Here is a 55,895-nt window from a genome sequence, read left to right on the forward strand (position 1 = left end):
AGAATGGTTTGGGTTGGCAGAGACCTTAAAGCTCAACTCATCCCACCCCCTGCCATGGCAGGGACAGCTTCCGCTATCCCAGGGTACTCCAAACCCCATCCATCCTGGCCTTGGGCACTTCCAGGGATCCAAGGGCAGTCACAGCTGCTCTGGGCACCCTGTGCCAGGGCCTGCCCACCCACACAGGGAAGAATTTCTTCACTGTATCCCATCTACCCAATATCCCAACCTTCCCTGTGTCCTGTCCCTCCATCCCTTGTCCCCAGTCCCTCTCCAGCTCTCCTGGAGCCCCTTTAGGCCCTGGAAGGGGCTCTGAAGTCTCCCTGGAGCCTTTTCCTGGTGAACACCCCCAGCTCTCCCAGCCTGGCTCCAGCCCTTGGAGCAGCTCCGTGGCCTCCTCTGGACTGGCTCCAGCAGCTCCAGGTCCCTCCTGTGCAGGGCCCCAGGGCTGGGGCAGCTCTGCAGGTGGGGTCTCACCTGACTGGGGCAGGAGCAAAGCCCCAGTTGTCCCCCAAGGTATCCCCAGCCTGCAAGCACACAGGTGAGGCATGGGCAGGGTGACAAGGCACAGCCCAGAATACGAGCAGGAGCTGGTAGAGAGCTCAGGATCTGCGGCCATCAAGTCTGCACGGGCAGGCAAGGTGAGCAACCAAGATGATACCTGGGCAGTCTGGTGAGATGGGGCAGTGCAGCTGGGGGTTACTGCATGTGCCCCAGCTGGGCTCTCATTCCTCATGGGAACAGGCAGTTTTCTTAAGAAGAGAAACTTTCTGTCCTGGCATGAGAGGTTGCAAGATGTGCCTGGAAAGGTGGCAGAGAACACAACCCAGCCTTGCCCAGTTCCAGGGCAGACTCGCCAACGGGAAGCATTCACCAAGGCACTGGATAAGGGGTCCCAGGTTCAACACCACCCCACACCTGTGCAGAGGAGTAATACCCATCTGAGCCATCAGCCCTGCCCAAGACCTGGCATATATCCCAAGAAAAGCTAGAGTGGTGATTGGGATTTCTTGTGTCATGGGTGATATTACCAGCCCTGGTTGAAATAGCTCCTCTATTAAAAGCAGGGAATGGGACTTGTTACCCCCACTGCTGCTGTAGACTGGGGCAGAAGGTCCTTCCTCAGCCCCTGAATGATCTTCCGCTCTGTGAACATGGGGATGATGCCCATTTTATTCAGCTCATACCCAATACTGGATGAGGCCCCATCAGAGGCAAAGGAGGTCAAAAAGCATCTTCCTGAAAAACAAAGCACTCTGTCAGTGTAGCAAAGTCGTGCTGGGGGAGCTGTCAGTCTCAGCCAGCATGGAGAATATGAGAGAGCTTGGGGAAAGCAAACAGCTCCAGGGAATGCCACTCTGTGGCACTCCAGCTGGATCCCCTGGGGAGCTGCCAAAGCCAACTCCAACTATCCCACCAGCAGGGCGTGAGATTCAAAGTCAGATTATTGTGGGTCATAGGCAGAGCTGAGGCAGCACCTGGGCAGCTGCTTCCACCTGGGCAGTGCCCATGGCCCTAGGCCACTCTGGAAGAGCCCTGCCTGGGGCACTGGGACCCGAGCAGTCCCAGCCACCCCTGCCCTCAGAGGAGAACCTGGGGACAGAAACACTGACATTTGTCTTTTGGAACCTGAGATGAGACTTGCAAGTTCCCATTACTTTGTGGATCCAGAAGACACATAATGGTCCCTGTTCATCACTGTGCTGGAGTGTGCACATCCTGCTACTGTCCCTCCTGGTCATTCCATCTGAGAAATGCTTTGCAGTGAAACCAGGAGAGACCAAAAAGAGATGTGATAGACTGGTGCATTTCAACCCAGCTGAAACCTGAAAGACTGGTAATCCAAGTGAGCTGGGCACAGGTGGGAGGGAAATCTCCAAAGAAGAGGTGCTTGAACAATCTGGCCAACATGCAGAGGTGACCCAAGGTTTTAGAAAGAATCAGAAATGACCCAGACCCCAAGAATAGTATTGCTTTAATTCATAGGGATGAATCAAATTAAAAATATAAATCCTTTTGTTTGGCACTCAGGGTAAAACACGGGCTGTTGGGGAAGGAGTCAGCCCAAGGGGGACCCTCAACCCCTACTCCACTGGGCTGATGGACACTGGGTTGTGGCTGGCCAGGTCCACTCCTGAGCTGGAGACATGGCTCTTCTTCAGCATGGGGCAGGAACAGGACAGCAGAGCACTGGGCTGGGAAATGCAGCCTTGTCACTATGCTGGACAAGTGCCAGAGAATGGACAGCCAGAAACGCTCCCCAGCTACTTTTCCTCAAATAACATCTCAGCAACATCACTGATCCCATGAAAGCATTAAGGAGAGATATCCCAAGGTTGGCTGGAAGGGTGGTCACTCAGCCCAGGGCTGCAGCTGAGCCATCACAGCTCTCAAGTACCCCTGCTACACAATCTGCGAACGGGCCAAGAGCTGCCAGTGCTCCAGCCCAAACTGAGCCCAGGAGACAGGGAACACACTCCAGCCCCTTGGCTGTTCCAGGACAAGAGATGCTGGGACAGGGACTGATGAGCTCCAGAACCCTCAGTACAGACAGGGACCCACCTCTGCTGGTGGGGCTGCACAGGACCAGCCTGGACAACACAGACACCAGCTGCACAGAGATTACCCAGTGTAACCCCATCTCCTGGCCCACCCAGATGCTCCCTGAGGTGGGAGTGCCCAGGGAGAGCTGTAGCAAATGCTGCAGCCATGCAGGAAGGGAGCGAATGTCAGGCTCCGCAGGGATGCACATTGGAGCTCTGCTGGGAAAAAATGGAATTTTGAAAGGAGCATCATGCATGAAAGCACAGGAGCAACCAAAGGCACTCATGCTGCTTATGGGGGTTGAGGGACGTGCATGGTTCAGACCCTCCTGGGGACCCTCAGCCTGATGGCAGCATCCGGAGCCATGTGGTGCCCATGCCCAGTGCCAAACCCCACACTCTCTGTGGCCTGCCTTTCCAGAATTCCACAGCAATTGCAACAGCAGAGCCCCAGCCCAGCAGGCACAGGGGCAGAGGAGCTGTGTGACATCCTCCTGGGAAGGTCAGTGCACAATGCTAGGTTCATCCAGGTCTCAAAGGGAAATGGCTGAGCCATGGGGTTCCCACCGGGCCGTGGAGCTGCTGTCCCATCTCCCCATGGCGAGTGCAGCATCAGGAGAGCGCAGCCATCAGCAGCGTTAGGAGCCTTTCCCTGTTAACCAGGACATGTCTCCAGTTCTAAAAGAGAGGAAAACCACAGCTCTGTGAGGGGTTTCTCAACATGCACAGGCAAATGCTCTTAGTGTCCCTCAGTGCTAGTCCAGTACTTGGTGTCCATCCCAGCACCCTGCTCCCTCCTCTGCCCTCACTCACCTGTCACTAAACTGTCCAAAAAGTCACAGATCCTCAAATCTGTGTAAAACTAAGCTCAAATATTTTATTTATTTATACTTAAAAGCAGCCCTTCAGCTGAAAATCCATGGAAAGCCACCAAACCCCCAGCCAATCAAGATCCCAGCCAACAGAATCTGTGCCTGATGTAGCTCCTGGCAGCTCCAGCCCTAACCCCCATGTGAAGGGGTGCAAAACAAGGACACCTCCCATGTAACCAGTGTCCCTACATGGGAATTACAGACATGACCCAGTCAGGGGGCCAGCTGTCTGTCCTGCAAGCCCCTCACATTCAGCACACTCAGGACTCCAAACCGAACGTACTTGCCATGACGGACAAACAGCCTAAAGTTGTGAAAGCAGCAGAAGACAAAGAGAGAAAAGACATTCAGGTTTAATCTGGCTTCCTCCAGCCCCTGAGCCCCATCACAGGGCCAACAGATCCTCCCCATCCCTGGGATGCCCACAAGATACCACCTCCCTCCCAGTCACAAAGTGGGACATCAGCAACCATTTCCCAATGTACTGGGGTGATGGCACAAGAAATTCTTCCCTTTGAGGGTGGTAAGACCCTGGCACAGGCTGGGCAGAGAACCTCTGGCTGGGAGTGCTCCTCTCCCTGAGCTTTTGAAAATATCTGGTTTTATTCCAGATGTAGAAACACCCCTGGGACAGGGACCCTCAGCACCTTTGATTCCCACTCTAAAGGCTTCTTTCCAGCTGTTATCACCTCCCTGGCATTTGCCTTCCAGCACCCACCCTCAACACAAAGCTATGCTCTTTCCTCTGCATGACCTTAAAAACAAAGTGAAGGGAGAAAAATGCCCTTTGCCTATGAGCTCCACTCCAAGGAACCAGAGGCTGAGACACAGGCTGGCATCCTGGCACCACCAGCTCTCTGGGCTGGGTTGTGCATCGGGGGTTATTCACAGGCTACACATCCAGTCCCTCTCTGCAGGTCTCCTTGACTGACTGGGTGCCCAGGTGCACCCCAGCATCAGACATGATGTGCCAGTGCCCGAAGGCAGGGAGTATCCCCATCCCATCGTGTCTGTGCAATGATTTGGGTCCTGGTGTTTAAGACAAACCCCCTGTGTGTGGGGGATGCTTGGCCTGGAAGCAGCTGGGAAGCAGCACAGGGGGGATGGAAGAAGGGTATGGAGAGGGATAAGTGGGAAAGGCTCAGCTCTGCCCAGCACCCCACAGCTGTGCTTAGCTGCTGCCTTGACACTGCCACTTTCCACTGTCTGTCTACTTACTCCACATCACGCTTCCGGATGGTCCTGCCAGCAGCCAGCACCTCGGCCACCTTGGAGACAATTGGGTCATAGTTCATGCTGGCCACAGCCACCACCTCGTCACTCCTAGGGCCCGGCAGAACAGAGCAGTTAGGGCAGCTTGGATGGCCACAGCTCCACCACCCAAAACCCACCATGATGAACAGAAGAGAGAGGCAAAGAGGAACACCCACTCCAGAGCCAGGCCTGATCCCAAGGTATGAGCACCACAGGGACTTTGCTAGTGGCTGGAACAAGGATCAGGAGAGGCTACAGAGCACAGCAGACCCCACTGGTCCCACTGATGTTCATGATGATGTGGTGAGTATCACAAGGTGCCTGGGTGATGGAGATAGCTCTGGCACCCTAGCATCTGTGGGATAACACCACTAAAGGTAGATCCAATGGTGGATAAAAACCTGGACACCATGAAGAATGGCCAGCTGTGATCCCTGCACTGCTGCCCTGTGCTAATGGAGTAGAGAGGCAGGTGGTCAGGATTTCCCTGTGGAACACTCATTTGGGATGCTCCACATCCCCTTCCTGATCCTCACCTCCAAATGAGCAGAGTGCTCTGAGCTGCTCCATGGACACTGGGACAGCTGGGGTGTCCAACCCCTGGGTTCCACAGCCCCAGTAATGAAGTCCCCATGTATATGGGATGTCCAGGTTGGCTGACTGTTCCCCTAGCAGAATCCAAATGCAGCCTCAAAGGTTGAGTGGAAAACAAATGAAGCAGAATAAAGAGGATGTAAAACTTCTGGAGGAGCTTTGGCTAAAGGTCACTGGCAAATGAGAAGGGTGCTTCTCATTTGGGGTTTGCCAAGGTCAATCCAAGTGTAATCCTTCAAAGCCTGACTCATGAAGAGATAATTGAATGTACAATGTGAGATCAGGGAAGATGTGTGGGTAAGATTTAAAACTCTGGTGATATTCTTGAATAAACTGAAGAGTAGAAGCACCCACTAAACCAAGATCTGCTCTTAAATACACTGCCAAAGTGCTCTGAGATCAACAGAGCAAAGAGCAGCTGGGATGGGAGGGATGTGTGGTAATTCCCAGGACAAGGAGAGCAAAAGCCATGTTTCAGAGGACTCTTCAGCCCTGTGCAGCCATGGGAGTTAAAGCCATCTCTCACAGCTGTTTACAAAGCCATGGGGCAGCTCCATTACAGACTGTTTAGTTTCAAAAACTCCCATTCCTCAATAAGCTCATGGCAAATAAAGGAGAGCAGTTTCCTGAGCAGAGCCAGCTCCCAGATGGGAAACACAAAGTGGTTGGAGAGACCTATCCATCAAAACCAGGGGGAGATGTGCAGTTCCAAGCAATGAATAACTGAAGTGTGCTAGGGAACCAGATGTATTCCCACCAGCTGCCCACTGGCTGAGCCTCAAACCCAGACAGTGCCCAAAGGGGCCAGCCAGGAAGGCGAATGCAACCCAAACATTTCTGTCAGCAGGACATGGGGTAGCTGCTTCTTTTTCAAATTCATGAGGTGCTGGTGAGCTGGAGCGTCCTGCATCAGCACTGGCTTTTGAACACTTTGTCAGATAAATGGGAAAGCCAGGAGGAATTCCTCTTTTTCAAAAGGTCCTCAAAGACAACGAGAATTCCCATCCTGAACCTGGGATTTGGAGCAATCAGAAGTCTTTGCGAAGACTAAGGGGAGAGGGAAGCACAGTGCATGTGTTTACATGGTCTTCCCTTCCTTTTCAGGGTTCAACATAACAGAGGTGGGGAACCATGAAGAAGACAACTCCCCTAAGGTCTCCAAGGTCTTAGGGGCAGGAGGACATCAGTCTGTTGTGAAGGCAGTGTCCCATAGGGATATCTGCAGAATGCTGTCACCTACACCTCCCAGCACAGGGCCTTTTATTGACCTCTATACAGCTCTGAATAAACAGCTTTCCTCTTCAAACTCTGAGGCAAAAGAAGCCTTTTTGTGAAAGCCAGTGCTGAGGACAGGCTGTAGGAGTGGGAGCCACCAGTAGTTCCTTCAACAACTAAGGAGGACCAGGAGGAGAAGGGTCCAAACCACAGGGCGGGCACTGCAGAAGGAAGCAGGAGGAAATGGTCAGCTTGGGACTGTCCTCAGTCCAAAAGCATTAGCACCAACTAGAAGAACCACCACCAAAAAAGAAAGAAATACTCCAGTGGCCTTTCACAGATAGGGAGCCAAGCAACAGGGGACATACTGGCTGACCCCCACCAGCCAGTGCTTCCCAGTACCTCCAACTCTCAGCATGGAATGCCATCCTGGTACCCACACGCCATCTCCGGGAGACCCTCCTGGGTGGCAGAACAACACAGCGCTCATCAGAGACCCCCAGTGCTGCCCACCAAGCCCAGGTCCCCTGGCAGCCCCTGTCCCTTGCAGTCACCATGGCACACAAAGGGTGGGTCCCTGGCATGGGACAGGGATTATGCACCTTGCTCAGGGCATTCCCTTTGAATGGCCTCCTCCGATGTTTAATTAAAGCAACCTGATGTTTCCTTTCTAATTAGGTTGAGATAAAGAGATAAAAAGCTCTCATAAGGAAAAGTTGCAGGAGGGGAACACTCTCATAGCAGGTCTCCCCAGCACAGGTGGTGCCTTGTCACAAACCCACCCCTTTAGGCAATTTTGCTCAAGGTTCCAGCACACTCTGAGCTGTATCCAGTGTGTATAGGTCCCCAGATGCCAGTTGGAGCCCCATCCCTGGAGGTGTTTACCCAAGGTGTGCAGGTACCAGGGGGAGCAGGGTGAGCACTGGGGATCTCTGGGGTGATACAGTGAGCCCCATACCTCTTCAAGCTCAATGCACACATCCAGGTACCAGGCTCCATTCTGGAGCAACATGGGCAAGTGGGCCAACCTCAGGGAGGGAGAAGGCATGGGGTACATTTCAGATGGAACAGAGGGGCAGAGCTGGCTTGTGTCCTGAGCTCCCTCCTGATCCCTGCCTGGATGCTGCTGCCAAGTAGTTTGATGGCTGAGCTGGGCAGCCCTTTGCTTCCCTGGTTTCCCTCTCTTTATCCTTAATATCAGAAAGCACTTGGAGAAACCCCTCTGGTTCCAGCATGAGGATGTTCTGTAGCCACTGGTTTCAGACTGGGATGGACAAAGGCATTAGAAGAATAAACAGCAGCAAACATTTTTGAGATAAATTCATGGTGCACTGACTTTCCAGTCTAGACAGCCAGCATAGCTCCAGAACAGCTGAGGCAACACATCCCAGCTGCCAACACATCTCATGAATGCATTCCCAGGTAGGCTCCCAAGCCGGGGGAGAGCTGGGTTTCACTACAGATATAACAGTTCCTGAGTTCCTTCAAACCTTCACAGCTTGTGATAGACAGAAACGTTTTTTGAGCTCAATTTGTCAAACCAGAAGCAGAAATAGGGCTTCTCTGGACAGAGCACTCTGTCCAGCACTGGTCACAAATCATTAATATGGTGATGATATGGGAAGGAAATATTTGATAGGAATTGCCAATATAAGCCATCATCTGCCCACGAGATTGAGGACAAGGGATAGAGACACCAGGTCCAATGACCAGTTTAACTTGTACAATCAGAACATCATTTCTGCAGGGCCTTGTATACGTGTTCCATAAGTTCAGTGTGCAGAGGTGAACAAAACTGACTGACAGAAGCTCTGGCACAACTATTTTCCAGCCTAGCAGAGTAGTCTCAGGTGAATGTCTGTGTAGGAACATGGATAAGAGATACACTTACTTGGTATAAAATGCCACAAACTTCAGTTCATCTAAATCTCCCTGAATGACAACATCATCGAATCCTTCCCCATGGCCTGAAAAGCAAAGAAGTGGATTCAGCAGCAATTCCTCCAGATCCAGCTCTAAGACAAGGTGTTTTATTCCAGCACTACATGGAGAACATCCTGCAGTGACCAAGAGACCAGCAGCAGGAGATGCGGGTACCAAAAAACACAGAATCACAGAAGAGTTTTGGGCTGGAAAAGGCCTTAAAAAACCTCTTGTTCCCACCCTCTACCACAGGCAGGGACACCTTCCACTACCCCAGGTTGCTCCAAGCTCTGTCCAACCTGGTCTTAAGCACTTCCAGGGATGGGGCAGCCACAGCTTCTCTGGGCAACCTGTGCCAGGGCCTCATCACCCTCACAGGGAAGAATTTCTTCCCAATATCTATTTTAAGTCAATCCTCCATTCTGTTTTAGAGAAGTGCACTTCATGGCAGATGGGTTTCACAGACACTGAACCCCCTCAGAAGCCAGGCAGGGAAGCAGCCCTGTGGCAGAGGTTGGTGGGGAGGGTTCCCAGTGAAGGACATGACCCTGGCTTCTCTGTCCCAGGACACCTCCACCAGCACAAACTCTCCGCAGCCCCAGGGAGCCCCTTACCCGCATATCGGATGCTCTTCCCAAACATAGCTGTCCACAGGTACGGGACAGTGCTGATCTCCATGCCGTGGGCCAGCATGTTCAGCGCAGCGATGCGGCCTGCAAGAGAGCGCTGGGATGGGGGAATTGCCATTCCAGGGCAAGCTCCACGCTCTGCCCTCAGGTCACGGCATCACAGAGTAAAGTGAACCAGCAGTCACAGAGTACAGGAAAACCAAGCACTGCTTCTGAGAAAACCCACACAGCAACAAAGACAAAGCAGGAAACACACGAGGATGGACTCAGATTCCTTCCCATGGCGCAGCTCCTACTCATCACCTCCACTGCCATGAGCCATGTATACCCATGGGACACTTTCCCCCCCAGCTTGTGCAATAGTGACAGGGTTGACAGTGTGCTGAGCTCCTACCCCAGATGGGGATGGGATAGACAAACCCTTGAAGGGCATGGAGACTGTTGGAGTATAGTCCCTGCTGCAGACGCATATCTGGACATGGGAGAGGTGTCCAAAGACTGAATTTGGAGCTGTGGTTCCAAAACCTCTCACCCAGGGCACAGGAAACCTCCCTATGGGACTGTGGCCATGAGGGTAGCTCATCACACCAGGGGTTCCAGGCTGACAAGAGGCGAGAAGGGTCGGAGCTCTGCTGAACACTCCTGGGCCAGGCTGGCATTGTGGGAAATCCAGCTGGGAACCTGAGCCCAGGCTGGCATTAGGATGTGAGCTCCTAAAATGTCCTGGGGCAGGGAGTAGAGCCGGCTCCCACAGCAGTGCCAGGGAGCAAAAGGAATATGGGAAAGCCTGTCCCTGAGCTCCTCTGTGCTGCTGATGAGGCATTGTTAGGCAAAGCTTGGCAAGAATGCTGACAGATGAAAGCACAACAGGCAGCATAAGATACACATGCTTCAGAATGTTCAATACAATCACCCAGTCTCTCTGTTGGCAGTTGTCTCATTCTTGCCCTGGAGGATTTGGAAATTTCCTAAGAATCTGGAAAAGGCACTTTTCTGCAAAGTACCTACCATGCATGTGGGCCATCTGCCAGTGGGGAACATTCACCTTCTTGTTATTCCTCAAGGCCAATGGAAATGTGACAGCATCTCCAGCAGCAAAGACTCCTGGGACGTTGGTCTGCATCATCTGCAGGGGGGAACAGAGGTGGGCATCAGTGGGGTTTGAGCCCTACGTGAACAGAAACTCCAGAGCTGGAGTGGTCCAGAGCTGCCACAGTTCCTCAGAACACAGAAAACCTCTGTTTGGTTTCATTCAGCTTTCTTCACCTTCAAATGAGAACACACACATGCAGGGACCTACAGTATCCCTCAGCTAGTGGGTTATCCAATAAAAGGACACATTGACTAGTGTCCTGGAGCCCTTCTTAGAAATCTGGGGTTTGTTGGTGTTTGCAGATAGAGCCCAGCTTATTGCAGGGATGAGTGCTGCATGACACTGAGCCCCAGCCTCCTGACTCCTTTGCCCAAGGCACCAATACCCACCAGCTCCAACACTACTCCCATTGCAGTCACTGGTGGTGGGGAGAAAGGATGAGATCTTTTAGGATCCTTGAAAAGATGGATCTATCTCAATTTTTTCCCCTCTAGATATCCATACTACTCCAGGACAGCTCAGAGCCAGACCCAAGCCAGAGCATCCAGGTCTGGGGTTTGCACACCCCCACCTGCAGAGATGGAGGTCCTAGGCACTCCTAGTGATGCTCCCAGAATCTCAGCATCTCACAGAATATCCTGAGATTAAAGGCAACCACAAGGATCATCAGGTTCAATTCCTGGCCCTGCACAGGTCAACCCAAAGAATTCAAAAATTCCAATTCTGCCAATCTTGGCAAATAAAAGGCCACAAAAAGCCCCTGTGATAGCAGTTTGGAGCCCCAGGGAAGCTCATCCAGAAGAGCTGACCCAGCTCCTCCTCCTCTCCCTCCCACAGGGGCTGCCCCTGGGCTCACCTTGTTGACCACAATGAAGCCCTTGGAGTCGATGTTGATGCCACTCTGCTTGAGGAAGGCTGTTGCTGGGACTGCACCTGGGGGGAAGCCAAAGGCCACTGCTGCAGTGTCTGGTGTTCCACAGCCCTGGGGGCTGATCCTGAAGCCTTTCCCCTGCCAGGGCAGTGGGGCTGCCCCCAGGGACAGGCAGCAGCTACTCTGGCAGTGTGGAGCACGATCTGGTACCCTACAGAGCCCCCACTGCATCAGCCTCTGGTCCCTCAGGATCCCTGTTCTGCCCAAGCCACCACAGTGTAACTTGTCCACCGGCCTTTTTAAGTGCTTGGAGACAATTTTCAATTTAATTCCCTTTTATAGATACTTTGAAAAAAAATATATTTAAAATGGAACCTTACAGTCTCCAGCCAGGGCTCCTCAGCCTCACCCCAGTCTGTATATTTCTTTCACCTTCCTTTTACCTTTTTCATCTTTTTTTTTTTCACTTCCAGCCTTTTCATAAATCAGAGTAATCAATAAAAACAACAAAACAATAAGAACGACAAAACCAGGATTAAATTAGTTCTGTGATTCTTCCAGTCCACAGCATTTTAAAGAGGGAAGGAAAGGGAATTTTTTCCTCCCCAAGTGTAAAGGAGAAAAATATCATATTCTATGGAGTATTTTATTTTATAGTATGGGATACAGTTTTGATTGCTGTAAGCAGCAATTAACAAGAAAAAAATACACATTAAAATTCAGTTTGGGGAAGCTTTAATAAAAAATAACTTGAGAGGATGAAACTGCTTTAAATGTTGGGTTTTTTTTCCTTGAAAAAAAAATATTACTTCTGAAATATATTTTTTTTTTCTTTTGTTGTGGGGGCTCTAGAAATGCCTTTTTTAGATATGCAAACTCATGTGTGGCAGTGCAGCAGGACTTGCAGACCACTGCCAGTACCCCTGACTACCCAGCCCAGGGACCTCCCGATGCCATGTCCCCTCCAACTTCTTCTCTGTCCTCCCTTCCTGGCTCTGCACCCACACAACCCTTACCAACACCCACGACACAGACGTCAGCACGCAGGACCTTCCCACTCTTCAGCACAACCTCCTTCAGCTGCAGGAGATACAAGGGGCAGGGGGCACATCAGAGTTATTTTAGGGACAAAACCCCTCTGTAGCAGCAGGAGGCCGAGCTGGCAGCTCACCTCGTTTGTGAAATGCAAATTGACTATAATTCATTAGAAAAGCAGCAGGAGGTGAGTGGGAGCAACGAAGACACCCCACACACCACACTGGCATACATTTGCTCCTGGGGGCCAAATCCAAGAGTATGAATTTCAGGGGACAGGAAAGAAGGGAGAGCTAAACCCCACTAGGAAGGGAATGGCAGCTCTGGGGGATGCCACAGCAGCGCCCCCAGGGAGTCCCACCACTTACCTTCCCCTCCTGCTCCCGCAGCTCTGACACCTCTGTCTGCATGTAGAACTTCACCCTGTTGTTCTCAAACATCTGGAGTGGGGGGACAAGGGACAGAGCAGGGGACATCAGGATCCTGAACCATCCTGGTCCTGATGTCCCACTGCCCCCAGCACTGTCTTGCCCACCCTGCAGGCTTGCCTTGACCTGCACTGCTAAGGGGATAACATCCCCAAGATGGCTCTAGAAGAAGGTGCTCCATAGCACATGGACCATGGCAGGGAAAACAGCCCATTCTCACTGAATACTGCCATCACAGCTTTGTCAATAAATGTGAAGTAAATTAATTAGTGCAATAAATGAAACAAGCAAAATCTGCTCTGTTACCAACCCCCCCAGATGAGAAGGCAAGGTCACCTTCATGACAGCACGGCCAACCCTCTCCCCAAAGAACTTCTTGAAGGGAACATGCTCCAGCTCCACCAGGGACACCGAGTGTGCCCTCTCCGCGAGGTAGGCGGCCACCTCCATCCCTGGGGAAGAGAACCAAGTCCAAGCAGCCACATTAACCCACACAGCGCAGACCTGTGTCCCTGGCTGCAGACAAGGAGCAGCTTCACCCACTCCAACTGGGGAGGCTGGAGCTGCACTCCTGGGAGAACTGGGGAGCCACCAGACCTGATCACACCAGGGATCACACTGATTCAGGTGTTCTTAGATGTAGGTTTAAAGACCAAAAGGGGGAATTGGCTATGAAATCCCAAAGTGCCCTGGTAAAAATATGGAACAAGGGACCTCAGCCAAGGGAAACATTGGTCCTACGGCTGGGACAACGTCAGCTCTTGGGAGCAGCTCTTTTCTCCCATCAGAATTTTGAATTTCGGTGCAGGGAATTGCATGGGAACCTCCACCAAGACATTTTCTATCTGTGGGGATTTTTTGGAAAGGAATCTTTTTCATGACCTGCAGTTTGCAATTGGCTCCCCACACCATATGGTTTTCTGTAGATCATATTGATTCAACCATTAAAACCACGTTTATCTTTTTTAAAAGAAGAAAAACAAATAATGAACATTTTACAATAAATTCCCTGACTAATAACCATTTACATTTAAGGCTTGCAGGACCCACTCTTATTTTGTTAGGACTCACAATAATTTTGTTGGAACCATATCAAGCAAAAAAAAGAACCATCAAAGAAACAAAGACTTTTCCTGTGTATTTTAAAAATTCACCACACTCCTAAAATGTAAAAGAGAATAAGCCCACAGGCTCCCACCCACCAGAAAGACTCTCCTGACTGAAGCCAAGTCTAGAAACACCAGCTTTGGACCCACATGAGCACCAGTACTTGTCTTGACATGTGCTTTTCAGACTGGGACAGAAATATCTGTGCCCACGCCAGCACAGCCTCTTTGAAAAATCAATTTCCTCAGCACGGAAATGTCGTTACACGCACCTGGGGCTGGAGGTTGGACTACCCCAGGTCCAATTTCGTGGGGATGTTACCTCTAACCGGGCAGTGACAAACTGGGCAAGGGACTTTTCCCCTCTGCAGGCAGAGGTGGAGAGCTGGGACAGGGACACAGGCCAGGCAAGCACTCACCCAGGAAGGACGCTCCCACGATCACCACATTCTTGCTCGTGGCCAGCTTCACCACACGATTGGCATCTTCAGGCGTCCGGATGTTGAAAACATTTTCCATCTCCTTGCCTTTGCAGCTGAGAGTTTTGGGCCTGGAAAACACTGAGGGTGATACAGCTGCTTTTCCCAACTCTGTTCAGGGTTCAGTGCCCAGTCAGGATTGCAGACACTCTTTTTGGGGCTCCAAGAACATTCCCAACTTTCCTTTTTTTCACCTTTCTCTGGGCTGGAGACATAACATGGAAAAACCCAGATGCTGTTGGCCAATGGTGGAGCAGGGGATGCTGAGCAGGCACCCCAGACCCCATCATGGACTGGTGTAACCACAGCTTCAGGGGAGCTCCTTCCTGGGGCAGTGCAGCCAGCACAGGACAGGCATTGCTTTACTTGCTATGCTCAATTACTGGCATGTCATAACATTTTAATGACATTTAATGGGACATAGAAAACTCACTCTGTCCTCCAGCAGTGCTTTGGAGTCATATATTGAAAGTTTGATACGGCTCTGCAGATGCAGAGTGCAGAACTCTCCATTCCCATGGGCGCACTTCTGATGCTGTAGCAGCTTAACTGTGCCCTCCCCAGGCACTTACTGGAGCCCATATATTTTTAAATATCTGGCCCCTGCATACCTGACTCACATCTGGAAACAGGACAGAAGATCCTAAATATTTTAAAAAACATTTACCCAGTATACTTGGAGCTTGTGCATGGGAATTCTGAAATTATTGCCAAAGGCTTAATCCTCTTTTGAACCTAATTGGGTGGCTGGTGCATATGGCATTTTGGCTGTGATGTTGTACACCCTAGTACCAGCTATTCACACCTTGTGGTACTGGCTATGGCTCGTGGCACTTTGGTTTCCAGTTTAAGTCCTTGCTTTGCCTGTTCTACAGCATCCTTTCCCCAGATAATAAATTATGCAGGGGCTGCATTTCTCCTACTTCATTTTATGGCTTGATGTAAGGAACACAAGGACAGAGAGGCAGGATGCCTCATTTTCAGCTTAAACTGCCAATTTTCACAGACCTCCAACTGAAAACAAACTAATCCACTACTTCCAGGGCACAAGTGACGACAGCATCCAGGGTGATGCTTGGCATCCCAGCACATCAATACCACCTTTCCCTATGGCTAGACCAGGTTCAGTCCTGAAAATTCCTATCCTGGGGCCAAGGCTCCCAAAGGGCCTGCTAGAATGGGGCAATAGCAAAATCTAATTAAGGCTGCAACAGCAAAGTGTTAAGCCTTAATTACTGAGAAAGATCTTAAAGGATGGCAGAAAATGAAAGATGGAAATTCAGAGGGATGATGGTTGTCAAGGCTGAGTGTTACCAAGGAGTGAAAAGAAGAGCAATGTGACAGAAAATGCCCTTCAAAAAAATTAAGATATTTCCACTTTGGAGCTTTTGCTAAAGAAAATAAGTTCAAGGTTCTGTTACCACTGCTGGAAGTGTCCAAGGCCAGGTTAGATGGGGCTTGGAGCCATCGAGTGGAAAGTCGAGTGGTCGAGTGGAAAGTGTTCCCTGGCCGCAGCAGTGGTGGGTCTGGATGAATTTTAATATCCCTTCCAACAAAAACTATCCTGTGATTCTGTGATTCTATAATATATGACGTAGATATATATGAAACAGATAGATGATGATATATAGATGTAGATACATACAGACATTTCCAATATCTTTTGTGTTCCTTGGCTTTTCCATACTCAAATTCAGTGCTCAAATTCACCTGCCACATTTCATCCCTTATCCCCATGCACAAGCTCCTCACATTCTCAGATAAAACAGTTTCTCTTGATCTTTAAGATGTTTGTCTGAAGCTTACATGTTTCCTGTTGCTATCAGCAGCTTGTTGTATTCCATCTTAAACCCATCCTTGAACACAGCTATCTTGCTCTTGATATCCACAGCCGCCACCTAAAATCATTCCTAAATAATGTTAAGGGAAGAAATCCCAGATTTTCACCAAGGTCCCAGCCCAATCAACTTGTCTGTCAGGTTTTAGTACTCCATGTTAGTTTTAGTTTGTTAGTTAGTTGCTTTTTGTTAGTCTGTTAGTTTTAGTCCCCCGCTGTCCAAAACCTCACCAACCCACACCTTATATATTCCTAGCTGCTTTTTCACAAATCCTTGAAGGTCTCCCAATATAAATAACATAACGGGGAGAAATATTTAATCCATCATTGTCTGCACTGTTTAAAGGCTGATTATCCTTATCAGATGCTGCCCAGCTCCCGAGATCCACATGAGGAATGGCAGGTAGCACATGATGGTCACCACAGATGGCCACACCATGGTCACACCCAGCGTGCCCTTCCTGCCACAGGAGCACTGCATTAGCTGTGTTTTGAGCAACCACAGGCAACTTGCACTCTGGGGCAAAAAGAGGGGGGCTGGGGGAGACCAAACATTCACACAGTGGCACACAGTGAGCCAAGAACAGAGACACATTCCCTAAATATAGCCTTTGCATACCAGCACTTTCCTTCAGGCACACACAGGACTCTCCTTACCTGCATTTCAGTCAAGACTTCGATGTCATAGGTGCAAAAGAACTCCTTGGGGCGCAGGGCAATCTGCTCAGGGTGGGAATCCATTGACTGCAAAAAGCCATTTGTCTGTCAGCTGCTGTGGGTTGAACGGGTGAGTGGAGAAACAGCTGCTACCAGCACAAGTCAGCACTTGTTGCACGGGTTAAGGGAATGGCTCTACAGGGCTGGAATAAAAGTCTGTTCAAGTAGGAGTCGTCACAAGAGGCTGGTCTGGGCTGTGGTGCCTTCTCTGCTGCTTCGGTGTGGGGCTGGTGCTGAGTGGCTGAGGCAGGACCACAGCAAGTGCTTTGAAGTGTCAGCAAAGCAGCCACAACTGCAGCCCCTCCCAGCATGCACAGGTTCACAGGAGCAAGAGAAAAGCCTGATTTTACAACACAGGCGGCAAGGCCCTGGAATAGGTTGCCCAGGGAAGCTGTGAAAATGCTGGACAGGAGCAAAACCTGGTGTAGTAAAAGGATTCCCTGCCCACAGCAAGGGGGTGGCATAGGATGACTTTTAGAAGTCTCTTCCAACTCAAACCATTCTATGATAATTTGGGAAACAGCCAGTTACCGTGGCAAATGGAAGCTAGAAGAGCAGTAAGAATAAGCAGCATTAATACACAAGGATACACTTTAAAAAGTACCCAAGTTATGCTGCACAAGTTCCATCAAATGCTGAAGCAAGGGGTGGGGCTCATATCTGCACATCTTCAGCTGCAAGATAAAGGTTCTTGCTTTTCCCAGGCTTCCCTGGTCACTGGGGTGAGATGTACATCTTCACACACGGGGTTGAGCCCATGATCTTCCGTCCCCCTGACTCCGTGGACACAAGCTCATTCAGGCTGAGGACAGGCTGAGCATCAAGTGACCTGTTGAGTGTGCAGGCTGCTCCCTGCTGGTGTACCCCTTCCTGCCTGCAGCATAGCAGGAACAGGCACAGGTGCCATGGTCACGCCCTACTACAGATCAGCACAGGCTCAGCACCAGCATCTACTCACAGGGATGATGTTTGGGCTTGATCCAGGAGCAACAGGGGATGCAGGAATCAAGGGCTTTCCTATTCACCCATGGAGATGGATGTGCAAGATCCTCCTCCCTGGAGGTGGCATGGTCAGGGGCTAGAATGAGCCCAACAAGACACTCCCTTACTCTGACCTCAGACAATGCTCTGCTCAGGAGAGTCTGGTGTTATAGGACTCGAGGCAGGGGCAGCATCATATAGGTTTTACTGCAAATTCTTTGATACTCCACATTTACAGAGAGAGAAACACCTGACCTCTCTGTGACAGTGTGTAAGGAGGGCAAAGCAGAACAGTGCACAACCACTACAGCTTTTGCTGCTGGTTGGTGCTCTCAGGACAGTAACAGATGTGGCAACACACAGGGAATAGGTCATGGGCCAAAGGGGGCAAAGGGAAACAGTCCAGCAGGACCTGGAGACAGACTGATAACAGGGCAGGGCAGGGCAAAGGAAGGGCAGTGCTGCAGTTTCAGGGAGCAAGAGCTCTGCTGCTTACAGAGTTAGCACTCCTTCTCCAGTGGCTTCAACAGGTTTAGTCCCACTCACAACAGGATTAAGGAAAATTTCATTTTTTCCTACCCTCTTCCCAAAAATTCTGCCTTCTCTTCCATGGGCTTTGTGCACCTTCCAAAAGCAACTACAACCAGAGGAGTCTAGTAGAGGATTTAACAAACCATGTACAAATCTCTTGCATGTGAAATGTTCTTACTATTTAACAGAGAGAAGAACAGCCATCTAAGACTCATACATGGGGATAAGTGTTTGGAAGAGCTGTCTGGCTGGGACAGGGGCTCTCAGATTCTCTGAGCAACCCCAGCACAACCCCTGTGATGCTTGGATGCAGGAACCAGGCAACTGCTCCTCACCCCAGGCAGGACTCACAGAAGCACAGAAATAGTCTGAATGCTCCCAAACAGCCATGTGCATGTTTGCCTGTCTTTGAAAATCCCATTTTTGGGTGCTGGAAGCAGAGTTAGAAGCTGTGATTGTAGTAGTCCCCATCGGTAAGCATTCCTGACATGAGGATCAACACATAGTTCACCTTATGTTGTCTCCAAGCTCCAAGGTCAAATGCTGCTGTCCAACTTGAGCTGCTGTCTGACATCAAAGAAGTCTCAGGAATCAGCAGCAAAAGAATCTGATTAAAGATCATCCCGTGTCTATAAACTGGAATGCAAAATAGGATGTGTGCCAGAAAAAGTGACTTTTGCACTTCCATTAAGTTATCAAGTTGTGATACAGCTGAGAATCATCGTAATTAAGGCACAGAGCATCCCTGGGCAGCAAGAGACAGGCACTAATAAAAACCCTGGTAGACAACACCATTTTTTTCACATGCTCCATCTCATTGCCCTAAAGATTTTGATCCAGAAACACTTTAAAAAGACCCATCCAGGTACAAGTTGGCTACGACAGCTACCATTAGATCTGTGAAGAATGCATCATATGAATCATGGAATGGTTTGGGTTGCAAGGGACTAAATCATCTCATTTTGTCTCATTTGAATTTGCAGGGATATCTTCCACTAGACCAGGTTGCTCTAAGCCCCATCCAACCTGGCCTTGGACATTTCCAGGGATCCCAGCTTCTCTAGGCACCCTGTGTTAGGGCCTTACCACCCACACAAGGAAGGAAAGGATGAATGTCTTTGTTTTTCTCCTGGAGTACTCTTAAATCAGTTTGAACAACTCCTTTTTTGTGTTTCATATTTCAGTCACAAAGAGGGAAGAAAATTCAAGGGAAACAGAGACAGGAAGACTAAGGAAACAGAACCTTGCTGCTGCAATGAATAATAGCAGGGAAAGGTCCTAGAGCAAATTTTAAAACTGGGGAGGAATGTGGCATACCCAGAGTGATACCAACCTTACTGAGCTTTGGTCTGTCATAGGGCAAGTGTCTGTCCATGGTGCACATCACAATTCGGTCAGAGAAACCCTCCTGGCGCAAGGTCTCTGCACAGACCAGCCCAGCTGCCCCTAAGGGAGAAGGAGACCAGTGACAGCCATGTGTATGTGGCCTTGGGTGCTCTGTGCCCTTTACTGCTAAACCCACTGGGGCTAATCCAAAACTGCCATCTTCACCAGCCCTGTCCTCACTTCACAGCATTTCCTAACTCAAACAGCTCACATGGGGAGCTGGTTGGAGTAGATGCATGAGGCAGGAGAAGGGACACTCTATCTATGGACTGTGACATTAATCTTCTTTTCTGTCCCTAAACTGTCACAAACCCTCAAAGAGCACAACTGAGGAGTGATGCTAATGCCTACACATCTCTCACAAATTCCAGGCCACAAGCAGCTGCTCAGACCCTTGGATTTCTCTAGTCAGGGAAGGGTCTGCACACCCTGTGCCTGGCTGGCACGTCCCTTTTTACCTGACTGAACTGGTGAAACTGGAGAGCTCAGGTCCAGAGTCTCTTCTCAGCCAAGGAAGCCTCACTCCATGATAAGTGTTTTTAGGGCCACAGATTCTGTAACACCACTGAGAGAAGATGGACCTGGACCATATCATGGTTTGGTCCATCAACAAGACACTACCACTGATGGAGCTAGGGGACAGTGGAAGAAGACACAGGTGGGTGGACATCCTGTGCATGCTGCCAGGAGCATCCTGAACCAGAGCTGATGCTGTGCTGATGTCAGAATGACCCTCACAAAAGCAAGGGACTGCAATCAATTGCTCTCAGCTCTGCTGGGCATGGCTGGATTTCGGTCCCTGACAGAGGGCTCAATGAGCAGTCTTTCCCCAACACTTCTTCCCCAAAAATCCAGTTTTGAAATCTCCTTTGGTGTCCACCAGAATACACTCTGGTCTTTAACAGACCTGTAAATTTATCAGAAAGTTTCATCAGCAGTGGCTAATGCTGTCTTGTGGAGTGACCTCGCTGAGGATTGTGATGAGTGTCCAGACCTGCCGTACACCAGGACATTCCAGCTGACCTCAGGGAGCAGCATGTTCCATCCTGGCATTCAGCAAACAGCCAGGGCACAAGGAAGGGAAAAATGTCGCTCAGTCAAGCTGGTTTTCCCCTTTGCTCGGGGTCTGAGACACACCTTAGATGACCCCAATTTCCATAACTTGAATCTGGTGATTCAAGACCTTGAGACTTATGTAAGAATAACCCATGTGCCAAGAGCAGATGTTTCCTCCCAGTCCCAGGAACAGAAGCTCCTGTCCTCCTCTCACCCTCCATTTCACCACAACATGGCCCAGTCTTGGCATCTAACCTATTCCAGAAACTTGGTAGATGGGCTTTATCCCATCAGGCTTTCTACAAAAATGGCGATACACAAATTGTGGACTGGGACAAGAGAAAGGGGGGAAGGGGGGAAGGAGGGGAGGGGAGGGGAGGGGAGGGGAGGGGAGGGGAGGGGAGGGGAGGGGAGGGGAGGGGAGGGGAGGGGAGGGGAGGGGAGGGGAGGGGAGGGGAGGGGAGGGGAGGGGAGGGGAGGGGAGGGGAGGGGAGGGGAGGGGAGGGGAGGGGAGGGGAGGGGAGGGGAGGGGAGGGGAGGGGAGGGGAGGGGAGGGGAGGGGAGGGGAGGGGAGGGGAGGGGAGGGGAGGGGAGGGGAGGGGAGGGAAGGGGAGGGAAGGGGAGGGAAGGGAAGGGAAGGGAAGGGAAGGGAAGGGAAGGGAAGGGAAGGGAAGGGAAGGGAAGGGAAGGGAAGGGAAGGGAAGGGAAGGGAAGGGAAGGGAAGGGAAGGGAAGGGAAGGGAAGGGAAGGGAAGGGAAGGGAAGGGAAGGGAAGGGAAGGGAAGGGAAGGGAAGGGAAGGGAAGGGAAGGGAAGGGAAGGGAAGGGAAGGGAAGGGAAGGGAAGGGAAGGGAAGGGAAGGGAAGGGAAGGGAAGGGAAGGGAAGGGAAGGGAAGGGAAGGGAAGGGAAGGGAAGGGAAGGGAAGGGAAGGGAAGGGAAGGGAAGGGAAGGGAAGGGAAGGGAAGGGAGCTTGGCAGCTTTGCTATTTTTGGCAGGGATCTGATACTTGCTGGGAAGATGGAAGAACTTATTTTCAGAGAAGCATCTTGAGGTAGGAACTTTGAAGCTACAATGGGATGAAACAGTGCAAGGTACAAGAGAAAAAGTTATATCAACATCATAGGGACCTGAAAAGACTTTACATTCATCATCTGTTGAAATCAGAGGTTGCTGATGTAACTGGGAAGGGAATAACAGGAAGAGGATTTGGGCTTCACTCCAAAGCATGGCAACATGGAACTACAAAGCTCCACAGACTGGACCACAGGGCATCTTCAGATCATTAGCATGTAGAACAAAAAAGTTCAGGAAGACCCTCTGGTGGGACCCTTTGCACAGGGAGGAACACAGGAAAGGTGACAGAGGGTACAGGGCACAGAGACACACCCTCCTTGCATCCCTGCCTGGGAGGGGACACACACAGTAGTTCCAGCATGCGCCACCCTTACCTGCACCAATGATCAGCACATTGGTGCTGCTCAGGTTGTAGTTGCTCAAGGAGATGCACTTTGCCATCATCTTTGTCCTTCTCTGTGTCTGAAGAGCCTGTGTCACCACCAAAAAGAAGAAGAAAAGCAATTATCTTTACTCAGCATTACTGTGGGCAGCCAGGCAGGGATGGGGAAAACTGCACAGTGTCAACAAACCAACTTGGAAAGGAAAGGAACAACCCCACCCTTGTACTGAACGACTCCAAACCCCTGCTCATTCAAATACCATTCCAACATCCAGTGCACTACCCCTTACAAGGTCCAAAGGAAAAATAAATCCATCATCTTCTGCAAAGCCATGCAGCTACTCAGAGCTGGGGTGCTGGTGGGGCAATAGAAAAAGCAGGTGTGTCCTTGTGCAATTCTGTACCACAGGTGAGACAAGAATGAAGAAGCTCTATCAGGAATTTTATCCTGAACCTGAGCAGAGCTTGTACACCTGACATCCAAAGCTGATGGACTTGTCCGATCCACCAGGGCACAGGCATGGACCTATGCCAGTGTACACAGACTCCTTGTTCCCAGGCATTAGAGGCCAAAATCTGCTCCTGGTAGAGCAAATAGACTCAGTTTCCCCTCATCACATCCCCAAATCAGCTAGAGTTGAAGTGCTGCTATTCAGATGACATCTATGGATCTAACCCAAGTGCTATAATGGGCCCACTGGGGCTCTGAGCCACTGGATTTGCATAAGAGTACATAAAACCATGCATCAAAATAACTCTTTTCATGGAAAAAAAAGATGTCAGTGACCTCAGTGGGCTTCATTCTGCATCCCATCAGGGCAGAAGAGCCCTTTCTACCCCTGCAGCAGGTTCCTCTCCAGCAGGAGCTGAGGTGTGGGCTCAAGAGGATGCACAAGTGGCCTCTGTCATCACCATGTCAAAAGGCTGGTGGAAGAGGCCTCTTTCCATGGACCAGCTGAATTAGAAGTTGCTCTGAGCTTAAGGAAACATAGGACAAAGGCAGGACAAACACCTGTAAGACCTGAAAGCATGGACAGCCTAGGCCAGGTATCCAGCAGCTGCAGGGAGGCTGGGTGGGAGGGGGACCCAACACCTTTGCCTTGCTCCACTTGTACCTCCATATGAACTGTATACTCACACATCCCTCTGCCCAGACCAGAGGATCAAAGATAAGCATTTCCCCCCATCCCCATGCACATAAAGCAAAGCATGAAACCATTAGCCTTAATTTTTGGATGTCAGTGGCCCCTCACCTGCTTGCTTGCTCGGATGTATACCTTCTCCTTCTCAATCTTCACCTGAGGGTGACAGAATAGTGCTGGTTTGCAGAGAAGCAAGGGCTTCCTCTGGGCAACATCTAAGGAACAAGGGGTGGTGGCACAGGTCACCTGTAGGAGCAGCTGAGGCCATGGCAGGGCTCATCCCAGCTCGAGGCTGTGGGATCTTCTGCCTGATATCAACCACGCACCAATGCTCAGTGTACAACCTGATTTCTACCCCAAGCTTACATACGTTATCTCATTCCCACCCTACTCCTGAGATCTCCCTGACTGGGCACTCCCAGGTTCCCAGGAGGTGTCTGATGCCTGTGGGTGGGTGCAAGAGGGTTTCAGGAAGGAAGGAGCTGGATGAGGAGCTGCTCTCCATTGGAGACACCAGCACATCCTTGGAAAATATTTGTTCCATGCCATATAGAATGCTGCTTATCCCAATAAAAAGAGGAGGACTGGGATGGTTCAGCCAAGAGAAGAGAAGGCTCCAGGGATACCCCAGAGACCCTTCCAGTGCCTTAAGGGGCTCCAAGAGGGCAGGAGAAGGACTTTGGGCAAGGACCTGCAGTAACAGAACAAGGGGGAATGGCTTCCTACTGCCAGAGGGCAGGGTCCGATGGGGTATTGGGAAGGAATTGTTCCCTGTGAGGATGGGGAGGCCCTGGCACAGGCCTCTCAGAGAAGCTGTGGCTACTCTATCCCTGGAAGTGTTCCAGGCCAGATTGAAGTGGGCTTGGAGCAACCTGGGATAGTGGAAGGTGTCCCTGCCCATGGCAGGGGATGGAATGAGGTGGGCTTCAAGGTCCCTTCCAACCCAGAGCATCCCGCGATTCTGTGGTTTCCTCTGCTGCAAGGACAAGGATCTCACCTGGAACCTGGGTAAACTGTCCAAGCCGGGAAAGTCCTCAATGTCACCTGTGCCGATACTGAAGCAAGCTCCATGCCAGGGACAGCGGACTCTTCCTTTGGACAAAACCCCTGCAGGGAACATGGCAGAGCAGGGTTGGTGCTGCCCTGCAGCTGCCTCCCATCCTGTGGGATGGCACATGGCACAGGACACATGGCAGCTGATGTGGACCTGGATAGGCAACAGTGGAGTTTTCTGAACATGCACACTGAGCATGTTTGGGATCCCTTATGAGAAATTCCTTTTAAAATGTCTTGGATGGCAGGGTCCTCCAGTACCTCTGGGCACAATTCCAAAGCTGTCTGCTCTAGGATATAACTTCACTCTCCAGCCAGGATGGGGCTGCCATCCCCAGAGTCTCATGGTCATCCTTACAGGTCCCACTATTACCCAGAACAAGTGGTGCCTCAAGTAGAGCATCATTGATTTAGAGTATGTATGTTCCAGAGCAGACCCTGGCACAGCAAGGCACTTGCACATGCTTGGGAGGCACAGGCATGCCCAAAGCCATGTATTCTTTTCTCTAGGTCTTGACTCAGACGCTGCTACCTCTTTCCTCTTCAGCTTTCCCTGCTACAACGCCGGGGCAGAGCATAAGCCGCCATGTGGCCATGGACTGGTCTTGAGCTTGTGTCTCTGCTTGCTGAGACACAGCAGTGCCACATCTCATCACCACTATGTGTGGGGCGCAGGAGCAGCCCCCCTGCACCTATGGCTGCAGCAAAGTCTGCAGAGAGATCCCTGTGTGACAGCCAGTCTGGGGAATGCACCACAGGTCTCTGAAACGGCAGTGAGCTCTCACCTCCAGGGTAGCGTGGGACTCCTCTGCTCTGCTCAGGAAGCTGCTCACCCTAGGGGAAGGGCTGAGAGCATGGCTGCTACACCCAGCACAGCTGCTGGGCCAGCAATGCTCAGAAGACACTCAGAAGGATGGTCCCCTGTCTTCCCCAGGATCCCACCTCCAGTGAAGTGCCCTCCCAACCCCAGTTTTGGTGATGCATGCCAATAAACAGCCAGGCAAGCACTGCCTCCTGCCATTGCTTAGGCTTGGAGCAGAGACCTGCCTGAAGCCTGTGCTGAGAAAGTGCCAGGATGCATATTTTTATGTCCCAAGATGGGAAACCACTCCACCTCATCCCACTTCATGTCCATAACATGAGCAACATTCTTTTTGCTACTGAAAGGATCCCAAAGAGAGTTCTCTTTCCCTTAAACTAGAAGAAGCCCAGCCCTGTGATCAGCAGTGGCAGCTGCAAACCAGAGATGGCAAAGTGCTCTGGGGTGTTTTGTGCAACTCCAGCTTGCTGTCCATGCATTCCCCAACCAGGAGATGCCCAGGTGATGCTGAGTGTGCAGTGCAGCACTGCTGCATGCTTGGCAGCATAGTCAGGGGACTGTCCTTTTCCCTGTGATGCCCTTGGTAGCTCTCCAGGACATGATGCAGACTGACCTTTGACCAGCGGAGCCCCGTAGTGGGGACACTTGTGTCCCACGGCGTGGAACTCGCCATTATCCTTGATGAGCAGAGCCTTCCCGCAGCCCAGGTCCACTTCCCGCATCCTGGCAAGGAGGAATATGGAAACAGATGGCAGAGTCTCTACCTCACAGCAGATGCCACCACTCTACCCTACAATCCAGCCCCAGTCCCACCAGGCTCCCCTCCTCCTTCAGCTTGCTCACTACTGGCTTGAGGTGACTACAGATGTGGGTCATTCCTTGTCACCAAGACAGCTTCGGAGGTGGCTCTGCTGTCCCAGCCTGGGGCACATTCAAGCTGGGCCACTGAGTGGTCATCATTTATCCATCATTGTGCCAAGGGTCAGCTCAAAGCACCACCCCAGCTGCTGGGTGAGCTGGTAGTGGGAGCAAGTGACCTTAGGAGTTCCCTGTGACAACCTCAGGGGGCACAGTCCAATGCAGGATAGCAGACAGTCAAAGTGGTGAAGAACGGAGGGAACACAAGTAATGGAAAGCCTCCACAGGAAAACCACCCCCCACAACCCTTCTGAGTTAACAGAGACACAAAAGGAAAAAAATACTAAGCTCTGGGTGAACTTTTGGCCTTCTCAGACAGCGCATTATGACCTATCAATGGTCTGATAAGGATGGGCCCCATATCTACTTACCAGTAGGACCTAGAAAACAACATTTGAATTTTCCAATTACTACAGGAGCCCATATATCTCAGATCACCCCCATAAATGCTGAAAAAATAAATTTAAGTTTTAAAAGGAAAAGAGTCCATCTAACAGGACCCATAGGACAAAGTACTATCTATTCCACTATCAAAGTATGTTTATGGTTATCTGGGGAAAAATTGGTGACCTTATACACATTGCAATCATAGATCATGAATAAAACATTTTAGGATATGATATCCTCAAAAGAAGTTTGGCAATTGCACAACAGGAATGTTTGGTCAGCCAGATGCACAAAAACACCATATAATAAAATTTCTTGAAAAAATTGAAAATTAATCTATTAAAAATTTAGAACAAAAGGGCATTATATTTAGGACACATACCCCATATAAATCTCATGTTTGGCCAGTGAGGAAACCAGACATGAGCTGGCACTTAATGATTGATTATCAGTGGCTGAATACCAACACGGAAAACTCATCTCAAACATTGCCACTCTCAGTGCCACCCCACAAGCAGCTGCACACAAATAGATAGCAGTTCTAGATGTAAAAGACATGTTCTTCATGGTTCTATTTCAGGATACTGGAGAAATCATATTCCTGAATTTTTTCATACAGCGAGACCACTGTATGCATTAATGAGCAAAAGCCAGACTTAGGGGTGGCTTGATAGTCACAAAAGGCTTTACAAATGCTAACAGAGGAGTTAAAAATTTATTCATCACTTGGGACAGTTCATTCCAATGATCCTATAAAACCTGAATGGGGTTTTGCTGAACATGGGACTTAACATGTTCCAGAAGGGCCCACACAGACCTAAACAACCATTAGGATTCAGTCCTGCAGCATTAAAAGATCTTGAGAAGAGATACTCTGACTGGTAAAAGGGATTACGATCTGTGACCCGAGCTCTTAAACAAGGAGAAAAAAATCAATAGCACAAATCTGTGCAAATCCAAAGACCTTTTAATCTGTTAGCCAGTATTAAGAAGGGCTGTTCTCCATGAGGTGGGATTGCACAAAGACCAACAGTGCACAAAGGGTGTGCATGTCTCAGGAGTCACAGGTCCAATGGATATAACTGAAGGGCCAACAAAACCTGCAAAATTACAGATAGCCATGATCCCAGATATGCTGGGCTTGCAACAGCTGCATAAGCCTAGTGCTATACTTGGTGTTCCTGCATAACGTCATACTCTGAAGTTAAAGATGTCTGGTTCACTGATGCCTCAGCCAAACACATTGATGATAAATGGAAGTACAGAGCAGCTACCAAGGGAACATCATGAACCTGTGCCATGACAGGATCAGGCTGGATATCAGGGAAAGGTTCTTCCTCCAGGGGATGCTGGGCCACTGACCACACTCCCCAGGGAATGGGCACGGCCCCGAGGCTGCCAGAGCTCCAGGATTGTTTGGACAGCGCTGCCAGGGATGTCCAGGGTGGGACTGTTGGAGTGCCCTGTGCAGGTCTTCAAGTTGGACTGGATGATCCTTTTGAGTCCCTTCCAACTCATGATATTCTGTGATTCTATGGATGGGGCTCTGAGCAATCTTGTCTAGTGGAAGGTGCCCGTGCCCATGGCAGAGGGTTGGACCAGATGGCCTTTAATAGTCCCTTCCAACCCAAACTATTCTGATTAAGTGATTCCACAGTGTGGTACCCTGGGTCAAAGTGTGATTAGCACAGCAAGAATTGTTTACTACACTGAGCTTGGCAGTTTTTAAGCTCACCGGGCAACACATCCCTCCTTGACCAGCTAAGCCAGGCTGAGATTCAGCCCCATCCTGGCCAAAAACATCTCTTTGCTGATCATGCACCTTGTTTGCAAGCCAGAAAGAGCTACTGAGCACACCCATCTCCTGAATGAGTGATTGATGATACCACTAGCACTGAAAAGCAGCATTTTAGAAAATACTTTCTATCACTCTTGTGTTGTTCAAGAGGTGCTCCATAGCCTTCTGTCCTATCAGGGATAAACTGAGCAATACACACCTCTGCTCCATGCAGAGGTGAATTTGTCCACAGTATCTCAGGGATGTAGGGATGTTGTGCCTCCTCCATGGTGCCAAACAACTCTGGCTCTGCCTGGTGCAGGCTGGTTGGGCACAGGCTCTGCATTGCAGCTTCAACGCATATTTGCCAGAGTTCCCATGCCCTGTATACTGTGTACAGACTGGGCTCATGTTGGTAGTTATGTTACACTGGTCAGTGGCACTATCTACTGGTGCATGAGACTTTCAACCATCCATCATTCCCAGGAGGATGCTCATTGATCCTCTCTGCAGGCTGGAGACTGCGGTGCATAAGGCTCCAGCACTGAGGACTCCACGCCTCCACCTGCCCAAACCTTGGCCAAAGGCATTTCCTTAGCCTTGCAGATCAGTGCCCAGGCATTGCTGAGTGACACTGATGTTGCACTGAACTGAACAGACATTTACTCTCTATCTGCTCACTGTCCTTCCCCAGGTCCATCAGACCTTTCTCTCAGCACATCCTGTCTCTTCTTACCTCTCAGATGCTCACTTTCCAACCAATAGTCCTGATACACTCTGTGCATTCCATGGTCTGCCTGAGGTACTGAACCTCTTTCCAATGCAACTATCAGCAGCTGCTTCCCCAGAGCAGAGTCTTCTAGCTAACCAAGGAGGAAAGTTAGAGTTGAGGAGAGAGCCCTTGTTTTGTATGAAGCTGGACAGGGAACACAGACTGCTGTTCCCTGGAGACTTCCCTTCTTCCAGCCAGAAAGCAAACAGCTTAATGTTTATCTGGAAATCCTGGTTTCTCCCACTTCATGGAGAGGACCATCTCTACAGCTATCCCAGCACGTTGCCTTTCAGGTGCCAAACACATCACTGTGGCCATAGCAAACCCCACTTGCTCAAGGAAGTCACTGGCCATGTGTGATTCCAGAATGCTATTCATGCATGCCAGGTGCCAGGGTCTCAGAAGAATGGGACAGACTTTGCATGCTCATTCCTTCTCAGATAACATCCCAACTCAATCCCAATACTTTCCCCCAGGCTACACAGACACTTGCTCCACTCTGCTTTGAAGCCATGGAGATGAGAACAGAGCTCAGCCCACCAACACTTCTGTTACACCCTCAAACCCACCTCAAGCCAGACTTTGGGCAAGTGCAAGACCTGCACCAACTGTTCAATGACAAATGCTCAACTTCCCAATTTCCTTGCCACCTTGGGTGAAAACCACACTTTCCCTTTGCCCTTTGCCCCATTAATTCAGCCACCTTGCTCCTCAGAGATGTAGCTCTGCTCCCTCCCGGAGTAGGACACTTGGCACTTGGAGCTCTTCCCTCTGCACAAAGGGAATGGAGCAGTACAAGCCCTGCTGCATTCCTCAGCTGATAAAACCTGTTCAATGGCAACCATATCTCCCTGGGAAGATATGATAAGTTAAGGAATTTACAGCTTGCCCAAGGAGCAGTGTGAATCGAGTAAAAAACAAGACCTGGTGTCTTCAAGTCAGCACACAGTCACCTGCAAGGCTCCCATCCTGCACTCACTCCAGAGTAATTTAAAGAATGATTTACACTGCCCTGCACCTTGCTGAGCTGTTTACTCAGTTGAAAATTTGTCCCGTTGTCCCATTCCACTCCCCACTCAGGAAGCACAGCTGAATCTCAGCTCTGGCCTGCAAAGGACCTTTGCTCAAGAGCAGTGAGAGCACCACGGGGCTGTTTTCTGTCCCTCCAGTTAGCCTGCTGGGAGGCTGGCTGGGTACAGTAGCACCAGTTTATCCTGTATCTACAGTATCTTTCTGAATCTCAGTTCTGCTGAGGCCATACTGGTAGCAGAAAGACATAAAGGTTGGGCAGAAAGCACAGTCTGTGCTTTAGTCTATGCTTGCAGACTCCACTAATGCAAGGCAGTAGTGCCCAAAGCCTCATGCCAACACGCTGAGCTGCTGCCATGCCCATGCACAACTCCTGCCCAGCACAATCCTTGGGAGAATCATCTCAGAAAATCCATCTCGGTACTAGCATGAGGGGACTCCTTTGGCTTGGCCTATTGTTTATGTGAGTTCTGGGACCCTCTCACAGAACTCCTATCTTGACCTGGACTCAGCCTGCTAGAAAACAGCTATTCTCAACCTAAAATGTCTGATGTTAGCATGTCTCCTGTCACACTCTAGCATGGTGCAGCAACTGATGCACATGGGACCAGCTCCCAGAATAATGCCAGTTCCTAACCCTGGCTTTAGCTCCCTGCTATGGCCACCTGCAGCCAAGTATGTTCTCACAGGCTGCAGCCAGCTCTCCCTCACCTTCCCTGCAGCCAGAACAGCTCTCCAAATCTTTTAATCTATCATACTCCCTGCTCTGCAGTCAATCTAGCTATTCACATAATCATAGGGTAGTTTGTGTTGGAAAGGACCTTAAAGACTCATTCTACCCCTTGCCATGGGCAGGGACACCTTCCTTAGATTAGGTGAGGCTGCATCTTGACCCTGGAACTGAACCCTCTCTGTGCAACCAGTACTTGCCAAGACAGTCTCCCCCTTTTTCTTTACTCCACATCAAGGCAATTCTGGTTGCTGCCTGTGCTCTGCCCTGCTCCTCTCCAGCCCTGCTGCCACTGCTCACCTGCACAGGTGGCAGTAGGTCACCCACACCTCCACATGTCAAATCTCCTTGAGGGATACATTGTATTTCTCTGTCCCTCTACATCACCCACCAAAGGCACTCATTTCCTTGAGCAAAAACAATCCCACAGGTGGGTTTGTCTTTGCTTGAGGTAGAATAGATCCAAACTTGCTTCCTTAAGACATTCTTCACATACACCATGGGGACTTTATCCCCTTCTACAGTACATAAAGGTTTTGATTGGCCAGGGCCAGGTTGATTGGTGGACCCTCTGGCATTAACTGACAATGTGGCCTTCACTAAATCTAGATCCCAGTGTTTGAAGGTCCCACCACCCATTAATTTCAATATAGTTTTTAACAGTGCATTTCACCATTCCACTTTCCCAGGGCCTGGTGCATGACAGGGAATACAGTACACCCACTAAATACCTTGTTCAGTGTTTATAAGTCCAGTTCCTCAAAACCTTTAAGAGAGCCTAGGTGCTTATAAGCATATTTTTGAAATTAGTCCCATTGTCTGACTCAGTTCTTTCAGTGCTGCCTTGTTGCCACAGGATTTGTTTTTCAAGGGTCAAAATGGTGTTCCAGGCAGTGCTGTAAAGCATGGGGTATGTCTCCAGCCAACCAGTCATGCCTTCTATCATTGCCAGCACATAATGCTTGCCTTGGCAGCGGGTTTGCAGCAGTGTGATGCGATCTATCTTCCAAGCCTTCCCGTACTTACACTGACCACCACCCCCCAGACCACAGGAGCTTTACACACTTGGCCTTCTTGATCACAGCACACTTCTCACAACCGTGGATTACCCAGGATATAGTGTCCATGGTTAAGTCCACCACTTAATCATGAGGCCATGCTGCATCTCTTCCTTGATGGCCTGAGGTATTATGGGCCCACTGAGCCAGAAATAATTTACCCTTACGATGCTAGCCCAGATCTACCTGAGACACTTTCATCTCAGCAGCTCAATCCACCTGCCCATTGCTGTGGCACTCTTCAGTGCCTGACTCTTACCGACATGTGCATCCACATGATGGACTTTGACAGCCAACTCTTCTGCCCAGGCACCAATGTTTCACCACAATTCAGCAGCCCAGATGGGTTTCTCTCTGTGCTGCTAGCTGGTCTTTTTCCATCATTCCAACCATCTCCACAGAGCATTTTCTACCATCCACGAGTCATTGTAGAGGTAGAGTGTTGGTCATTTCTTTCACTCAGCAATATCTAAAGCCAGCTGGAAAGTTTTCAACTCTGCAACCTGATTTGATTCACCTTGTCCCTCAAAACCTTCTGCCACTCACCATGTAGGACCCCACACAGAAACCTTCCATTTTTAATGCATCCGTGCAATAAGGCAAGAACTGTCAGTGAAGAGAGCACATTGCATTTTCAGGCAGCTGATTATATGGGAGGGGCCTTCTCAGCACCTGTCACCTTCTCCTCCTCCTCTTCTGATGACAGGCTGAAATTTTCACCTTAGGGACAGTTTGTGATGATTTCCAAGATCCCAGGGCAATTGAGGTTTCCTATCCAAGCTTTCTGTGTGATCAGACCAATCCACTTACTCCAGGTAACATCAGTGGCATGATGTATGGCAGAGACTTTCTCTTTGAACACCCAGCCCTGCACTGATAGTGGGGGTGCCAGAAAGAGCTGTGCTTCAGTGCTAATCACTTCTGAAGCAGATCAAACCTCTGAACAAGCTCTTTTTCATTTGGAGTGTAACAGGCCTCAGATCCTCTGTATACCTGACACCAGAACCCCAGGGATTGTCCCCGAGTCTCCCCAGGTACCTTCTGTCAGAGGCTCCAGGACGATCATTCTTCCTGGCTTTGGTGTAGAGTACATTTTTCTCACCCTGTCCTGTCCTGACTGGCCAAAGGACTACTGCATCAACATCCTCCTGTTTAATTTGTTTCAAAGCTTCTTGTTCTTCAAGACCCCCTTTAAATCATTCTTCTCCCACATCACGTAATAGAGAGGGCTGACAATCTGACTGTACTCTGGAATATGCATCCTCCAAAAACGCACAGCTCCTGGGATAGCCTGTGTCTCCTTGTTGGTTGGTGGGGACAAAGCTGGTGGGTTTTGGCCACATCCACTGGAATCTGACATGTTTGAGAGAATACCTTTCCCTCATGCTTGTCAAGAGCCACCTCCAAAGGTGAGAGTTTCCATCCTCTTCCCAATTCTCCTGTGCCTTGGTTTGAAAAACAGATGTCTGCTAAGGAAGTCAGGAGCCTTTGTTGAAATGGAACACTGTTACTTCCCCCTTCCCCCTTCCATCTGAATTATTATAACTTTGAAATTAAGGGGCTTTCAGCCAATGGTATGGGAAAAGGAATAGCAGTTCTTTACTAGTATGTAGAGCAAGACAAACAAACAAACAACAACAGCATTAACAATGAACAGAAGCACAAACCCATCCCAGCCTTCTCTCGGCCACCAGCACTTTCCTCTTTGGTGCAGTTCCGGGCACAGCCGGCAGGGGCGCTGGTGGAACAAAAGCCATTCCAAACTCTTATTTTCCATACCGATGGAACCTTCTGGAATGTCAATGGAACCAGAACTTCTACCCCAGTAAAGAGGCATCTTTGAAGCACAGTGACTGGGACACGCACACTTTAGACTTCAGAAAATTAAATCAGGGCAGTGAATGTGCCCAGCTGAAGTGTGCTCTCATTCGCAAAAGATCTGGAAAGCTGCATCCTTAGTGAAAGAGCAAATTGATGAGCCCAGCTGGAAGAGCCAGGCACTGCAGACAGGATGGAGCACATGACCCACCTCATCAGCTCCATCCAGGTGCTTCTCCTGCTGTTTTGTAAAATCACTAAGGCTACAAATATATAAAAAAATGTCTAGGTTGGTTAACGCAAGTTGAGTGGAGCCTCCTGAGAAATTCTGCTATAGAATATCACCTCCTTCTGAGACAAGTCCCAGTGCAGATCATGCAGGGAACAGCAGACCTTATGGTAAAAACATTTGTTGCTTACCCATGCTGTATTTTTTTAAGATTAAAAAAAGCTTACTAAGCTAAATTATCATGTCCAACAACTCCAAAGAACAAGACAGGGCATTCAGATTAGGTTAGAAGGTCTCTCAAGTTTTATCTGCAAAAACTTTGGGCACTTACTGTCCATTCTCCAGGTCCTTCACGTGGCACACAGATGCTTCTACCACGTCCTTTGGGTTGTGGTAGGGGTTGCCGGCAATTGGATGCTCCTCAAGGTGGTAGTGCCGGGTAGTCCCATTGACTTTGTAGATCAGAGGGCTGGCTTTCCCATTGGGTGACATTTCCTCCTTGTTTCTCTCCTTCTCAGGTATCACAACTTCAATTTTCACTTCAACTGCAGGAACAACCCAAAACTTTTGTTAAAATGAAGCCAGAGGTTTTGCTGCTGTTCACTGTTCTATCACTCCTTTTCTCCCTGAACTTGGAAACAGACATCAAAACAGATATTTTTTGTTGGCTTGACTTGCAAGGCTTGGCAGGGCTTGCTTGATTTAACACCAAGCTTGACTTGATTACCTGAGCCCATTATTCCTCTGTTCTTTCTGCATTGGGCACTTTGCATTCATAAAGTACATATTCTTGAAAGCAGACATGAGTCATTGGTGCAAAGCAACATTTCAGCTACAGTTCTTGTCTTGTTTAGTGGAAAACAGCTTCAGGCAGCTCCATATGAGGCATGCCAGGGTCCCTGGGGCTCAGACAGATTTCAAAAACCCCTTTAATTGTTTGAAGGTAATGTTAACTGAAAGAGAAAGCCAACACTGCATGGTGCATAAAGCTGCTTCATTAGATGGAGGCCAATTAATAAGGAACTAGAAATATACAAAATTATTTCCACATGAGATTTTGAGTCTAGAGTGACTCTTCAACAATAGGTGAGAGAAACAAGGATGGTCCATTTTTCTCATGTGTATACCAGTGAACAGGCCTGACAATAAATCCTCCCTGTCCTGGGGACCAGAGGACCCAGGGACATGTGGGAGCAGGGACAGTGGGGAGCAAAGGCTCTCTCTTCAGCCACCCAGGTGAGGACATGCAGAAGTTACTGTGAGGGTGGTGAGGCCCTGGAACAGGTTTGCTCAGAGAGGCTGTGTCTGCCCCATCCCTGGCAGTGTCCAAGGCCAGGATGGACAGGGCTTGGAACAACCTGGGATAGTGGAAGGTGTCCCTGCCCATGGCAGAGTGTGGAACTGGATGAGCTTTAAGACCTCCTCCAGCCCAAATCATTCTGTCATTCTGTCATTCTGTGTTCATATGAACTCCCTGAAGGGCAGCACTCACCCACCCTCCCCCCAGGCCCACCCAGCTACACCCCCATGCTCCTCCCCATGCCTGGGCTGGGCAAGCTGGTCACAGCAGTATCAGAAGCCATTGATGAGCTCTCACTTCACAAAGTGGGAAACATCACTTTATCTCCTAGGGACTTCATCAAGCTAAAGCCATTAATATAGTAATAAATGCCAGGAAGTTCTATAGCAAGCCAGGGGAAAGTGCTGCAGACTGGTGAAGTGTCTCAAGTACATGGGAAATCATTGAGCTTTCCTCATCTTATAAATGTCACAAAAATCTGTGCAGAAGATAAAGTTCACAAACTAAACAGGTTAAGGAAAGGCAGAGGAAGGGTAAAAACAAATCCTTCAGCAAGGCTTTTGAATTACAGTGATGCTGGGTCTTCCCAGCCTCATTTGTTGTCCCAAAAGTTTAATTGCAAGAATATTGAGAGAACAATGGAAGAAAAGTCAGGGAGAAGGTCATTCATTTTGGAAGGGAGAAAAGCAAGTGGCCAAAGCCATGCAGGCCCTGGAGGCAGGTGGCTGTCTCAGGGGTCCTGCATGTTTCTGCTTCTTGTGCCTGCTCAGCAAGGCAAGCATGGCTAATGCATGGCTTTTTGTGCCAAAGTGCCAAATCCCTGTGCTCACCCAGGCAGGATTCACCAGGGGTAGTTGACAGACAGATCCAGGAAAGTGATTTTCTGCGTATAAACACTGAACCAACAGAAAACATCACCTTCTATGCTATGCTCCTGCAGCTGCAGGAGTTAATGCAAATGAATAGGGCCAGCACCATGCTTTAAAAATCCCACATTGCAACGAGCAAATCTGTTCCTGGAGCTCTAGAGAAGGAGCCCAGCTGCTGCAGACACCCAGTGAAAAGGCTGCTCTCCATAAGCACTTTCCTAGAGCATTGGGAGAAGCAGACATGGATTTTCCAGGACAGAGTTTGGAAATATAATGAATACACATTTATGCAGTCCCAGCAAAATACTTTTGGCCCAGGAAACAGGAGGCTGATGGCATATGATTTCACAGTCAATCTGCAGAAAGTGTGGCTGTGCATCCTTGCAGCCAGACTGCAGAGCCAGACCATGCTGCAGGATGAAACAAAGGTTGGGCAAAGCTGATGGCTCTGAGCCCTAATGGTGAGGGGGACAAGGATATTTGTGAATTCACCCTGCAGGGAACTCACATCTCTTACTTGGCTGATGCCCCAGGACTTTGTTTTCCAGAGCACATTTGGGTCAGGTGAGCACATGGAGTGCCCACTGATTCACAGGCAAATCAACCTGCAGGGATGAAGATGAAAATGTAGCTCTGAGCTTTTCCCTTCTTCCTCAGTTAGAAAAACATACACAGGAAGCAGCAGGTCTCTGGCACTCAGCCATCCCCACTTGGCACCCACCAACAGTGCTGGACAAATGTCCAGAGGAAAAGAAAAAGAGTTATAAAATCTTCCTTCTCCTATTTTGGGCCCCACACTTCACTGCTTGGCTCTGGGGGGCGGTTATCCCACTTGCCACTCAGCAACTCCTTTCATCCCCATCTCCTCCTCCTTCTCATGCCTCTCAGCCCCTCATGCGGTGTCCCTCTGGCCTGAAATCTGCATTCCTGAGGGATGATCCCTCCAGGAATCCAGGGCTAAACAGCACCTGAGCTGATCCAGCAAACTGGTTCAGTTCCCATAAGGGAAAATGACATTTAAATAAAATATTTATAAACCCAAATTTAATTCTAAAATCTGATTGCTACAATGGGGCTGGAGCCAGTGTGTTCCAGCTCTTTGACAGTCATATCCTATAACTGCTAAAAGAGGGCCTGGACCTTAAAGCAAACTGTTTGGGAAGTTTTAGGAATGTGACTACAAATCTAGACTGTAGGCAACTCCTCAGGAATATAGGTAGAGATATGGATATAAATATGGATATTGATACATAGGTATGGGCATAAAGTTAGATATATAGATGATATAGATAAAAATATAAATAGAGATGTATAGATGTATGGTATAGATATAGATGAAAGAGAGAGACGTGCCTGCTTGCTCTGTGCCACCAACATCACTTATATACATACATATGTGTGTGTATGTGTTTGTGCAAGTTTCATGCACATTTTTAAGATAACTCTATAGATACACACTTACATAGATGAAGAACCAGAAGGCAAGGGCTGGAAATATTTTATAAGAATATAGAAAAAAGCAGAGGAACCAGCTGAGCATTAGCAAGTGCTCATATCACGTATCCATATACACCTCAGCACTGCAAAGCTCTCAGTACCCAAAAACCCTGATTCAGCTCCTCAAAGTCACAGAATCATTTAAAATACAGACTCTTGACAAGACTATAAATTTTGTTCCAATTTTTTTTTTTCTCCCAGGTTTTCAGCCTTTAGGCCAAGCACTGCTGCGATCCTTCAAATACAATCAGGAACCATGTCCCAACACCATTTATCACAGTTGGCTCAGGTGCTGTTTTTCTCTTGTGGTCATGATGTTCTTGTTCTTTGCCTTGATGTCATTCACACAAGCAGTCAGCCCTTAAATATCCCATTACATCTCCTGTAAATTTATTCCTTCTCAATCACTATTCACAGCCTTGTGGGACAAGTCAAAGCCTCTGCTTGCTCTTGGAGAGATACTTTAGACATGAGGCTGGGATGATTTACATCGATCCCAAAGCAGGATGCTGGCAGGTGGCTTGGTTGCAATGCAGGGTCACACTCATTACTTTTTAAAAAATTAGGGCAATTAGATGCCCCAATACTTCCTTATCACAGGATTAAGTTCCTATTATGGCTCAGAGCCCTTCTGGAGGCTAAATTTAAATTATAGATATCAGGCCATTGAAAGGTTGTACCTCCAGGTACCCAATACTTAAAATACTAGAAACCAGGAAAATACTGAATTAATATGGGAAGAGAGAATTGACATGAGCCAAGAGCTGATTTGAGCCAAGTGGAGTCTGGATAAGATTAAGATCTATCAGATCCCCTGAGTATAGGGGATGGAGGAACTGAGCTGACAAGGGGAGAGCAGTGTGTCTGCCTTCCCCAGCCCCAAAACCCTGTGATGCCTCAGAGTGTGCCACTTCAGGGCTGCAGGCACAGGGCAGAGGAATGCTGAGAGCAGAGAACAGTCTGGTTGTATGGTGCCAACAACTCTGGGAGCAGCAGAAGCCAGAAATGCATCAAGGGATGTTGCTATAGGGACCAGCAGGCACAGCCAGAAATCTCAGTCTACCCCAACAGGGTTTATTTTCCCAAAACCAGCACAGAGTAAATCCACCACCAGGTTTGGGGCTCACTGTGCCCTGCCAGAGCTGCACTCTCCAGGCATCCCCTGGGCTCGCCCACCCAACCTCAACTACAAGCCCCAATGACAGTGACTTCAGGTGGTCTCAAAGAGAGTCCAAACCATTTCTATGGACCACTTCTCCCCTCCTTCCAAGGCCAGGCTGGACAGGGCTTGGAGCAACCTGGTCTAGTGGAAGATGTCCCTGCCCACAGCAGGGGGTTGAAACTTCTTGATCTTTACAGACCCTTCCAGCCCAAACCATTCCATGATTCTATCATTCTATTAAAAATGACAGAGCCAATGACAAAACCACCATATCAGAAGTGCCTGACTCTGCTCTCCCTCTCCAGATGCTCTGTCAGCAAATTTTACAGTCCAAAACCAGGAGGTAGAACTTACCAACCAAGGCTGGGGACAAGCTCAGAGCCAAGCTCAGGTCACACAGCCACAACACCCTCTCCAGCACCCTCCAGCAGTGTGCAGCATCCCTGGGAAGGGAGCACATTGCCTGCTAAATGCATTCTCCGTGCAAGGGTGAAGCCCACCCCCAGACACCCCATGCGCTGGGAAGCAACTGTTCTGCCCCACTATCAAACATTGAGCCCAGCAGAAGAAGAATCATAATTTATAGATTTTGAAGCCACTCTCCCATATCCAGTGCAGAGACAGAGTAGCCACAGCTCACACAGAGCTGGCATATGATGGTTCCTGTCACCCATTATCCTGACCTGGCTGCACTGTGGGAGTGGGTGCTGGGATACCATGCAGGCTACCAGCTGGGCAACTCATCCCCAGTGCATCACACACTCAAGCCAAACCCAACAAGAAAATTATGCAGAGATTGAGAACTGGGCCTTCAGAAGAGGATCCAGCGTCACAGGACTGCAGCATTGGAGATAACAGGAGATTACTTCACTGTTTGAACATAAGCTCTTACTTGAACACTGAAATATCCGGACAGGGATGGATGCTGCAGCAGAGCCAGACCTCATGGCTGGCCAGCAGTACAGTCAGCTGCTTAGGGATCCAGGACTCTACTCCCCAGAGCTCTTCTATCACCCATCTGCCCATCAAAAGGTGATAAATTCACAGTGCCAAGGTTATCTTGAGGGTGCTCAGGGAAAAAGAGGGTCTCTCTTGTAATGAAGGAAATGGAGCAGATAAGGACCTCATGTACACCTTGAAAAAGTGCCTGAATCAATTATGTTCACTTCAGACTGCATCTGAAATATTCCCTTCATTTGGAAACAGCACTGATAGAGCAAATAGCTCTATTCTGTCCCTGCTTCTTATTTGGACAAGGAATAGGTGAATTCCTACAAATAGTAAATTCTAGTACTCAGCTCTAATACTGTACAATTCCAATATGAAATGTCAGTGAAACCCTTTGTTAGAACAATCAGTAATGCCAAATGCCCCTGTTTACGTCCTTGCATTTGCAGGTTTTATACACCTGGGATGCAGCCCTGCAGTCAGTGCTGAGCTACCCAGGGGAAGTGGAAGGCTTGTTCAAAGCCTTTGAAGATGCTAATCTGAACCAGAGCTGAGGGATGGAGGTGCATTGCAGGGTGGCATCTTCAGGCATTTGGCCCTGCTATGCAAATACAGCTCTCCACAAAAATCTGCAGCTCAGGAAAGATGTCCACAGAGCATTGGTGTTCCAACACTGGTCCAAGATGACACAGTTTGTTGATAGGATACAAAATTAAATGGAGCTCATAGCAGAGTTTTGTCACAAGTTTAGTCAACAAAGGTATTTATTCCTGGATGTGTTTTTACTCCTCAAATATTTTAAGGAAATATATAAACGGGGCTTTCAAAGAGAAAACTTACAGGTCAGAGTGTCCAGTGCCATATGACTTTGGTGGTGACCCATAATCACAGTACAGGTCAAGGGCAGAAAACCCCCTTTATTTTCTCTTGCATAAAGGCAGTGACCTCACTCCATGGATGCTCAGTGAGTCACAGCCGAGCCATTTAGTCCTTCAACCTGAAATCTCTCCGGCCTCAGGCAGTGAAGACAAATTGCCAAGAAAAGGTCCCCAAAAGACATCTTTCCACCCACAAAGGCTACACAGGGATGCTGACTGGTCTGATAGATCATCACCATTCTCTGATTCCCCTTGCCCTGGGGCACAAGCAAGTAACAAGGACAAGGTCACCCTAAGCTCTCTCTGAGGTGGCCAAAACAAGCTGCAGGATGGGAGCTGAGAGCACTCTTCCATGGCAGCTTTGGGAACACTGACAGGACCAGCCATCGCTCCCTGGGCTCGGGTGCCAGGGCCATGCAGGCACTGCCAGGGGTGATGAGTATGGGTGATCACGCAGTGCCTGCTTATGGTCAGCCTGCTCAGGACAAGGCTGGGCATTGGCACTTCCACACCAGGCCCCCCTCAACCAGCCAGTTTGCCTGGGCAGGTCACACCATCCCTGCCCTTTGCACACACCCAACCTTCCCCAAACTGTACAGAGCAGGAAGCTCACCCAGCCCAGCCATGAAAGGAATGTGCCAGGCATGGGAAGAATCCTTGATGTCCAGGTGTCTACAGCTGCTTTCCCCACCAAAAGCAGTACAGATGGACAAACTTCACCAAGAAAGTAAAATCCCAACAACAGAGCAGCTCCAGGACCTGGCCTGCTCCTTCCCAGGTCATTCCCTTCTCACAGGGAAGGAAATAAAGGCTGGCCAGTGAGTGACAAGGCTGTGGCAGACGGAAAGTGCTGGAACCCCATGTGTCTGTGCTGGGACAGCTGTCACCCAAACCTACACTGGGACACCGGGGAGGTAACTCCGCTCCAGATCCAGCAGAAAGATAGAAGCAGGTGGGTGGTGAAGAACAAGGAGATGTGACCAGGCAGAGATGCAATCAGGCAGAGATGCCTCCCTCATGGTACAGGGTGAGGTCCCTTCCCACCACCTACCACCACCCTGGCACTGCTGCAACCCCCCACAGCTCCCTGCCCGGGAGTGAGAGAGAGCACTGAGGAATTTGGGGGAATTAAAAGCCCAGTAATCCTCCCTGCAGGAGCCGAGTATTAACATTCTCCCGGCCAGCGGCCACCACTGACCTACTTCTGCCATGGGGACAGTGGGAGGGGGGCCCGGTGTCGGAGGGCAGTCACCTGGTTTGGGCTTGGAGAAGCATCCTCCCATGGTGCCGGCCGGGACAGGCAGCGGGGCCGGGCAGCTCAGCCAGCTCGCGGCCACATCCTCTCATGGTACAGGGCCAGCTCGAGTGTCCCAGCTCCCGCGTCGATTCCCACCTGCGCTGGGTAGAAAAGCTCCATGAGAGCTGGTACGGCCGGGAGGAGGGAAAGCAAAGCCGGGAGAGCGCGGCCGCCTGCGCTCCCAGCACTGCGGGCACCTCCGCGACCCGAGGGACATGGGGACAACGAGCTGCTGGGGTCACCGTGCTGGGAGACACTGCTGAAATCAGCTATGAAGTTTATAAATTCAGTCATCAAAGTTAATTACAAAAACCCTCATATCATTTATGGCCAGACTTTAATTAAACTTCCCAAAGCCCTGCCTTTGGGAATTAAAGCTCTAAGCACACAGGTCACAGCTCAAGTACAATGACTGAACCATAAAGACATTTCAGTTGGGGTTTTTGTGTTATTAAGAGATGGAAAAAAAAGAAGTCTGCTCTATTGCACAGTCCTGCAAGTTCCCCTATTCCAATTATGCTCATTTCTGAAGAAATGCCATTGGCTTAGGAACAAATAATTATTTAGAGAAATGGAGTTTGATATCAGACCATTTTGCATCAACCTCATTTTTTTACACTATTGAGATTTTTTTTTTTTTTTTTTTTTTTTAATTTTTAAGAGCAAGTTGTGTTTCTCTTATTAGCTTTGACTTGGGGTGCTCTCAGATTTGGTAAAGACTAAGAATTTAGATAAACCTTTCCAATTCCATTCCATGACTGAGAACAGCAAAGATTCATCCAACACACTGGCAATAAAATAGGATATTTCATTCATTTTACTCATTCCTACATGAATTCAACTGATTTACTATTTGTATGGGTTTTCCCATATATTTTTCAAAAATCCCACTGATCTGGGTAGGAAGTTAAAAACAATTTCCAAATTATATTTTGAGACAGGCAAAGTAGGTTTTTCTGTAGCTTAGAAAATGCCTCGAGATCTTTACAATGAGAAGAAATTAGAGAAGTGCCAGGAGAGAGATACCAAGCACCTTCTCTCTTTAGTTTAAACATCAACTCAACACATCAGGATGTATCCCCCCCGTTTTCAGCTATATCCCTCCAAAACACGCCTTCAAACTCCCTTTCCATGCACAGCAATCGCCTCTGTCATCCCCAGTTGTGTTGCAGAAGCAGCTTCAGAGTCTGGATCATGTTGAATAAGCAATCCAAGCTATAGAAGAACACAAGCCCACTGCCTTGCCCATGGTGCAAAGCAGGCAAATGCTATTTGACACTCTGCAAAGAGGGATTATTAAATGCAGAGGGAAGAGCTCTTCTCCCAAGAGCATCCTAGGAAAGTAGCATGACAATGTTTATGCAAGAGAATATGCAAAAAAAAGATACCATGTTAGAAGATGCATAAAGATAGAAGACGATTTGGGAACAGTAGGAGAAAATGGAGTGGGGACATTACATGCAGTAGCTGCTGTAGGGTCCTTTGCCAGAACCAGTTGAGAGAAAGAGAAAATGTCTTTGTACCAGACAAACCAAGTCTGGAATCACTGATGTATCAGTGATAGAGGACAACAATTTAGTGCATATAATAAAATACTGCCACTGGTGCCACGGGAGCAAACCAAGTCCCCACTAACCCAGATCAGCTCCTTGCAGTGGATTTCCTGCGGCAGCAGTGGACACTGTGGTGGCAATACAGGATCGTGCCCCAGGCAAGCAGTGCTCTGGCACCATTGCAGCATTCCCTTGGGATGCTACACGTATGGGGGACCACAGCAGGGACCCCTGGACAGGTGGTGGGTTGGATGGCAGAAGGGTGGGTCCCAAATATGCCTCACCAGTGAAACACTTCAACTTCTCCAAACTTCCCAGAGATGCTGATATGGGACTGGTTTCTAGCATGTCTGGCTGGTTTTAACAAGGACTTGGAGGGATGTCAGAGTTCCTGAATGTCAGAATGTCAGCCATTCATCTGAGACGCCTGTGCTTTGTTTGGATCTTAACAATGATGATCTGCAGCCATCCCTTCAAGCCTACTTCACATCTCCTAGTTTTTCCACTCACAGTCCCTACAACCTTTCCAAGGCACTGAGATATCTGTACCTCCCAAACCGGGTCAGAGGGAAGGGCTGCTAGCAGAGGTGTCCCTTCTCCACTCCTAGAGTTCACCAGGCAACATAAAAATGGTTCTTGGTAGGATTTCAGCTGATGCCATCAGCGGAAAAGGCATCTGGCTGCTCCCAGCCTCAGTCTCAGCAAGCACATGGAGATGCTTCAAAGTCACCTGAGACTCAGCTGTTGCAGAAAGGCACCAGCCTCCCCTGTCAGACCAATTCAAGGGACACAATAGGGCCATGTCACTGCTGGTGGCATCCAGAGGTATTGATCCTGAGCTGGGTCCTGCAGGATTTGTGGCCAAAGCCATAAGCTCTGTCAGGAGAAGGAAATAAGCCCTAAACAACACAATGTAGCTGAACCCAGGATCACCTGTAAAACCTTGCTACATCCTGAAGAGTGACAGCCTGAACTGAGCAAGGTGTCCATGCTCAGTGAACCAGTTCATCATCTGTTCCTTGAACAAAACAACACTCTGTAGCACACAGCTGAACAGGAACACCTTCAGCATTTGCTCAGAGAGGGCAAGAAGGAGTGGGCTACCAAAATATGAGGCAGCTGTTGTGGTGCTGAGGAACATACTACTTCCAACCCTAAAAACTCCAGTGTGAATGAGGAACCAGCCCTACACCTGGCTGGCTGCAGAACTCTATCATCCAGCCCTGCTCAAGCATACAACCAGGGACACCAGCCTCCTCCCAAACAGGAAAAACAGGGAAAATGATCCACCAGGAGAAACATGGGAAACAGTTTAGAGCTACTGACCATGAGCACTTCCCCTGCACAGCAGCAATATATGTAAAATATGGCAACATCAAGCTTCAGCGCAGGTCAGGGATATCAGACCAGCCAGCCACCTGGCTCAGTGCAGTGTCCACTGCCTGAACATGGCCAACAGCACCCATCTGCCATGAGCAGGCAGGAACAGGGAGGAAGGCATGGACACTCCAGCCCACACTTCCTTCCTGCTGGGCGCAGAGCAGGATCCAGAGCCTGCACCACTTCTGAGCAGTGCAGTGCTGGCAGAGCTATTATTAGCACTGCTCTGCAGTGCCCTAGGCTCCTGTTCTAATCAAGTGCTCTGCTGTGACTCCAAAATCCTTTCCAAGAGATAATGTAGCAAATATATAAGTGTATTAATACACAATAAGTATACATAGTGCTTTCCCCCTGAGCATCAACTTGTGTTTATTGCCCCAGTATCATTTCCTCACCTGGCACCTAGGTCCTTCCCATCCAGCTGCAGTATCTGTCACCATCTGTCCTGCTGCTGTAAATAATCCTGCATCACCTGCCTAGAAATCTGGCACAGATATGAGGACCAAGCCATGCCCTGTGACATGGACATCTCACAGAGATGTCAGTTCGCAGTCCCAGCTAGCTCCAGCTGAAGACCTCTGTGGAGCCCTGACAGGGACACACTTGTACCACCATTGAGAGAGTTGCCTCAGCCATGATTCATCTGCTGTGTGAGGGGGGCCTGGTGCACATGAACACCAGCTGCCCCTGTGGCCTCTCCAGGCTCCTCCAGACACCCTAACTGAGTTTCTGGCTGCACACTCACCTTTTTGTGGACATCACCCTGACCTCAACGGCCCTGGCCACACCAACCCTGGGTGCCACCAGAGGAAGAAGAGGCGAGAGGGCTGCTTCTCATTCCCTTCTCACTTGCCCAGCACAGGTCCCCTTACCTGGTCCCCTGGACAGATAGAACGGGTTTCTCTACCTCTCAAGGCAGCTCTGCCCTCCCCATCCCATTGAACCCCTCCTCTCAAGCCCTGGACCCAAATTTCCTCTCCTTGGTGATGTGTCATCATCATTCCCAGTGTCATCAAGAAGATGACTAATATGATCTCCTGGCACCAGGGCCTGGCAGGTGTGAGGCCAGACAAGGCAGGCACTCAGTGACAACTCACCACATGCTCTCAGAGAAGGGACTCTGCCCTGGGGCCAAAGCATAGGGGAGACAAAGATGCTAGAGCAGCTGCCAGCTCCTGAGGATCCTGGATATGGCTACCAGAATAAGAAACATCTCTGTCCCTGGGTCTTACAATCCCTGATCCCCCCAGGCTTTGCACAGCCCTGGTCCTCCAATAGCTGCATCTCCTCCACTGCCCTGTCCTCCTTTTGGGACAGACCCAAGCCAGCCCTATGTCTGCTGGGGACACAGTTCAGGTTCCCAAGGCTTAGGAATATGCTCATCATTCCAAGGAAACCAGACAACAACAGATACTCCCATCACCAGCATCCAACCTCCATTCTCCCAGGGAGCTCACGACCATTGCTCAGCCAGCTTTTCTCCTCTCTTGATTTCCAGGCACTACTGCTTGGACTGGCTCCCTCTCACAGCTGGAAATGCCTGAATGATCTCTGCCATGGGTCCAGTGAACGAGACTCCAAGGATTTTTATCTTCTCCACACAGGTGAGCTCTCTGCTTCCTCTGCAGTGCTCTGCAGCAGGATCTGGAGGAAAGGTGGGGGGCAACCTGGCAGAGCACCTAGAAGACCTTTGAGGAGGTTTCTGAAGAACCACTGGAATTCAGTGAACAAGTGGGGCATCTAGGACGTGCTCTGTTCCCAAGGAGATGACTTCTGTCTCTCCATTGACATCACCAGTCTGAAGGAGAAGGGCTACAGGTCCATGAAAAGCCAAGGTCCACATAAGTGAGGATGAGGAAGGCCTCTTCTCAGACACACACCACGATCTCATAGCAGAGGTCAACAAGATATATCTCCCAAAGACATTCTGTCAGGATGAGGAGGAGAGCTACCCCCAAGTTCTCCTCAGTACTGGAGAACTAATGAAAACCACAAAGGAGAGGCAGGCAGTGCGAGCCCTGGGGTGCCTGTTTCCCAAAGAGAGTCGATCAAAGGGCCAGTCAAAGAGACATTATACCTCTCAGCAGCTTTTAATGCAGGGAGTATTAACATGACAGCCCCAAAGCAGTTGTGGTCATGACTACACTGATATCTTCCATCAGGGTGGCACCTCTTGCTCTGCACCTTCTGCCCTTGATCATGGCAAAATTTAGGCTGGAAGAGGTCTCTGTTGGTCATCTGAACCAATTCCAGGCATGAGCAGGGTCACATACCAACCTGGATCAAACCCTAATTCTGCCTTAAGCTTTGGAGAATGGACTCAACACTAATCACTACAAGACCCACTAACATCTGGGGGTCCTCAAGGGTACCAGACCTTTTTAGATGTGTATCAGCGGGAAAGATTCAGTGGTCTACAAAGAACAAGAAAATCCATTCCTGGGACCACTACAGAACTCCCCATTCATACATTTGCCAGATGCAGCACTCATTAAAAATGGGAAAAGGAGATGTTGAAAGATGTCACATCTTTAACACTTTGTAGCATTGATGGTCTTCTGGTGGGACAGGAAATAAATTTTTGCTCCTAGGATGCTCCACTTCTGGAGTATTTTGTGGTGCTGAGACCCCTGATGTGCCTCCAGTAGAGGAAGGAAAGGGATTAGGCAGTTGTGCTGTGCCCTGGAGCCATGACAGCCACATGACAGGTCAGGCACAGGGGTTGCTCACATGCTCAGAGAACAGCTCATTGCCAGTTTGGGGCCAGGAAGGGTCTTCCATGGAGATTGGCACAAGTGCCAGGGGGCTTTTGCCTTCCTCTACAGCTCTGAGCATCACCCTTTGCCAGGCTCCTCAGGGCTGTTTCTGGCCAGTGATTCCTTGCTGTGGCAGGGCCAGGAGTCCAGCTGTGCGTGTGATCTCTCCACCTCTCTTCCCATGGCAGCTTTGTTTTTCTAGCTTTCAGTTACTTGCAGCATAGGTCTTCTAAGGCAATGTCCAACAGCTCTGCATTGAATAGGAGCTGCTGGTTTTTAACTGCCCCTGCATACAATAAAATTTTCTTTTTATTAAATCTGGGTTCTGTTGTCTGCAAACATTTGCATATTTCTGCCCTGAGAACTTTGTCCTTCGGGAGCTTTATCAGCTCCTGTAGATAATTTTTGGACTCAGAACAATATTACAGCTATTTGAAGAGCTCAGCACTTTCTTATTGTGACATCCATCATGGATGTCTTTAAAGGGTCCAGGTCAAACAAATTTTTTTCTGCTGTGTTTAAAGACTGAGCTCAACATCTGAAAAACTTGCTTATCTGCTCTGCAGAGTGAAGGGTACCACATGCCTGTTCCAGCCATTCACATCCAGCTCTGCAAGCTGGTTCCCATAGTCCCCCAAGCAGGAACACAAGAGGAGGGGGCAGCTGGAGCCCCAGAGCATCTAGTGTCACCATTTATGCTTGCAGGGAAGAGCTGGCCTTGACTCTGGTCCCCACTGTGGGAAAAAACAAGCCCTGATCCCAAACCATACCCTATCCACTACAGCACTGCCAATTCTCCACACATGCAAAATATTGTCTTTAACAAAAGGCCAGCAGGAGCCATGGAGCAGACCCAGCAGCAGACCTGTTTTGGTCACACCCTACATGCAAAGCACAGTACAGATCCCATCATGGCCTCTCCAAGCCATCCCACAAAGCATAGTCTGTCCCATGGGGTAGCCCAGGCTCTGGTCCCTGGACACAAAGACTGGTCCACTTGGTCCTGAACATCACCAGGACCCAGAGCATTCTTTCCTACCTACCTCCTCACCACACACAATGGCACCTAGCAGTGGACCCCACCCCTCAGCCCCACCACCCTCTGTGGCTCCATCCAAGCCAGACACATACCCACCCTGACCCACCACACACCCTTGCCGCATCACCAGCCCCCACGCACCAGACTCACAGTCATGATGTGCTCTTACAAGGGCTGCCCATTTCTCTCACCTTTCAGGAGATTTGCTCTAGTTTGACTCCCATAGTGTTTAGTCAGAGCTAAGCAGTGGGCCACCACACTCACCAGGTTCCTCCACACCTGTGCCAGTATTAGAAAGAGTGGTGACTCTACAACCCCCTGTCCTTGATGAGTACACCCAGACTGTCCTTCTTCATCATATCCTGAAGGCCCACTCTTGTTTCACATTAGTGCCACCATGCACAGTCTCATGCTCACTTCTCCTCCATCTCTGCTCAGTGATGCATCTCCATCCACCAGTGATGCTTTCCACCTCCACCTCCTCAGCCAGTTTCAGCTGCTTTGTGGGCAGAGGGCATTAAAAAAAACGTATAAGGTGGATCCCAAGAGTCCTGCCATTCACCAAGCAGTACACCTGCCTCTGCTCCAGTATCCTCCTAGCCCTACCAGTGAGCAGGCTTCAGCCCAGGGGTGCACCAGCACTCTCACACAGCTCACCTCCTTCCCTCCCCCAAATCAGCCAGTCTCCACTGATGTGGCAGCATCCCAGTCTGTCTCCAAAAAGCCTGCCAGAGCAGGAGCCAGCACAGACCCCACAGTGGACACACCACACTCCTCATGGTGCAGAGTGGTGGTGAAACAGTATTTGGGCTCTAGCTGTTTCCGAGCACAGCCACACTATCAGTGTCCCACAGCCCACAGGCACCTTCCCACTCTCCTCACCACTCTGCAGAGATCAACTCCCCCAAAAACCACAGCAGGCAGTGGCACAAAGTCCTACTGACACCCTGAGTTCCTGTAGCTCCCCTGTCTGCTCACCCTGGAGTCCATCCTCCACCTACTGTAACACCCTGGGTGCCACAGCCCATGATCTCAATGAGGAACCCCCATGTTTCCCAGCAAGGTCTGGCTCAGCAAAATCAAACTGCCCTGTCTCCAGGGCAAGCCAGACTCTGCTGCCAAAAAAAACAGCTCTCTCCACTGAACTCTGACATAATGCACACTGACTCTGAACACAACCCAGGCATGGTTGGAGCACTGGGGAGCCCAAGGCTCTACCCCACCCTGTGGACCATGCTGTGTACTCTATGTTATCAACACCACCCGCAGCAGCCCTGCTCTGACCCCAGGGAGGGGCACAGGGCTTGCATGCCAAGAGAAAAAGAGACAGTGGGAAGATAAACAAGTCACACAGAAGAGTGTGACAGGTGATGATATTTTCACAACAGGGAGAACATGTATTTTTAAAATAATATGAGGATGAAAACAGATGGTCTCCATCCTGAAGTTAACATTTTTGTCAGGAACCACACTACAATGGATGAAAAGAGAGTCCCACAACCCCTTGCTGTGGTTCCCAGACCAGACCAGTAGATCAGCCTTCCAGAATGGAGTGCCCAACTAGGGACCATGCCTGTGTTCATGTCACTGTTTCTTGTCCATCCACCTCAAAGATGCTGCACACAGGATATGGTAACACTGCTTGTGCAGACATGCAGTGTACTGCTGCCCACCCCCTGCCCATGGAGCAGATGAGCCAAAATCAAGGGGGCTGACACACAGGAACCCCATTTTCTTGTCTCCCTGGCACCCCAACCTCTTCTTTACCTCTCTAGCTTTTCAACCCATTCTTCCCTATTGATAGCTCTCCAGCTAGCTTCCCCTTCTCTCTGCCCAACCATCCCATTCACACTTTCCTGCCATTTCCATACCCATCCCAATCCTGCTGCCTGGCTTCTGCTTCAGGATCCCCCAGCTGCTGGCACACAGTGACTCTGACACCCTCAGAGCAGCACTGGACCCTTCCTTTGCCTCCTGTTCTCTCCTCCACCTTGCTTGCCTAGCCCCCCTCAGTATAGCCATCCCTGCCAAAGCTTTACCTCTCCAGCCACTTCTTGGTGGGCTCCAACATTTGCTTTACACCCACCTGGAGAAAGCAGCACTTTGCCAAGTGATTTCCTTTCAAATGGTCCCAAGAAACAGAAGCAAAAGTCACGCTCTAAAATGGCAAGAGCAGCTCAGGGCCCCAGCGAGGGGCTGCACGGCCCCGTTCCAGCGCAGGCAGAGAGGGATGCGGGCAGGGAGTGACGTGCCCTGGTGCACTTCACCTTGTCACCAGAAGTTTGTGTCAGCGGCAGCACAGAGAGCTACAAAGCTGCCGTTTAATGTACCCCGCTGGCTCCCGAAGAGGTGCAGCAGGAACGCCGTGTCAGAGCACGATCAGACAGGATTGTTTTCCTGGCTGCTGTTTCAGCAATTTACCGGCACCAGGTTAAAGGCTCATTCAGCAGCATTGTCACTGCCACCCCTCCACACACCTCTGTGAGCTGGACAGGAAATCATTAATGATGGGATTTGGTTCAGATCATAAAGATTTGCCAATGAAAAACATAAATGTTGGAAATTCTCCCCGGATGAACAGTGCTCGATGCAAAAATCAAATAATTTCACAATACGAGAGACCTTTAATTCTCATTTGCTCCACCACAGGCAGCCAAGCCCCTGCCGTGCTGTCACTGCAAGGTCCCCATTGCATAAAAGAAATCTGCATTCCCCACAGGAGCTGGAGCAGAGCAGAAGGAGTTTATCCCAGCAATGCTTTCCACGACTAACAGCTGCAGTACAATACCATAGTCCAGCTCCATCCATCACACTTAGATGTTCCTTAGATGGGAGACCTTGCAGTTCATATAACCATAGAATGTCATGAGCTGGAAGAAACACACAAGGATCGTGGAATGGCTTGGGTAGAAGGGACCTTAAAGCTCATCTCTTTCCACACCCCATGCTATGGGCAGGGACACCTTCCACAATTCCAGGTTGCTCCAAACGCTCTCCAGCCTGGCCTTGGATGCTTCCAGGGATGGAGCAGCCACAGCTTCTCTGAGCAACTTCTGCCATTGCCTCACCACCCTCATAGTGGAGAATTTCTTCTTAAAATTTAATCTTATCTACCTTTCTTCAGCTTAAAGACATTCATCCCTGTCCAGGCGAAAACACGGTCCCCCGAAACAGGGATAAACAAGCTTTTAGAACACGCTGCCGGGAGGACATGACACAGGGACCTAAACCCCGTTCAGGACAAATGCGGCTTTTCTCCGCGACCCACTTTTATGCTGCTTTGATTTCCTGGGCATTTGCTGCATCTCAGGAGAGATGCGGAGACATGCGGCGTTCTCGCACCGCCTGCCCCCGGCTCCGACCCCGGCCCCGCCGGCAGCTCCGGCTGCAGAGGAGCCCCCGGACCTGCTGCGCGCCCCGGTAATCCCGACACCCCCGCTGCTCCCGCTCCTGGGGCAACGGCGGCCGCCACCGCCCGCTCCCCCCGGCCGAAGGTGCGGTCCTGGACAGAGGCCTTGCACTGGCAGCTCCCCTCGCTTCACATCCTCCCCGGGACGGGTCCCCGCCACCCCCGCGCTTACCTGGGCAGCAGCGGCCGTGCCGGCGCGGCAGGCGGAGCGCGGCCGGTCCCGGGGCGGGGCGGGGCGGGCTATGGGACACGCCCCCGCCGCAGGAGCCGAGCGGGGGCCTCCGCCGGCCCTGCCCGCTCCCGGTACACGCGTGCCGGGATGTCCCCGCCGGCCCTGCCCGCTCCCGGTACACGCGTGCCGGGAAGTCCCCGCTGGCGCCGGACACAGCGGGAAAGTTGTCTCTGCTTGGTCCCGCGGGGCCGCCACTGCTGGGGCTGTTCCTGCCCACCTGAAATAACCCGGCCCGGCCCTTCCCAGGTCACTTGCTTTACATTTTCCTTCTGGAGTCATGTCTGTGCTCCCCCCTCGAAGACAAGGATCTGCACCACCCTCCTCTTCCTCCCGCCTGGAACCTTTCTTCTCCCTAGAAAACTTTTTCCTTTCCCATCATGCGATCTGGCAGTGTCAGCATCTCTCTGTGCCTTTCCTATCACATGCCCCAAATCTGTTCTTTATTTTCAGTGGACGACTTTTGATACCACCCTGCTTCCTCTCCAGACCGCTTATCTCGGGTCACTGCTCTCTTACACCCCGAATATACAGCCTCTGAGACTTTCCAGGCAAATCACTGCTCTTTAATATCCAGCTTCAGTTCCCTGCTCTAAGTGGGATGAGAGGTTTATCTGGGCTATTCATCTGCAGTTCTCACTGCTGTTAAAAAAAAAAAATTAAAATTAAAAAAAAAAAAAAAAATCCAAGGATGAAGTGTTCCAGTGTAGAAGCTCCAGGGACCCACATGCTTCCAGAGCCTTGGGAAATGGACAGTGGATTCTCATGGAGCTGCCTCAATTCTAAGGCAGGATCAATGATCCCATGTCCAGTGTCTGCAGCCAGCTGAGAAGGAGCATCCCTTCATGTGGTCCTGGGGCATGGTGAAGAGCTCCATGGGATGTGGTATTGCTGGCAGCAGGGACCCCTAGCAGACCAATCACCTCCATTTCCCTATCTGACATGCAGAATTTTTGATCTGTGGTGTGAAGAACTGCTCCTGTGCAGCTGGCAAGCAAACAGCAAGGATTGAGCCTTGAAAGGAGACAGTAAATTGGTTTGCAGGGAGTTACCCTGACAGCAAGCTCTAACAACAAGCTGTGGGTGGTCCTGCTTTAAGCTGAAGGAGGGTAGATTTAAATTGGATATTGGAAAGAAATTCTTCCCCTGTGGTGGGGCACTGGCACAGGGTGCCCAGAGAGGCTATGGTTGCCCCATCCCTGGAAGTGTCCAAGGCCAGGTAGGATGGGGCTTGGAGCAACCTGAGATAGTGGAAGGTGTCCCTGTCAATGGCAGGGGTGTGGACTAGACAGCCTTTAAAAATCCCTTCCAACCCAAACCAGTCTGTGATTCTATGCTTAGCTGGTACCACAAGTGGACAAAATTTGGGGTTGTTTTGCTGCACCTTACAGATCCGAGCACATCACTCCAGAGATGGGACAAGCAGCACTGTGGGGCTGTGCTGCCCCAGGAACCTCAAGAGATGCAGCTCCACCTGCAGTGGGGTGACCGGGCAGAAGTCCAGAGGGATGGACAGCTAAAGGTCCTTCCTTCCCCAGAAACCTCACAGAGCTGCTGGGTAGTGAATACCCCCATGATTGTTGTTTCTTGGGCTCCTGGCACTGGCTCCATCACCCTGACACCACTCCCACACTGAGCGCTGCCTGCACTGTAGTGTTGGTCACTGAAATGTCACCAGTAGGTCCTGCCCAGCTCCTGAGCTGACCCAGTCACCCCATGGTGCTTGGTGGGGCGCTCAGCCATGCTGCTGATAGTGGCAATCGGTGCTCTGGGGCCCAGCTTGCAAGTCTGCCCCAAGTGGGACAGTGGTGCCTCGCTGCAGGGCTGACAGGGCTGTGCCAGAAGTGCCAGGCAGCTGCCCACTGTGCTGAGAACCATCAGCTCTCTGCCTTCTCTACAGGTCTCAAGGAGATGACAACCTGCAGCCCTTCACCTCCTACCACCCCAAAATTAACACTCCATCATGCCACTGCAGCAGGGATGAGGACAGGGGGTTTCCCATCCAGGCACATGATGGGAAGCCAGGGAGATGCAGGAAATAGGGTGAAGGGCAGGTGCTGAGGTGACCCCATAACCTAGTGGTGGAGTCTCCAGCATCCCAGACATGCTTTCCAGGCTGAATTGAAGCCTCTGCTTCAATGTTTCCTTGCAAGAAAACATCTGCCCTTGCCTGCACAGCTCTGCCCTGCCCTCCCCTGGTAAGGAAATCCTGGAAGAAAAGTCAGGTGAGGGAGAAGCGTAAAGGGAAGAGAATAAGGGAGGGAGGCTGTGCGAATGGAACAGCCTAAGGGAGGGAGCAGATGCAGGCAGAGCCGTGGGGAGGAGAAGGAGTGCTCAGCTGGGACACGAAGGTGCTTTGACAGTGGATCTGCCCTGATGTCACCCGGTGCTTTCAGTTCCTTGGGAAGCGACAGTCTTGGATCTTCTGGGATGGCTGGGAGAGATGTCATGGCACAGCAGCAGACCACAGGTGACAGCCCCATTCTGCATTTTCATAAGGACTTTGCAGAGCAGAACATCCGCAGTGCTGGTGTCTCCGTGTAAGAGGTCCAGGCACTGGGCTCCTCCCAGGTCCCCCAAACAGAAGCACTGCACTACAACAGCAGGCAGATGGAGAATGACCTGACCCTGCAGCACTGCAAAATCACCTCCAGCTGCTTTTTGTGCAGTATACCAACATGTAAGTACAGGGGGGCTAGGGGAGGTGAATGAAAATTTGTCCAAAGGAGAGAAGGGGAGTGGGTGCAGATTGGGGTAGTTCCTGGAGAGATAGACCCTGTCCAGGACCACAGGCAGGAGGGAAGGAGCCAGGTGGCTGTGGCTGTGGGCACCAGGGAAGTGTGAGAAGATAAGGAATCATCAGGTCAGGTTGTGTCTTGTTCCTCATTGACAGCCTGATGAGTGAGGCTGCTGGAGCTGCAGGGTCATGGGGAAGGATGTGGAGGTCACGGCACATGCAACACTATACTGTGGCACTCAGAGGACTTGCACAGCTAATGGGACTAGGAAGGCTGGGTGAAGATTGCTGGAGGATGGCTTCTTCTCACAAATATGAAGCATAAAGGACAATGTCTTTCCAGACATAGACTGAGGAGCTGGTGACCAGTCCTTGCACACCTCTGGCAGATGCTTCTTGAGGAGCACAGAGGGGAGGTCTCACCTGAAGCTGAGGTGCCTGAGGAAGGAGCACTGCAGGGCTGAGGGAAGGCAGGACTGCAGCACATGGATCACGGTGGGTGGGGGTCCAGCACTACACACTGCCACAAGCAGCCCACAAGCAGCACCACAACAGGTGGCAGGAGCTGCCCTTGATCCCAGAAGAGGGACAGACCCTGATGGTGGGCCAGGGGTGCTCAGTGCCTGTGCCAGCCTGGTTCCACCCTGCAGGAGCAAGGAGCAGGGCCAGAACCACACCTGGTGCTGGGGATGCTGCTCCTGTTCTTAAACTTCTCCTCCTGCTTCTAGCAGGTCAGGCCTTTGCCAGTCCTGGCAAGGCACTGTCATACCCACATGCAGAACAGGGAACATTAGACTGATTCTGGCTGTCACCTGCAGAGTCAGATGTGCCTTAAGAACTTGTTACTCACAGCAATTCTTCTTCCTCCAGATGAGTCTCATCACTTTCACTGCACTAACTCAGCACACATTGCACCATTTTTTAAGTTCCTGGAAAGGCAAGTTCCACTTGCTTGCATCCCTAATTTGTTCTTGCTAAACATTTCAACTGCCTGTGGCCACTTTTCTCCCTGCTGCTATACGCAGGTAGACTGAGATCAACACAGGCCTTACTGAAAAAAAAGTGAGCAGCCAACAACATTTTGGGAAACAGCTCTCTTGGAA

General features: G+C 50.1%; 1 protein-coding gene across 2 annotated transcripts; it reads right to left on the minus strand.

Moving 5' to 3' along the window:
- Positions 1-2,026: 2,026 nt before the first annotated feature.
- Positions 2,027-41,779, minus strand: AIFM3 (apoptosis inducing factor mitochondria associated 3). Of its 2 annotated transcripts, XM_058851814.1 has the most exons (20): positions 41,645-41,779; positions 34,070-34,283; positions 25,634-25,743; positions 24,145-24,254; positions 23,259-23,303; positions 21,998-22,094; positions 19,442-19,554; positions 16,537-16,623; positions 15,849-15,940; positions 13,983-14,113; positions 12,794-12,909; positions 12,398-12,469; positions 12,011-12,074; positions 10,980-11,056; positions 10,039-10,156; positions 9,016-9,114; positions 8,370-8,445; positions 6,881-6,940; positions 4,634-4,738; positions 2,027-3,221 (listed from the first exon to the last, which is right to left on the minus strand). In XM_058851814.1, exons 1-20 carry the CDS (start codon positions 41,673-41,675, stop codon positions 3,182-3,184), a joined length of 1,857 nt encoding a protein of 618 aa, XP_058707797.1. In that variant the 5' UTR covers positions 41,676-41,779; the 3' UTR covers positions 2,027-3,181. The 2 variants fall into 2 exon arrangements, with proteins under 2 accessions (XP_058707797.1, XP_058707798.1); XM_058851815.1 differs by lacking the exon at positions 6,881-6,940.
- Positions 41,780-55,895: the final 14,116 nt, after the last annotated feature.

This window comes from Poecile atricapillus, chromosome 16, assembly GCF_030490865.1.
Source record: "Poecile atricapillus isolate bPoeAtr1 chromosome 16, bPoeAtr1.hap1, whole genome shotgun sequence".
Lineage (NCBI taxonomy): Eukaryota > Metazoa > Chordata > Aves > Passeriformes > Paridae > Poecile > Poecile atricapillus.

Coding starts and splice junctions, on each gene's coding strand:
- AIFM3 (XM_058851814.1), bottom strand. CDS start 41,675: ATGGGAGGATGCTTCTCCAAGCCCAAACCAG. Junction 23,304..24,144: donor ACAGTTTACCCAGGTTCCAG/GTGAGATCCTTG, acceptor TGTCACCCTCAG/GTGAAGATTGAGAAGGAGAA. Junction 10,157..10,979: donor GCTTCATTGTGGTCAACAAG/GTGAGCCCAGGG, acceptor TCCCCCCTGCAG/ATGATGCAGACCAACGTCCC.